The sequence below is a fragment of the Pantherophis guttatus genome, chromosome 2 (assembly GCF_059756535.1).
Source record: "Pantherophis guttatus breed Tessera chromosome 2, ASM5975653v1, whole genome shotgun sequence".
Classification (NCBI taxonomy): Eukaryota; Metazoa; Chordata; class Lepidosauria; order Squamata; family Colubridae; genus Pantherophis; species Pantherophis guttatus.
Genome location: NC_142064.1, coordinates 256,331,305 through 256,403,393, shown reverse-complemented (window position 1 = coordinate 256,403,393; position 72,089 = coordinate 256,331,305). Strand labels below are relative to the sequence as shown.

Below are 72,089 nucleotides of genomic sequence, written 5' to 3'. Positions count from 1 at the left end.
CATTATTAGCTATTCCATATTTCAATATGTTATTTTTATGCCAATCACCATATTCTGAGTGTCATTCCTTTTACTACAAATAAAATATTAATAATCATATTTGTTACATTTAACAGGTTCTAAGAGTAATACACATATTTATGTTAAATTATAATCTTCCATTATTTAATTATTGTATTCCAATGTTATTTTTATGCCAATCAACATATTTTTCAAACATTCTTAATACTACAATCATTCACGTTCTGATTTCCCCTCTTATTATTACTTCACTTATTATACAGTATAAAGATGTTTATTCCATTAATCCCCCTCTCTCTAGTTTCTGTCCCCTTTCTAACTTTTAATTTTGCCACTATTATATTGAAAAATATTCCCTTTCTACCCACATTTTAGTGAACATTTAGAATCAGTTTTCACCATCCTATGTCTATATGGTATGTCCAATAAAACTGATATTTGAGGAACCTGCTTGCCTCACAGTCCTGTTTGCTATGGGTGTATTACTTGGAACCCTGACAGTGAGTTAGAGAGAGATGATAGAGAAAAATCTTCCAAAGTTAAACAACCTGTGCTAGTTTGGGATGCTTTGGTGATAGAAATAGCTCTATGGTGACAACGTAATTTTCAAAACTAAACAAGCATCAGAATATTCCAACAACCCTCAACCCTTTATTGTGATTACAAAGTGATCTCCAAGGTAAGGAGTTTAGCTGGATTGTTTGTTCTGGATTAAGATTGAACTTTGCTGGCTAAAGGTTTCTAACATAGCAACAAGATATTAATCAAAGCATCTTCTGGGGGCAACAAAAGGTTCATCCACACATCTCCTGAACTAATGGATATGCTTCCATAGCTATTCTTTGAAAGAGATAACACCACTATGCAATTTTTGTCACATTCTTAGCCCAAAGTTAAACTCCGCTAACTTCATCTTGATCAGGACTGATGGCAAAATTGTATTCTCCATCTTCTCCCTTTACAAGTTTTCCCATATCTGCAAATGGTCTTGCCTCAGATGGGGCTGTGATGGTGAAGCAAGAAACCATAGAACATAAAACATAGAATAATAAGAGTTTGAAGGGAACTCAGAGGTTTCTCTAATCCAACCCATTAATCAAGCAGGAGACGCTGGACCATTTCAGACAAAGATGCAGCAGCTGCAGGCTTGTTGTAGCGAAAGTTACCGGAGCCAATCCCCTTCTTAAATGTGTCGCTGCCATCGCCACCCTATTCCATGCACATGCTCACATTGTTGCCTGCTACCGCTGATAAATGATGAATAAATAAATATACAGTGTGCGCATGTGTGCCCGGCACATGGAATAGGGTGGCAATGGTGGCAGCACATTTAAGAAGGGGAGTAGCTCCGGTAACTTTCACTACAAAAAGCCTGCAGCTGCTACATCTTTTGGCACAAGAAGCACCTCCAGACGCACCAAAAAAGGAGGCTGCGCCTGCAGGCATCTCGCAACAAGGGGGATGAGATGCAAGCTGGCAGGGAGCCCAGCAGCGATGGCTCAGCCCTGGCTTGCCTTCCCTGGCAGCCAGCTGCAGGAGGAAGGTAAGGATATGTCACATGGCAAAGGGAGAGAAGGCAGTGGGCAGCAAGCGGGCGGCAGTTCTGGAAGAAGGCTGGAACCAGGGAATGGCGCATTCCCTGACCTGGTCAAGGCGGGGAGTGAGTGAGTGGCAGTTCCGGGGCTTCATGGAATTGTATGTCCCTGGCCCCGGCCTTAGCCCCCAACCCAAGGCGAAGGCGAGCAGGTGGCATGCATTGCTTACTTTTGCTGAGCTCAACAGCCGAGGCAACTGTCAAGGCAAGTAGCTGGGCCACGTAGGAAAGGGAACTTATATAGGGTGGGAGTGGATGGGTGGGCAAAGCAGCCAGAAGTGGTGAGCAAGCCGGAAGGGGTGAACGAGCCTAAAGAGGTGAGTGGGCAAGCAGACAAGTGGGCATGTTTGGGCCACCAGGGATGATTGCCACTGGTTTGGCGAACTGATGCCAATCATCCCTACCGGTTCGCTTGAACCGGTCCAAACCAGTAGGATTTTACCCCAGCTGTAACTTTTCTTGGTATGTTTTAGCCTCCAGCCCCCTAATCATTTTTTAAAATATTTTTTATTAAAGATAAACAAAACATACATACGTACAATACACAACATAAACAAACTATACATTAAAATCAAGTCTTACAACTTGAGCCTTAAGAAAAAAGAAAATTACTTCGGTATTTTATATATATATATATATATATATATATATATATATATATATATATATATATATATATATATATATATATATATATATATATATATATATATATATACACATCCTTCATTATATAACGATATAACGTTTCCTTTGTTGGTATAACCTTCCTGTCCTATTTGATTATTTCTAATTTCGTTTTCCTTTTCTCTAGCCAATTGTACCATCGTTACCAAAGTAGATAGTACTCTGTGTCTTCCTTATCCTGTATTTCTTTGGTAAGCCTGTCCATCTCCGCACATTCCATTACTTTTTGTATTATTTTATCCTCTAATGGCGTATCTTCCACTTTCCACATTTGTGCGAACATGATTCTTGCAGCTGTCAGAATATGGATTATCAAATATTGTATTTCCTTTTCATAATGATTGGTTAGTATTCCTAATAAGTATGTTTCTGGTCTTAATGGCGCTCTCCAGCCCCCTAATCATTTTTGTTGCTCATCTCTACACTCTTTCCTGAGTTTCAATATCTTTTTATATTGTATTGACCAGAACTGGATGCAGTATTCTAAATGTGGTCTTACTAAGGCTTTGTAAAGCGATATTAGAACTTCAGGTGATCTTGATTCTATCCCTTTATTAACGCAGCCTAGGATTGCATTGGCATTTTTGTCTGCTGCCACACATTGTTTGCTCATATTTAAGTGATTGTTCACTAGGACTCCAAGATCCTTCTCACAGTTACTGACATTAAGCCAAGTTTCACATAGTCTGTAGCTATACGGTTGGTTTTTCTTGCCTAAGTGTAAAACCTTACTTCTATCTATGTTGAATTTCATTTTGTTAGGTAGGGACCCATGTTCAATTTGTCAAGATCTTTTTGGATCTTGAGCTTGTCTTCTGGGGTGTTGGCTATTCCTGCCAGTTTAGTGTCATCTGCAAATTTGATGAGTTCACCCTTCAATTCCCTTACCTAGATCTTTTTAGAAGATATTGAAGAGTGCTGGGCATAAAATGGAAGCTTGGGGTATCCCATTGCTTACTTCCCTCCATGTGGATGAGGTTCCCCAGAGGACTACATGTTGAATATAATTTGTCGGCAGTTACAAAGACACTTTATGGTGATGTTATCTATTCCATGTTTTCAGGAATGTAAGATAATCAATGCCTTGGATGAGGGGATATATGGGGAACTCATCAGATTTGCAGATGACCCCAAGCTGGCAGGAATAGCCAACACTCCGGAAGATAGGCTTAAGATACAGAAGGATCTTGACAGACTTGAACATTGGGCATTATCTAACAAAATCAAATTCAATGGAGAAAAAAAGTAATGTTCTACATTTAGGCAAGAAAAACAAAATGCACAGATACAGTATATGTAGTACCTTGCTCAATAGTAGTAACTATGAGAGGGATCTTGGGGGCCTAGTGGACAACCATTTAAATATGAGCCAGCAGTGTGAAGCAGCTACCAAAAAGGCAACACAGTTGTGGGCTGCATAAACAGAGGGATAAAATCGAGATCACAGGAAGTGTTAATACCACTTCATAATTCCTTGGTAAGGCCATTCCTGGAATACTGCATCCAGTTTTGGTTACCATGATGTAAAAAAGACGTGGAGACTCTAGAATGAGTGCAGAGAAGACCAACAAAGATGATTAGGGGACTGGAGGCTAAAACATATGAAGAACGGTTGCAGGAACTGGGTATGTCTAGTTTAATGAAAAGAAGGACTACGGGAGAGATGATAGCATTGTTCCAATATCTCAGGGGCCGCCACAAAGAAGAGGGAGTAAAGCTATTCTCCAAAGCACCTGAGGGCAGGACAAGAAGCAACGGGTGGAAACTAATCAAGGAGAGATGCAACCTAGAACAAAGGAGAAATTTCCTGACAGAATAATTAATCAATGGGACAACCCTCCTCCAAAAGTTGTGAATGCTCCAACACTGGACGTTTTTAAGAAGATGTTGGAAATCCATTTCTCGGAAGTGGTGTAGGGTTTCCTGCCTAAGAAGGTGGTTGGACTAGAAAACCTCCAAAGTCCCTTTCAACTGTTATTCTATTCTATTCTATTCTATTCTATTCTATTCTATTCTATTCTATTCTATTCTATTCTATTCTATTCTATTAATATTTGAAAAAGAGCTGTAAATTCCTGGAGAATGACTGAAAGAAGCATCTCATGAAATGCTGAATCAATCTGTTTCAGAATGTAGTGGTGATTTGAAGAGGTTGAATTGTTCAGAGTACCTCCAATCTGGAATAATAGCAAGGAAAACATTGAATAAAGGCTCACATTGGAATGTTTTCTTTTTAATGTTTCTGCAGCTTCATAAGTTCCTGAGAAACTTCCAACATCACAATATTTCCAATGATGGGATTTCTTTTGATGCAAATGGAGTTCCTGTTGGTGTCTTTGATATCATGCAGTGGACATCAGTTTTTAACAAATCAGATGCAGGGGTGAAAATTGGGACTGTAGAAAGACAAGCCTCCTCGGAAGTCAAGATTTCTGTCAATCAAAATGCTGTCCAATGGCCAACTTTATTTAACAAAGTACTTGAGGCTGCTTGGATTTTGCTCTTCTATTTATCTCCATCTGCTCAGAAATAATTCTTATTGAGGCCAATTGAGATAACTTCCAAATAAGAGAACTTAAAGCCTCATTAATTCATTAGATATCATTTTACTTTAGAGGTTTCACAATAATCTATCACACACTGAAACCTGCTGCATTGTATTGTGGGATTCGCAATCTACATGTTGCCATAATTTATAGTACATCATATTATCTTGTTTTCAGTAAGAGAAAATCCAGAATGTCTATGGAGATTGTCAGTCATCCAGGTCACGATTGTACCAAAGGTGCTTTTTCAAAAGGCACCTGGACTTTGTTTTCCCTTGAAGATGTTTCACTTCACATCCAAGAAGCTTCTTCCGTTCTGACTGAAGTCTGGAGGATGGAAAGATTTGGAACTGCTGAAAAGACTGTGTTGTAAACAGGATATAGATTCAGCAATTGCAGGAAGATTCCACACCCATTTGCATTATTCACGTGACCCTGAGGGCAGAGATAAATATCAAGTGGCCTCAACAACATTCAGAAAGACTGCTAACCACCAGATGACTGTAAGAAATATAAATTCTTCCATACTTCACCATTCAGACAGAACTGAAGAAGCTTCTGGAATGAGAAGCGAAACATCTTCAAGGGAAAACAAAGATCAGTTGTCTTTTGAAAAAGCACCTTTTGGAGAAAAATCCAGAATATGAAGGATTTAGCCCACTGAATTACATAAGAGAAAGATATCACTAAGAATGTGGTGAGGGAAATGTGGGCAGCTAAAAAAGTCATTTAAATATAATGATACAATGATCAGTTGTAGGGGAGAAAGACAGGGACTCTAGAGAAAGCTAGATGTTGGAGGTTTCCTGAGAAAGCAAAGATGGAGAAAAAAATATATACCATATTTTTCGGAGTATAAGACGCTCTGGAGTATAAGACACACCTTAGTTTTGTGGGAGGAAAATAGGGGGAAAAAATCTGCCTCTGCCTACCAGCATCCATCAGTATTCATCTGGCTAGCGTCCTATCAGTGTGTGAGAGAGTGAGGGCTGTTTGTAAATTGAAACAGTATTTGCTGTGTGAGCAACAAGGAAGGAACCTGGGTGTGGCTTAGATCAATTGCTCTAAAGCTGTATGCTGTGCTGATCTCTGAAACTAAAACTGAAACTAAAACTCCTCTCCTCTGCTTGTATTTTCCTTGCTGCTGCAAACTCTGACAGTCCTTGCACAAACAGACAGGTCAGCTTCAGCACATTATTGTAGCCTGATTCACCATGAGCAGCTGATTGGCGGGTGGATTGGTCTTCCGGAATACCCCCAATCCACTATTCCAAGCTGCAGGGATTGCCATAGATCATTGCCTACTCTGTGCCTCATGTTTTTGGCCACATTCAGTGTATAAGATGCACCCAAATTTTCACCCTCTTTTAGGTGGATGGGGAAAGTGCATCTTATCTTCTGAAAAATACGGTAAGTTATAGCATTCCCATACATGCCCTAAGGAGAAGCACCTTTTGCAATGGAACTACTTTCCTTTGGAAATAAGAATAAGGGAATGAGTCTGTTTTGGTAGCTACAATGGAGATAGAGAAAGAGAATGACCTTTCATTTGCCCCTTGCAAGTAGAGTAATTAAAGATCATGCCACTACTTCTTGACCGATTTTGATCAATGTGCTCCTGAGCTTCTGGAAGCCAGTTGAGTTCACTAAATCCTTCTAATTCATACATTGCCCTGACTAATCTTTCTGTTTATGTTTAGATGGTGCCTTATTCAAGATGTACAGAAAGTTGCTCCCCAGGTTATGCCAAGCTTGTGAGAGAGGAAGCCCCAGTTTGCTGCTATGACTGTTCTCTGTGTATAGAAGGAACTTTCTCTGAGCAAGAAGGTACAGTACGTGGCTCCAAAAATAACCAACCAACCAACCAACAAACAAACAAAACAAAACCAAGATACAATCAATATTCTATCTTGTTTTTTAGGGGGTGTTTGATAAAGGAGCAAGAAAAACATTAAATTTCTAGAAAGCATTCACAAACTTCAAAGGTTGGACACTATTGCCAAATTTGGTTGATGATGTGAGCATTAAAATAAATAATGAAAGGTTGCTGATTTCTATTGAGTTGTTACTTTCTTGCTTTGTTTTAGGAAAGAAGTTTTGAGACATATTATTCCTTGAAAATGAAGTAATTGATTTCCTATACAGTTTTCATGCTCCTACAGCTGCAGAAACAGATTCATGATAACCATTTTTTTTCTCAGATGCAGCCCATTGTGAAAAGTGTCCAGATGACCAGTATTCCAATAAGAAGCGAGATCAGTGTGTCCCCAAAAATATAAGCTTTTTATCCTATCAAGAATTGTTGGGACTCATCCTGGCTTTCTTTGCCATCACTTTGTCCCTAACCACCGCCTTTATTCTGGGAATCTTCATGAAATACCGAGACACTCCCATAGTCAAAGCCAACAACTGTGAACTCACCTACATCCTCCTGGTTTCGCTCCTGCTTTCTTTCTTGACCTCCCTTCTATTCATCGGTCGCCCCATGAAAATGACCTGTCTCCTCCGACAAACCATTTTCAGTATTGTTTTCTCAGTTGCTGTGTCTTCCTTGCTGGCCAAGACTGTCATGGTGGTGGTGGCCTTTCTGGCCACAAAGCCAGGCAGCAGCATGAGGAAATGGCTGGGGAAGAGTCTGGCCAACTCTATTGTTTTATCCTGCTCTGGTATTCAAGTAGGCCTCTGTATGATGTGGCTGGGAGTCTTTCCCCCATTCCCAGATTCTGACTTTCATTCCCAACCAGAACACATCCTGCTGCAGTGCAATGAAGGCTCTGTCACCATGTTCTACTCTGCTCTTGGCTACATGGGTTTCTTGGCTGCCATCTGTTTCTTGGTGGCATTTCTGGCTCGAAATCTGCCAGGGGCTTTTAATGAAGCCAAACTGATCACCTTCAGCATGTTGGTTTTTTGTAGCGTTTGGATCTCCTTTGTTCCCACATATCTGAGCACCAAAGGGAAATACATGGTAGCCGTGCAGATCTTCTCCATCCTGGCGTCTGGCCTGGGTTTACTGGGCTGCATCTTTATCCCCAAATGCTACATTATTATCCTGAGACCTGACATGAACACCAAAGAACATCTGAGGATAAAAAATCATTGAAGTTCCTGTGTTGGTGTTTATTTTTGTACAGTTTACATGCAGCATAAAGTCACATACTTTGAAGTAATGTTTTATGTCTTGTCGCTTATCTTTCTTCATTCCATGTGAATTTTGAATTATAATAATTGAGTAGTAAAGTTGCTAAAACAACTGAAACTATTTTAAATAATCATATCTTTTAATTGTCATAATCTGAGTTCATATTATGACATTAATAAAATTTCTGAAACCAAGCCAGACAAACTGTTACCAGAGATGTTCTTATATTGTTTTAGATTAAATTAAAGACTATGTCTAATGATGAAGTGTGTTTTTGTTACTATATAGGTTGGTGTGCTGGTGTTATATTTTATTTTCTGGGGTGATGTTCTGACTTTATTTTAAAAAATAGTTAATTTCAAATGTATATTTGATTGATCTCTTCTGGCTGAATAATTTAAATCACTCAAAGATAGATAAATGAGAGAGAGAGAGAGATGGTTGGGAGAGATCAAGAAAGAGAAAAACAGAGAGACAGATAACATTCTATATATATTAAGAATAGATAAAAGGCTGGAGGCAAGGCTGGAGGCTGGAGGCACTGGAGGAGCCTGGGGGAGTACTGAGCTTGGGGCGAGGAGTTGGAGACCTCCCTCGCCCCTCGGCGTGTCGGATCCGGCTCGGCTCACCCTCGGGCACATCCCCTTGGCTCGGCTGCAGAGGGCTGTGGCCACATCGGCCTTGGGCGTTGGTTCCTGAGTGTGGTGAAGCCAGAGGAGCCGGAGGAGCCAGGGGGAATGCTGGCTTGTCAGCCACCCGCTGGTAGCACTCGTGGCGGCGAAGAAGGTGAAGGAGAAGGCAGTGGTGTGATTTATTTTATTTTATTTTATTTTATTTTATTTTGAATTTGTATACCGCCCTTCTCCCTGAGGACTCAGGGCGGTGAACAGCCAAGTAAAAACATCAAATACAAATATTAAAATACAATTAAAAGTATATATAAATTTGGCCCCATTAATTAAAAACGATAAACAAAACACTTAAAAACACTTAAAAAATTAGGCCAGCCCGGCTTGCTGGAAAAGGAAGGTTTTAAGGGCATGGCGGAAGGCACTGAGATCTTGGATTCTCCTTATCTCTGGAGACAATTGATTCCAGAGGGTAGGTGCCCCCACAGAGAAGGCCCTCCCCCTGGGGGTCACCAGCCTACATTGTTTGGCTAATGGCACCCCAAGGAGGCACTCTCTGTGGGAGCGCACAGGTCGGTGGGAGGTCATCGGTGGCAGTGATGATATGGCAGCCTGGTAGTGAGCGGGAAGATGGCCCGCTTGAAATTTTTTTTCACCTGCCCCACCTGGAAATTCTGTGGCAGTCCCTTGGAACCGGGGATGGTGGAATTGGCATCAGCGGGGGTGCAAGACCGGCCCTGAGACTATACAGGGCCGCAGGATACCCTATTAGAAACATTGGACGCTTGGCCAAACACCGGCATGAAGGGGGCTGCTGTGGAGGAAATGGAGAGGGGCACAGGCAGTTGACTGATGGAGATGTGTGACCCCTCACGGAAGACCTCTAATGTTTGCAGAAGACCTAGAGGCCTCTCATGATATTTAAGGAAGGCTGGGGTCTGGAAGCAATTATGCTTCCCAAAAAACTGAGGAAATAGGGTTGGGGGCGATAGAGGGGCATCCCTCCATTGCATTGATACCTATACCACCCTCCTCCCCCCCCTTCCCGGGCACTGCATATGTTATGAAACGGGTTTATCAGCTACCCTGAAATTGAAGGAGTTCTCCTCGCCCCCCACTTCCCTTTTCCCTCTTTTCCCCTCTATCAGAACTATTACTCGAATATGATCTGCGAGTATACGACTATGCCAGAGGCTATTTCCATCTCTCTCCCTGGACTGATTAACCGACTGATAGACTGATAGCTTTCGACACTCCGACTTTGGTTAGTCAATGAGGCAACATCTGAGGGGGACTTTATTACATCTTGACTGTACCACTGGGAGGAATACTCCGTTTCGATCTAAGGTCATTTGTAGGCCGCTCGTCATGGGAGGGCGAGTTGGATGTCACTCCCATTGGATTGTATCTGTCAGGACACTTCCTGCTGTCATGAGAGGACAGTGGAAGTACCAGTGCGCCTCATTGAACAATCCCTGTATGTTACATCTTTTGTGAGACCCCTGTTTATTCTCCGTGCCTCCATCGTTACACCTGGAGATGTATACGACATTGGACCTTCTTGCGCTGTGAAATTCCCCCCTCTCGCAGATGTGGCCCTCCTCCCTATCGAGGGCCTACCTCAATGACGGGTTTTGGGACCTGGAGAGGTGGCATGTGAAAACTAGGGGGTTGAGGGGTTTTTTATTCAAATTTTTAGTTAAATTTTTAATGGGTTCTAGGGAGGGGGAGGGTTTGATTGGAATGCAGGCTGTGGGCATGGGAGATAACCCAGTAAGGGGAAGGGCGGGCCTGGCAAGGAAGCACAGTGTGGGAGGTGGGGATCCCGGGGTCGAGGGGGGAGTCAGAGTTTGTCCGGATAGTGCTTTGAACATCACTACCATGAGTGGGAGGAGTAGATATGGCGGGAGCAGGGGGCCATATCTAGTTAAGGGAGTGCACACCTGCTGTTTATGAGCGGTGGTGCGTTCCGGCCCCCAAGGCTCCACCCGTTCCCCAGGTTGCACAGACCCTCAGGGCCCGGCCCTCCAGCTGATGCTGTGCAATGCCAGGTCTGTAGTAAATAAAGCCCCCCTCATCTGTGATCTTATTGGTGAGGGGGGAGCGGACCTGGCAGGTATTACGGAGACCTGGTTGGGCCAGGAGGGGGGTTCCCCTCGTTGAAATGTGCCCGCCAGGTTTCCTTGCATTCCATCAGCCGAGGTCACAGGGCAGGGGCGGGGGAGTAGCAGTTATTATTAAAGAAGGTTTGAGACCAAGGGAGGCCACTGTTCCTCACACGGCCGGCTGTGAGTCCCTCCTTGTGAAGTGGAGTCATGGGGTTCAAATAGGTTTGCTGATCATGAACTGGCTCCCTGCCACGTGGCAGCAGCCCTGCCCGAGCTCCTTGACATTATCCCTGCGGTGGCAGTTGATACCCCCAGACTTATGGTCATGGGGGATTTCAACCTGCCATCCATGGGTGAGACGTCGGATGTGGCTTGGGAGTTCATGGCTTCCATGACAGCTATGGACCTGACCCAGTTAATTCATGGCCCTACCCACACAGGGGGAAACACGCTGGACCTGGTTTTTGTCTCTGGACAGTGGTTGAGTGATCTTGAGATAGGGGAGATAGTCACCGAGCCCTTGTCATGGTCGGATCACTCTCTCCTTTGCCTTGACCTTCGAACCGCTATACTCCATCGCAAGGAGGCGTAGCTGGTAAGATGGTTACGCCCCAGGCACCTGATGGAACCTGATAGGTTCCAGATGGAGCTTAGGCCATTTCCCGAGGCTCTGGCACATGCCTTGACTAGGGACCTAGTGGCCACCTGGGATAGGGTGGCTGCTGGAGCTCTGGATCGGGTCGTGCCTTTGTGGCCTCTGACCCAGCTCCGATCTCACCTAGCTCCTTGGTTCACTGAAGAGCTGAGGGAGATGAAGCACCGGAAAAGACGTCCAGAGAGTAGTTGGAGGGCCAGTCTTTCTGAATCCAACCGGACACTGGTAAGATCTCATATTAAGAATTACCTAGTGGCAATAAAAGCAGCAAAATGTACATATTTTGCTGCTCTTATTGCATCATGAGATAATCGCCCAGCCGCTCTGTTTAGGGTGACCCGCTCCCTGCTCCACCAGGAAGCGCGGGAGGACCCCTTGGAGGATAGAGCTAAGGATTTTATTCAATATCTGCATGACAAAATCACTCAGATTCGGGAAGATCTGGACTCTGACTGGGTAGTTCCAGGGGGAATGACTGAGGCAGGTCTTGAGAATGTTATCTGGGATGAGTTTGACCCTGTGACCCCTGACGACATGGACAGGATTCTGGGTGGACTGAACGCGACCACATGTTTATTGGTCCCATGCCCCTCCTGGTTAGTGCTGGCTTCCCGGGAGGTGACGCAAGACTGGCTCCAGGGGATTATAAATGCTTCATTGGGTGAGGGTGACTTCCCCACCGCCTTGAAAGAAGCAGTGGTGAGGCCTCTCCTCAAGAAGCCTTCCCTGGACCCAGCAGTGTTGGCTAATTATCGTCCAGTCTCCAACCTTCATTTTGTTGCTAAAGTTGTTGAGAGTGTGGTTGCACGACAGCTCCCCCAGTACCTGGATGAATCGTCGTATCTGGATCCGTTCCAGTCGGGCTTCAGGCCTGGGTACAGCACGGAAATGGCATTGGTCGCATTGGTTGATGACCTCTGGAGGGCTCGGGACAGGCGTTGCTCCTCTTCCTGGTCCTATTAGACCTCTCAGCGGCTTTTGATACCATCGACCATGGTATCATGCTGCACCAGTTGGAAGAGTTAGGGGTGGGGGGGCACTGTATTATGGTGGTTCTCCTCCTTTCTCTCCGACCAGTTGCAGTCTGTGTTGGCAGGGGGGCAGAGGTCGACCCCAAGGCCCCTCATATGTGGGGTGCCACAAGGGTCGGTCCTCTCGCCCCTTATGTTCAACATTTATGTAAAGCCGCTGGGTGAGATCATCCGTGGTTTCGGGGTGAAGTACCACCAGTATGCTGATGACATCCAGCTGTACATCTCCACCCTGGACCACCCCAACGATGCCCTTGAAGTGATGTCCCGGTGTCTGGAGGCCGTGTGGATCTGGATGGGGAGGAACAGGCTCAGGATCAATCCATCCAAGACCGAATGGCTGTGGTTTCCAACATCCTGATATAGTCAGTTGACACCATTGCTGACTATTGGGGGCAAATCACTGCCCCCCACGAAGAGGGCTCACAACTTGGGTGTCCTCCTGGATTCACGGCTGTCTTTAGAAGAGCACTTGATGGCTGTGACTGGGAGGATTTTTCATCAGGTTTGCCTGATTCACCAGTTGCGTCCCTTTCTGGATCGGGACTCCCTACACACAGTCACTCATGCCCTCATCACTTCCCGCCTGGACTACTGTAATGCTCTCTACATGGGGCTCCCCTTGAGGAGCACCCGGAGGCTCCAACTAGTGCTGCCGCGCGGGTGGTTATGGGAGCAACATGGCACTCCCGTGTGACACCTCTCCTGCGCGAGCTGCACTGGCTCCCGGTGGTCTTCCGGGTGTGCTTCAAGGTTTTGGTCACCATCTTTAGAGCGCTCCATGGCTTAGGACCTGGTTATTTACGGGACCACCTACTACCACAAACAGCCTCCCATCGGCCGGTACGCTCTCATAGAGAGGGGCTCCTCCAGGTGCCGTCAGCCAAACAATGTCGACTGGTGGCCCCCAGGGGGAGGGCCTTCTCTGTGGGGGCACCCACTATCTGGAACGAGCTCCCCCCTGAGATACGGAGGATCCCTGCGCACTTTCCGCCATGCTCTTAAGACCCTCCTATTCCAGCAAGCCGGCCTGGCCTAATTTTCTCCCCTGTTTTAAAATGCTTTAAAATCGAAATTTTAATCTGTTTTAAATTATTGGGATTTTTAATAGTCTTGGGCTAAATTATTTAATCTGGTTTTAATTATGTTTCTATCTTTTGTATCTAAGTATTTTATTTTATGCCTGTTCACCGCCCTGAGTCCTTCAGGAGTAGGACAGTATATAAATTTAATAAAAACAAACAAAAACAAACAAACATGAACATTGGAGCAACTTTAATTTTTTTCTCCATTCCTTTGAATAAATTAATGAGACAAATTATAGTCTCATTAATTTTTTTTACTTTTTAAATGCATTTTTTTACTACCTATTAGCCTGAATAGGTAGTTAAAAAATGCTTTAAAAGGTTAAAAAAACAGGCTCTGACAATCGCTGGAGCCTTTTTTTTTACCTTTTAAAAGCATTTTTTTAACTACCTATTCAGGCCAATAGGTAGTAAAAAGATGCTTTAAAATGTAAAATGCTTTTAAATGCTTTAAAAGGTAAAAATAATAATAATAATGTCAGAATTCCAGGAAACCCTCCCCCAAATTCCAATAAAAACAATGAAGATGTGCTTATGAGTATTAAAATTGGTTCTTGTTTTTTATCCATGTCCATTTTCATTTCTATATACTGTACATACAGTGTCTGTGTGTCTCTGTGTGTGTCCTGCCAACCTAACAATTCAAAAGCATGTAAATGCAAAAAGATAAATAGATACCACTTCAGTGGGAAAGTAACTATGTTTCATGCATCTTCAGTGCATAGTCATGCCAGCCACATGACCATGGAAGCATCTTCAGATAAAGGCTCTTCATTTGTGAATGAAAGATGAGCACCACCCCTTGGGTTGGTCATGACTGACAGGGGAAATCTTTACCTATACCCACCTAAACCTTTACTATAAATATATAAATTTGTTTTTGTGCATGTGTCTTTTCTTTGTCTTTGTCTTTTTGTCAGTCAGCCCTTCAGTGTATTACAGATTAGGAAAACTATATCATATAAATCAGTACTACTTTTATCTGAACTTGTCTTGGTAATGGTCTCTCAATGCCACTACCTCTGCCTTCTACACTATCTCTCTTTGGATATTGAGAAAGCATTGGAAAAGCAAAGCAATTGCAATGTATTTTTATTCACATACAATCAAACTTCCCTGAATTGTTCCTTTCTCAACTCTCAAATTAGGATTATTCTCCTGAGTCAAACAAAACTCTTTTCTTCAACGGCACACTTTTATGGCCAAGGCTCATTCCCAATTCCCCTTCTAATTATTAAACATGATTATTTATTCTCCTTTGAACAAGGTTTATGGGATTTCCACCACCACAATTAGTGGCCAATCAATGTGATAACAAATGGGATAGACAGCATATGATAATTTATTTGTAACAGCCTCCTGTGATGAGTTCAGAGTTTGGGGTAAAGCTTGGCAAATACTGTAGCAGTCTGAAATTGCAGATAGCTCTTCCAAATCTGGGGGCAAACTAGACCTTCTTCACCGTAGTTGTGGTGTTTTTGTGATCTCTGAGATTTAGTTCTGTGCTGAAAAAAGAACTCTAGGAAGGATCTCCTGCAGTATACTGTATGTCAAATGTTGCTGCTGCTGCATATACAGCTTTTTCTGCTTCAGTTTCTGTCTCAAATTCCCTGTGCCAGTACGCTGATGAAATGTCCTTTTAAGGTGATCATAGAAGAAAAGGAGTGGTTCCATTACTACAAGCCAGGAGACTACTGGATTACTGGAATAATGTCAGGAATCATAGCTCGATTGCATCAATTTTTGTTCTCCGAGCCTCCAACCCACCAACTGAAAAGGTAATTGTAAGCACATCCAAGGATGATTGATTTTCCAGTGTCTTTTCTTTTTTATATATATTATGTGTGTGTGTGTGTGTGTGTGTGTGTGTGTGTGTGTGTGTGTGTGTGTGTAGGTCTTTGGTTATTCGGGTCTTCTCCCACGTAAAATTGGAAGTGTCTTGGCGACGTTTCGACGAAGTCTCATTCGTCATCTTCAGGCTGGTGTTCTCGGCTTCGTGCTGCTCCTGGAAGCATTATATATTATAAAATTATATATATATATATAATTTTCTTTTAATACAAACATTCCCTCTTTCAGTAAACACTTTGTCATCAGAGTACATATTTTTGTGTCATGACAATTAAAATTTACCACCATATTCATTATTTGTATCTATTCTTATATTACTACAAATATTAACATACCTATTCTTATAACATTTCTCTTTTTATTTGCCATTATAATACATTGCTTTCATATTTATTCTCCAACCATTGATAGAATAACTCCCATATATTGCAATAATCAGATTCTTCCTTTCTTTTGATTGCAAGTGTTTATCTATTCATTTCTGTACATTCTAATATTTTCTTATTCATATTTTCATCCGTAGAGATGTCTTCACTTTTCCAATTTTGTGCAAAAAGAATTCTAGCTGCAGTTATTACATGAATAATCTAGTATACATTTTCTTTACTATAAGCTTCTGGTAGAATACACAACAGGAATAGTCCAGGTTTTAAATCGATATGTTGCTTCGTCATCTTCTCCAACCACATACCTCCAATTTCTCTTCTAGGAATTATTTCCTTTCCCCTATTCTTCACCTTGAGAAAGGCAAGCCATTATTGCTCATCCCAATTTGCTTTAGAGGAATGGCTCCTGGGGAATCTGATGATTTTGTAAAACTTGAGTTTGCAAAATTTCTTTTTAAATTCTTCCACAAGAGTCAGCTTTAACACTGGGCAACACTGGGCACTGCCAACATTGTCCCAGAATGAATCTTGCCTCGATGGGGTTCTGCCTGCTTTTAAAATGAATACCTTGGGACTGTGGAGAGTCAGCAACTTATTTATTCATATCTATTTTATTTATTAACAATATTTAAACAGTAACTCCCAATAAAGTGATTGAATGATACCTTAGAACAGAGTGAGATCTCTGGTATTTTCTCCCTACTGTTTCTTCCCCTTCCTTTCATTTACTCTATAATTCCTACCACCCTCTCCGCTCTTTCTTTCCACCCTTTAACACTTTTGCCTCTTTTGTGGCTTCCCTGTTCCTTTTGGTTTAAATAAAAGGATACTTTTTAAAAACCAAATTCAAGGAGGGGAGAGACTTTATGTGATAAGTTAATGTTAGTCACAGAGGAATCACATTAACTGTAGTTAACTGTAGAATATAGGACAATAAATCTAAAGCCATGAATGTTGTTACTGCAAAGTTGCGACCCCATGGACAATGTTCCATCAGGCCTTTCTGTCCTCTACCATCCCCCAGAGTCCATTTAAGCTCATGCCAACTTCTTCAGTGATTCCATCCAGCCACCTCATTCTCTGTCATCTCCTTCTTCTTTTCCCCTCAATCGTTCCCAGCATTAGGCTCTTCTCCAATGATTCCTTTCTTCTCATTAGGTGGCCAAAGTATTTGAATTTCATCTTCAGGATCTGGCCTTCTAAAGAGCAATCAGGGTTGATCTCCTCTAGGACTGACCGGTTTGATCGCCTTGCAGTCCAAGGGACTCACAGGAGTCTTCTTCAGCACCATAGTTCAAAGGCCTTTATTCTTTGGCACTCAGCCTTCCTTATGGTCCAACTTTCACAGCCACACATAGCAACTGGGAAAACCATAGTAGTTGGTATTCCTACACTTGGTAGCATCCCTTATTAGCATTCTTGAGGACTGGGAAGATACAGATCTTCCCCTAAGCATTGGGCTAGGATGGAGGTTGCGAGCAATGAGCCTATCAAGTATGGTGCCTGGGGGTTAGGGTATGATTTTAATTACATTTTATGGATTGTTGTGAATTGATATGAGAGATATATTAGCTTTGCAAATAGGTAAGTAAATAAAATAAATGCTTTGGTTTTGCAAAAAAATTATTCTAAGCAGATTGAAACAGTTACAATAGTAAGAAACCTTCACACTTTCTTTTTGAGTAGAAGAAGGTCTGGAGGTTTCTTACTATTGTAACCATTTTCCTTACCTGGCTACTGAACTATATGAATAATTTTCCTCATTTTTTTCGTTCAAAGTCATAATGTGGAGAAAATGATAGGCAGAATCAGTTCTGGTAGATTTTGATAGGATTCCTTTGATCTTGTCATAACAAGCTTTCTATCTCTCTCTGATATATATATATACATATATATATATATATATATATATATATATATATATATATATATATATATGTATATGTATATGTATATGTATATGTATGTATGTATGTATTTGTTTTCTCAGGTTTTCGCGGGTGTTTGTATGTAGGTCTTTGGTTATTCGGGTCTTCTCCCACATAAAATTGGAAGTGTCTTGGCGACGTTTCGACGAAGATGACGAATGAGACTTCGTCGAAACGTCGCCAAGACACTTCCAATTTTACGTGGGAGAAGACCCGAATAACCAAAGACCTACATATATATATATATATATATATATATATATATATATATATATATATATATATATATATATATATATATATATATATTTTCTCAGGTTTTCGCGGGTGTTTGTATGTAGGTCTTTGGTCATTCGGGTCTTGGGGTGTAAATTATGTGGGGTCAGAGTTGGCTTCAGTTGGGAACATGTCGACATGAAGCTCCTAATAAATAACTGGATTTCTTTCTTTTTTTTTATTAAAAAGTTTTAGAAAATTTTACAAATGTTTTCCCATTCCACCTCCCACCTCCCTCCCCAACCCTCCCCCTCCACTTCCCAGAGCAAAATACAGGGTATAGCATTTAACAATCATATGCTAACATATGCTAACTATCTATAGACTCCTATCTCCCTCTTGTACTTTAACTCCCCTTTTACATAACTAAACTTAAATACTTTTCTAAAATCTCTTTGTTCATTCGTAAACTATTTAGAACTTTTTAATCCAATATTTACTTTGAATATAATCAATCCATCTTCTCCATTCCAAAATATATCTTTCATTTGAGTGGTCCTTCAAATATGCTGAGATTTTGGCCATCTCTACTAAATTTGCTACTTTTAGCGTCCATTCCTCAATAGTAGGCAAGTCTTCCTTCTTCCAATACTGTGCCACCAAAAGTCTTGCTGTGGTTATTAAATTTAAAATCAGATTAGTCTCTATAACCATACAATCTGTAATTATACCCAGCAAAAACAGCTGTGGAATAAACTTTATCTTCTTTTTAAGAATATTTTGCATGATCCACCATATTTTTATCCAAAATGCTTTGAATTTTTTGCATGTCCACCATATATGATAATACGTGGCATTATCACTCTCACATCTCCAACACTTAGATTGCAAACTTGGATACATACCAGCTAACTTTTTAGGATCTAGATGCCATCTATAAAACATTTTATAAAAATTTTCTCTCAAGTTTTGGGCTTGCGTAAAGTTTACATTTCTAAGCCATATTTTTTCCCACGTTTCCATCATTATTGGTTCCTCAATATTTTGTGCCCATTTTATCATACAGTCTTTAACTAACTCCATTTCTGAATCTATTTCTATCAATGTATTATACAACCTTTTTATATGCATTTGACTCTGATCTCTGATTTGTTTTACCAAGTTTTCCTCATTTTGTGTGATTCCAATTTTCTGATCCTCTTTCCATCTAGCTTGTAGCTGTCCGTACTGAAACCAAGTTTGAATTATCCTTTCTTCTTTTAGTACATTCAAAGACTTTAACTGTAATGTACCTCTTTGCATATTGAGAAGCTCTTTATATGTAATCACATCTTGTTTTTGTTCTACACTTATATTCTCTATCGCATGTCTGGCTACTGCCCATATAGGTATCTTATCGTTTAGTTTATATTGATACTTTCTCCAGACACACAATAAAGCATTCCTTAATATATGACTTTTAAAAGTCTTGTCCACCTTCTTGTCATATACTAAGTAAGCGTGCCAACCATATATCAAGTCATATCCCTCAATATTCAATATTCTTTCTTCTGTTAAATTGATCCAGTCACTGATTGCTGATAGGGCAGCTGCTTCGTAATATAGTCTTAAATTGGGCATTTTGAGACCTCCTCTTTCACGTATATCTTGCATTATTTTTAATTTTATTCTCAGTCTTTTCCCTGCCCAAACAAAGTTATTAATACCCTTCTGCCATTCCCCCAAATTTGCATCCTTTTTGAGTATTGGTATCATTTGAAAAAGAAATAAAAACTTAGGCAAAACATTCATTTTTACTACTGCTATTCTTCCCAACAAAGACAATTGTAATTTTTTCCAGTTGTCCATCTCTTTCTGTATTTTTTGACATAATGGTTCATAATTATACTTATATAATTTCACATTTGAAGTTGTAATATAAACCCCTAAGTATTTAACCTTTTTTACTATTTCAAATCCTGTTACTCTTTCTAGTTCTTCTTTTTGATTTATAGTCATGATTTAGTTATTATCTTTGTTTTCCATGTATTTATTTTGAATCCAGATACTTGTTCATATTGATTAATTATATCCATTAAACCTATAGCTGATTGCACTGGTTGGGTTAAAGTTACAACCAAGTCATCTGCAAATGCTCGTAATCTGTAATCATAATGCCTGATTTTAATTCCCTTTATTTTATCTGACTCACGTATTTTATGCAACAAAAATTCCAAAGTCAAAACAAACAGTAATGGGGACAAGGGACACCCCTGTCTTGTTCCTCTTTCAATTTTAAAAAATTCTGTTAAGCTACCATTAATTATTATTTGTGCTGTTTGTTTCTGGTATATTGCCTTAATAGATTGTGTGAAATACTTTCCAAACTACATCTTTTGTATTATTTTCAGTAAAAAATGCCAATTCAATCAATCAAATGTTTTCTCCACATCCAAAAATATAAGTACTGGAGGGACTTGATTATTCTTCCCCAAATACTCCTATATATTAACAATTTGCCTTACATTGCTTTTCTTTTGTCTCCAATTTATAAATCCAGATTGATCATTGTGAATCATTTGTTGCATAACTGACATTAACCTATTTGCTAATATTTTAGTAAAAATCTTGTAGTCTGTGTTAAGTAGCGATATAGGCCTGTAGTTTTTTGGCTGACTATGATCTTGGTCCTCCTTCGGGATCAAAGAAATAAAGGCTGTTCTCCAAGATGAGGGTACATCTCCTCCGAATTTTATTTTACTAAATAATTCCTTAAGTGGTACCACCATTTCTAACTGCAAATTTTTATAATAAACGGCTGTCAATCCATCTGTTCTGGGAGCCTTACCAACTTTTAACTGCTTAATTGCCAAGAAAATTTCCTCAGAAGTTATTGGTTTATTCAATCTTTCTCTTTGCTCATCTGTAACTATAGGGATATTCTCCTTCTGTAGGTATCTATCTATATCTATAACTTGAATTTTATCACTAGCGTACAGCCTCATATAAAATTCTAGAAATGCTTTTTTAATCATATTTTATTGATACACCTCTTTACCTTTATATTCTATTTTTTCTATAGTACAAAACTTTTGTTTTTTCCTTAACAAATATGCTAACCATCTACCTGGTTTGTTCACATTGCAAAAGGTATTATGTTTAGCATATTGCAAATTAGTTGCAACCTGATCTGCCATCAACATATTAAACTGCCCTTGCAATAAAATAATTGCTTCTTTTATTTTCTTATCTCCTGGATTCAATATTAATGCCTGCTCTTTCTTTTTTATTTCCTCTTCTAATTCCATCCATTTTTTCCCTGTCTGTGTCTATATGTATTGTTCAAATATATTAAAACACCTCTCATGTATGCTTTGCTTGCCTCCCAAACCATTTCCATGGATGTGCCCTTATGCATATTCATAACAAAAAATTATTTTATTAGTTTTTTACATTCTTTCACATTTTCCTCATATCTAAATAAATTTTCATTTAACCGCCAAGACCTCCTGAGACCCTTTCCATATTCCAATTCCATCCAAACTGGGCTATGATCTGTTAAAATTCTTGGGCATATCTTCATCTTCTTCACCCTAGAAAGAAAATCGTTGGTAATTAATATGAAATCAATTCTAGAAAAGGATTGGTGCCTGTCAGAGAAAAATGTAAAATCTTGTTCTTCAACGTTCCGTTCTCGCCAAATATCTCTCAGTTCCATATCATCCATCATATCAAAAAAGGATTTAGGCAGTCTAGCACGCGTTTGGATGTTTTGTAAGAGCCCTTTTTTGTCTTTTTGGGTATCCAATACTCCATTCCAGTCACCCAATAATATACACAATTTATAATCCCATTGTATTAATTTGGTATGCAAAAGCTTATAAAATTTTTCTTGTTGTTGATTAGGTGCATATACTCCAATTAAAAGTATTTTCTTCCCTTCTACTAGAAGTTCAATTGCTATATATCTTCCTTGAGCATCTACTTCAATTAATTTAGCCATTAAGTCTTTCTTTAAGTATATAACTATACCATTTTTCTTCTCTGGAGCAGATGCAACAAAATGTCTTCCCAATCTTGCATTTATCAAATATTTTTGGTCTCTTGTTCTGATATGTGTTTCTTGCAAACAAATTACATCATTTTTAAACTGTTTCTGATAATAAGAAATATTTTCTTCCTCTTTTGCGGTGAGTTTCCTCTTTAGCGGTGAGTTTAATCCATTAACATTCCAAGTTAAGAATCTAATTGCCATTCTTGGCCCCCTGAAGCTTTTGAAGCGCTAGCTGAAAATCCTCCTGAATTTTCTTCTTCAGCCTTGCTCCTCCCACTGCTTCTGTATTTGTAGTTTCTTGAATTATTATCTGGGTTTGCTGTGTCTTTAATTCTTGTTCTTTACGTTTGGCTGCCACTCGGGTTTGTCTTTGATCCTTTGGTTCCTCTATTTTTCCAATTCCAAAGCTTGAACAGTACCCGAAAGTTGCAGTAAGTCTTCTTGAGTAATCGAGGCCCCTCCTTGAGCTTGTGCCTGCATACCTTTCTTCTCCCCCTTTCTTGCCTCTTCTGCTTCTTTTCTTCTTCTAGCTTCTGGGGATGGTGGGCATCCAGCCTTTAGTACATTGATGTAAAAATCTCTTGCCTTCCAAACTGTATTGAGACGATATCTTTCTCCTGAGTGGTTCACCACTAATCCAGCTGGAACCTCCCATCTGTACTGCATCTGGCAATTTCTGAGTTCTTCAACTAGAAATGCATAATCCTTTCTAGTTCTCAACATTTTGGGGGGAATTTCTTTCAGTACTCTGTCCTGCCACTTGGAGTTTATTTTTATAAGAAGCTTGTAAAATTTCATTTCGTGTCCTCCTTGTAGTAAAGTAGATTACAATATCTCTTGGTGATTGTCTCTGTCTGGCAACCCATGAGTTAACACGATAAATTTTATCTATTTGCCATTCAAACTCTGCCTTTGAATCTCCAGTTAGCTGTGCAAAAGCTTCTGCAAAAATCTCTCTCAAGTTCTCTTGATTGTTTTCTCTCTGACCTCTTACTCTCAGGGCAAACTCCATCGCTCTATATAGCAGGGAAAGGATATGGCAAAATCTCCATTCCCAGCCCACTACAGGGGAAGGATACTGCATAATCACCATTTCCACCCCACTCCAGGGGAAGGATATTGCAAAATCCCCATTCCCAACCCACTCTGAGGCCAACCAAAAGTGATATTTGCCAGTTCTCTGAACTACTCAAAATTTCCACCACCAGTTCTCCGGAATAAACAGAACCTGCTTAATTTTACCCCTGGACAATAGGCACATTAGTGCACTTATGCACGCTCCCTCTACTGACCACTTAAGTATGAAGTAAGGTCCACGGAAGTCAATTTGTGACTGAAATTGTGAAAATTTGTAACTGAGACAACTGAATCAGGTGGAGCATTTCGGACTTTGACAACTCTATTACAGAAACCATATTTTTACAGTCAAGCTTAGAATGATTTACATGGAGTTTAAAGCGGTTGTTCGCACACATATGATTGCAATTAAAACAGAAAAAGTCATTTACAGGTAAAATATTATTACGTATAATTTTGTATTCAATACCTAGGCCTGACCGCAAGCGACACAGTTCTAAGTTATCCAAACCAAGAATTTAGAGCCTAGTAGCATAGGGAATCCTATTGTGTACAGAAGAGTCCAAGACTTTTCTCGTGAAGTAATTCTGAACCCGCTCAATTGTACTGATGTCAGATATATGGTGGGGATTCCAAACAGTTGAACAATACTCTATGTATTGTTGTATTGTATGTATGGTCTGGCATAAGTTTTATTAACTCTAATTAGCAATAAAATGTTTCCAGGAAAAAACTTCGTAAAATTAAGTTTGCAATTCTTAATGCTTTTTTAGCAATGCTGTTACAGTGAGCTTTGGAGCATAAATCCTCAGAGATAAGTACACCTAGGTCCTTAACAAGGTGAAGGTCATCTGCTAGATCAATGCCACCTAATTTATACTTGACATTCTGATTACGTTTACCAATATGTAAGACAGAGCATTTATGAATCGAAATTTGAAGTTGCCAAATAGATGACCATTCAGACAAATACTCGAGATCACTTTGCAAAACAACAGATCTGTAGAATTGAATAATTTTACATCATCGGCAAAAAGAATGCAATTGCTTTTAAGTTGATCACATGAATCGTTGATGTAGAGCAAAAAAAGATGATGAAATTTCTTATGTTGCAGTGAGAACAACTTCTACCACATTCTGCCCTTCTTGTTGGCTGTTCGTGAAGTCAACCAGAATTCAAGGCTCTTACCCAACATCACCTTGGGCTACAACATGTATGAGAACTTTTTCAGTGCAAGAATGACATATGAGGCCATGCTGGATGTGCTGTCTACAGGAGAGGAGAACATCCCAAACTACAGATGTGGAAGACAAAAGAACCTGCTGGCAATTCTTGAAGAGATGGATTCTGAACTCTTTCATCATATTTCCAATGTCTTGAGCATCTATAAAATTCCACAGGTATAAAGCCAAATGAAATTAATTCGTGTTGTAAAATGTTCAGATTTGCCTAGAAGGCAGCACTTGTATATATTTCTCCAAATAAATTGAAAGTCAGAGAGTAAATATTAGAAGATCTGAAAGAATTGTTAATTCACAAAGTATATCTGTATACATAAAGTGATGGGCTGCTGCTGGTTTGGATCAGTTCTAGCGGACTGGTAGTTCCGGCAATCAGTTGGCTCGCCCACCTGGCCCAACCCTATCCTGTCCTATATTCAGCTCAGCTGATTTTCACAGCACAATGGATTTCCAGCCCTCAGCTGTTTTACTTACCGGGGCTGCCCTAGAAGGTAAGCTATAGAGCTTGAGATTGGTGTATTTTGAACACTGTGCACATACATAAAGGACGCGCCCACAAAACTGGTTGTATATATACATATCTTGGCTTCAGGCCATGTGGCCAGCAGGCCTCTGGTAGTAGAATAGGCCTGGGTATGACTATTGGGAATTTCAAAAATTATGACTTTTGAAAATTTATGAGGGTTGAATCAGTGACTTTTAAACATTTTGAAAATTTAGTGACCAATATAAAAGAGATTTTTTTTCTTCTTCACAAAATCATAGAATAAAAAGTCCAACTCCTTACACAGAGGTGGAATCGTCAGACCACTACAGACAAATTGCTGTCCAAATTTTCCTTTAAAATAACCAGCAATGGAGCTCCAGGAGGCAGGCCGTTCCAACTCTTTTTTTTTTAATTTTTTATTGAATTAAAGACATACGCACACAGAACAGAAAAAAACAAGAACACAAACAAGTACAAAATGAAACAATACACGACATATACAACATATTATTTAAACATAATATCTTATACATCGGTAAATTGTATTTCTCAATATATATTCCCATATCTTACCTTATATAACGATATTTTTTGAAGTTTTGTTTTAATTCTATTGAATTTCTTTGGTACACAATTTGATTCAAATCTTTTAGGATCATCTTTTTATTTGGTTTTCCTTTTCTCTAGCCATTGATACCACTTTTGCCAAACCAGATAGTATTCAGATTCTTCCTTTTCTTGGATTTCTTTAGTGAGTTTGTCCATCTCGGCACATTCCATTACTTTTGATATTATTTTATCTTGTGTTGGGATTTCTTCCAATTTCCAATTTTGTGCAAAGATGATTCTTGCTACGGTCAGCATATGTGTAATCAAATATATTGTTTCTTTTTCGTAGCTATTTGTGAGTATACCCAATAAATATGTTTCTGGTTTTAATGGTATTTTTTGTGCCGTTATTTCTTCCAGTTGGATTTTAATTTTATTCCAAAATTGTTTTGCTTTTGGGCATAACCACCACATGAGGTAGTATGTCCCTTTTTGTATTTTGCATTTCCAGCAAAGTGGGGAAGTGTTGGGAAACATTTTTGAAATCCGTGGTGGAGTAAGATGCCATCTGTAAAACATTTTATAAGCATTTTCTTTATATGATACTGATAATGTCAATTTACTGTTAATTTTCCATAGTTTTTCCCATTTGCTTAGTTTGATGCTATATCCAAAGTTATTCGCCCGTGTGATCATATTCTCTTTTAGTATTTCCTCTTCTAATTTATATGCAAGTAAAAAATTATAAATTTTGGTTATTAATTTCTCATTTAGGCCCATTAGTATTTTGTCCATTTCATTTGGTTCTTTTTGGATTCCATACTTCTCCATGTCCGTTTTGTATCTGGATTTTAATTGTAAGTATGGCCACCAGTCAATTTTGACACCTTGTTCTTTTAATTCTTCTCTTGTTTTTAATTTTCCTTCATCATTTAGAAGTTCTTGATATGTTTTCATTTTATTTATATCCATTGTATTTGGGTATATTTGTGCTTCCATTGTTGAAATCCACCACGGGATTCTCTCGTAGTGGTTCTTCCTAATTTCAGTCCAAATCTTTAGCGATGTGTCTCTTACAATATGTTTTCGGAATTGTTCATGTTTTTTAGGTTTCTCTTCCCAAAGATATGCATGCCATCCTTTCTCCAGATCAACGCCTTTTAATGTTAATATGCGTTTGTTTTTAAATTCAATCCACTCTTTAATCCATGTTAGTGTTGATGCTTTGTGGTAAATTTGCCAATCTGGAAGCCCCATTCCTCCACTTTCTCGTTTGTCCTGTAGGTGTTTTAGTCTGATTCTTGCCTTTTTGCCCTGCCAGATATACTTTAATATCATCTTATCAAAATCTTTGAAGTAAGTTTTTCCTGGGTGTATTGGTATCACCTGAAATAAATACAACATCCTTGGCAGAATATTCATTTTAATGGAGGCTATTTTACCTAGAAATGATAGCTGTAATTTAGTCCAAAATTTTAAATCTTTTTCTATTTGTTTGGCCAATTTATTATAGTTGTCTTTTTTGAGTGTTGATATTCTAAGCCAGATCCCTAGGTATTTCACTTTCTTTATTATTTGTATTCCTAGTATATTTTCCAATTCTTTCCTTTGGTTTTTGGTGAGGTTCTTAGTTAACATTTTTGGTTTTTGTTTATTGATTTTCAGGCCCGCTACTTCCCCATATTGTTCTATTTTTGTCAATTATTTGGGTCCTGATTGTAATGATTGTTCTAGGATGAGTACTACATCATCCGCAAATGCTTGCAGTTTGTATTCCTGATTCTTTATCCTTAATCCCATTATTTATTTATTTATTTATTTATTTATTTATTTTTTAAATTTTTATACCGCCCCCTCTCCCAAAGGACTTGAGGCGGTGAACAGCCAGAATTTAAAAACATACAATATTTATTTATTTTTTATTTTATTTTATTGAATTTCTATACCGCCCTACTCCCGAAGGACTCAGGGCGGTGCACAGCCATGAAATAAAACACATAGATATACAAAATTTAAAATCGAATAAAATGAATTAAATAAATTTGGCTGAATTAATACCCATAATTTAAAATACCCATAATTTTAAAATACATTAAAAATTTAAAATTTACACTTAAAAGGGAGAAGATTTAGGCGAGGCCAGCTTGATGAAATAAAAGCGTCTTCAACTCGCGGTGGAAGGTGCGCAGATCCGGAATCCTCCGTATCTCTGGGGGGAGCTCATTCCAGATCGTCGGTGCCCCCACAGAGAAGGCTCTGCCCCTAGGGGCCGACAGCCGACATTGTTTGGCCAACGGCACCTGGAGGAGCCCCTCTCTGTGGGAGCGTACTGGTCGGTGGGAGGCTGTTGGTGGTAGTAGGCGGTCCCGTAAGTAACCAGGTCCTAAGCCATGGAGCGCTTTAAAGGTGGTAACCAGAACCTTGAAGCGCACCCGGAAGACCACCGGGAGCCAGTGCAGCTCGCGCAGGAGAGGTGTTACATGGGAGCTCCATGTTGCTCCCATAACCACCCGCGCGGCCGCACTCTGCGCCAGTTGGAGCCTCCGGGTGCACCTCAAGGGGAGCCCCATGTAGAGAGCATTACAATAGTCCAGACGAGAGGTAACGAGGGCATGAGTGACTGTGCGTAACGAGTCCCGATCTAGAAAGGGACGCAACTGGCGAATCAGGTGAACCTGATGAAAAATCCTCCAGGTCACGGCCGTCAAGTGCTCTTCTAAAGACAGCCGTGAGTCCAGGAGGACGCCCAAGTTACGAGCCCTTTCCGTGGGGGCCAATGATTCGCCCCCAATAGCCAGCAATGGCGCCAGCTGACTATATCGGGACATCGGAAACCACAGCCACTAGGTCTTGGATGGGTTGAGCCTGAGCCCGTTTCTCCCCATCCAGATCCGTACAGCCTCCAGGCACTGGGACATCACTTCAAGGGCATCGTTGGGGTGGTCCGGGGTGGAGATGTACAGCTGGGTGTCGTCAGCGTACAGATGGTACTTCACCCCGAAACCACGGATGATCTCGCCCAGCGGCTTTACATAAATGTTGAACAGAAGGGGCGAGAGAACCGATCCCTGCGGCACCCCACATATAAGGGACCTCGGGGTCGATCTCTGCCCCCCTGTCAACACAGACTGCGACCGGTCAGAGAGAAAGGAGGAGAATCACCATAAAACGGTGCCTCCCACCCCCAACCCTTCCAGCCGGTGCAGCATGATACCATGGTCGATGGTATCAAAAGCTGCTGAGAGGTCTAACAGGACCAGGACAGAGGAACAACCCCTGTCCCGAGCCCTCCAGAGATCATCAACCAACGCGACCAATGCCGTTTCCGTGCTGTACCCAGGTCTGAAGCCCGACTGGAACGGATCTAGATACGACGCTTCATCCAGGTACTGGGGTAGCTGTCGCGCAACCACACTCTCAACAACCTTCGCAATGAAGCAGAGGTTGGAGACTGGACGATAATTAGCCAATACTGCCGGGTCCAGGGAAGGCTTCTTGAGGAGAGGCCTTACCACCGCCTCTTTCAGGGCGGCAGGAAAGACACCCTCACCCAACGAAGCATTTATAATCCCCTGGAGCCAGCCTCGCGTCACCTCCCGGGAAGCCAGCACTAACCAGGAGGGACACGGGTCCAACAAACATGTGGTCGCATTCAATCTACCCAGAATCCTGTCCACGTCATCTGGGGTCACAGGTTCAAACTCATCCCAGATAACAGTCTCAAGACCTGTCTCCATTACCCTCGCTGGATCTATCCCGTCAGAGTCCAGACCTGCCCGAATCTGAGTGATTTTGTCATACAGATACTGAACAAAATCCTCGGCTCTTCCCTCCAAGGGGTCCTCCCGCGCTTCCTGGAGCAGGGAGCGGGTCACCCTAAACAGGGTGGCCGGGCGATTATTTGATGACGCAATAAGAGCAGTAAAATGAATACATTTTGCTGCTTTTATCGCCACTAGGTAACTCCTAATATGAGATCTTACCAGTGTTCAGTCAGATTCAGAAAGACTAGCCCTCCAACAGCTCTCTAGGTGTCTTTTCCGGCCCTTCATCTCCCTCAGCTCCTCGGTGAACCAAGGAGCCAGGCGAGATCGGCGCCGGGTCAGAGGCCGCAAAGGCACAACTCAATCCAGGGCTCCAGCAGCCTCCCTATCCCAGGCGGCCACTAGGTCCCCAGATGAGGTGTGAGCCAGAACCTCCGGGATTGGCCCAAGCTCCATCTGGAACCTATCAGGTTCCATCAGGCGCCTGGGGTGGTACCATCTTACCGGTAAACATATAAACATTAAAATACTATAAAAATGAAATTTTGTCTTTATCTTCTCTAATTTCTTACAATAGTATTTCCAATGTTAATATGAACAATAGGGGGGATAGGGGGCATCCTTGTCTCACTCCTTTCTTTATATCAGATTGTTCCGTTGTCTCTCCATTAATCAATATTTTTGCTGTTTGGGTGTTATATATCCTTTTGATCATATTTAAGAATTTTCCTCCAAATTTCATCATTTCCAATTGTGTTATTAAGAATGTCCAATTAAGATGATCAAACGCTTTTTGTGCATCCAGGAAAATTAATGCTACTTGTTTATCTGGTCGTTGTTCATAGTATTCGAGGGTATCGATAATTGTCCTTGTATTATTTTTGATTTGTCGTTTGGGAATAAAGTCATTTTGGTCTCGATGTATATAGTGATTAATTAAATTTTTCAATCTCTGTGTTATAATAGATGTAAATAGTTTGTAATCTACATTAAGAAGAGATATTGGTCTATAATTCTTAATTTCAGCAGGATCCGAATCTTGCTTTGGTATTAACGTAATTATTGTTTCATTCCATGATTGTGGAATTTCAGCTTCTAGAAGTGCGTCATTGAATACCTGTATTAGAATGTCATCTAGTAATTGCTGGAATGTCTTATAAAATTCGGAAGGTATGCCGACTGGTCCCGATGTTTTGTTGTTTTTTTGTTTCTTCCTTGCTTCTGTTAGTTCTAACATGGAAATCGGTCTATTCAATGATTCGGTATGGTTTTCTTTTAATTCCTGCATATTTATTTTGCTTAAATATTCTATAATGTCTTCCCCTCGGATTTCTTCTTTTGCATATAGGTTTTGATAGAAGTCCCTTGCGATTCGTTTTTTATCCTCATTATTATGGTATGGTCTTCATCTTTTAATTGCTGTATCATTTTCTTCTCTTTTTCTTTTTTCAGTTTGTAGGCAAGCCACTAGCCAGTTTTATTTGCGTGTTTGAATTGATTTTGTTTGGCCATTTTAATTTTCCTTGCTATCTCTGTTGTTGTAATTAGATTTATTTTATGTCTTATTAGGTTAATTCTCTCTTTAATTTCTTTGTTGTGTGGCTCTTCCTGTAATTCTAATTCAAATTGTTGCAGTTGCGTCAATAAATTCTCTTTTATTTGTTGTTTGTCTTTTTGCTATGTAGGCAATTGTTAGGCCTCTTATATAAACTTTGGTTGTATCCCATAGATTTTGAAGACTAGTGTGTTCTTTTACATTAATTTGGAAAAATATTTTTAGTTCTTTTTGAATCATTTCCACATACTGTTTGTCTTTTATGATGTCTTTGTCCATCATCCATCTTCTCGTGTTTGGTGATCCTTCCATGTTATTACAATCGGACTATGATCTGCCCATGTATTTGTTGCAATTTCTATTTGTTTGATATCTAATCTGAGCTTTGCTGTCATCCAGGCCATGTCGATTCTGGACCATGATTGATGCAGATTCGAATAAAATGTAAATTGTTTTTTATTTTGGTTGATTTCCCTCCAAGCGTCTTGTAATTGGAGTTCTTGTACCATATCCTGAAATGTGTCCAGTAGTGTTTTTTCCTGGATTTATTTTTTTTTACTACTTTGGTAATCCTTCTCTATATCTACAATTGCATTGTAGTCTCCGATGAGACTGTTCCAACTCTTAATAACTCTCACAGTGAGGAATTCCTCATTTTTTTATAATCTTGAGACTGAAATAAAAAACTCAAAAGAAAGATATGAAGAAAACAATGAATAGGTCAAGATAGCTAGAAGGCACCTCCAGAAAGCTTTCTCTAGTGTACATAAAAAAAATACTGCACATAAAAAAGGCTGAGAGCCAAAGAATTGAGGCCTTTGAACTCTGGTGCTAGAGAAGACTCCTGTGAGTCCCTTGAACTGCAAGGCAATCAAACCGGTCAGTCCTAGAGGAGATCAACCCTGACTGCTCTTTAGATGGCCAGATCCTGAAGATGAAACTCAAATACTTTGGGGACCTAATGGGAAGGAAGGACTCACTGGAGAAGAGCCTAATGCTGGGAAAGATTGAGGGCAAAAGAAGAATGGGACGACAGAGAATGAGGTGGCTGGAAGGAGTGACTGAAGCAGTCGGCATGAGCTTAAATGGACTCCAGAGGATGGTAGAGGACAGAAGGGCATGGAAGAAAGTTGTCCATGGGGTCTCGATGTGTTGGACACAACTTTGTAAGTAACAACAACAATTAGTGTACAACACAGAAGAAAGTATGTCATAATATTCTTTCCAAGTTTGAACTGGAACTTGGCACAATGCCAGTTCTCTTGGTTTTTTTTTTAAAGTGAGGTTATTAAACCAACTTCTGCATTTCAAATGTCTGAATTCAGCCAATTAAAGAGATTATATAGAGTTATTTGAAATCAATTATATGAATGAAGACAATGAAATAATACACCAATATTAAACAATTGCTGGGGGGGTGGATATAACAAACAATATTTCTAGCCCAACATATAAAACAATCAAGGAAGCAGTAATAATCTATGAGAAATTAAGAAGAGGTCAATTTATTTTCCAAAGAACCAGAAGGCAAGACAAGAAGCAATGGATGGAAGCTAATCAAGGAGGGAAGCAACCTGGAATTAAGGCTTTGAGGACAATTAACCATTGGAACAGCTTGCCTTCAGAAGTTGTGGGTGCTTCATCACTGGGGTATTTTAAGAAGAGACTGGACAGTCACTTGTGTGAAATGGTGTTTGGTCTCCTGCTTGAGCAGGGGGTTGGACTGGGACAGGGGTGTCACTCGATTTCATTGAGGGATGTATCAGGGTTGTGTTTGACCATGGGGGTAGGCATGGCCAAGGTGAGCGTGGCCAGCATGGCATCACTTGTGTCAGGGGCACCTGTGGTGGCCCAAATGCTCTGCCAGCGAAAACAGGCTTCTGAGCTCCATTTTTGGCTGGGACGGCCTCCTACAACCCTCTGCTAGTGAAAAAGGAGCTCAGGGGCCCACGCATGGCACTCGCAAGCTCTATTTTTGGCTGGGACAGCCTCCTGCAACCCTCTGTCTGCCAAAACAGAGCTTGGGAGGGCCATTCGTGGCCCTCTCTAGCTCCATCTTCACTGGCAGAGGCACTGTGGGCCTATCCTTTGCTATTTCCAGGGTGGTCCTGTGAGCCAGATCTTATCACCCCGCATGCCAGATCCAGTCCTCAGGCCTTGAGTTTGATACCCCTGGACTAGCAGGTGGTTAGACTAGAAGGTTAGACCAGCTCTATTCTGATTGACTAATTGCTGAGTGGATGGGGGACCCACAGAGTTATAATGTGACCAGAAGGGTGTGCTCTGTGAGGACCACCAATGAACATCACCCACAGATAATTCAGAGCTCGCTGGTTTCAAAGGGAGCATACAAGACAACAGGACAGAACATCAAGGGAACTAGCAAAATCCATGCAGTTATTTTTTGAAGTGTCTCTCAGCAGTGCGGAAAGGCCCTTAGATTTAACATCTGACTTTTATCATTAAAACTGGCAAAAACTACCAATACCTTCTCTTTTATCTTAGATCAACTATAGTGTCATCAACCAGATGGCTGAGCAAAATTATCATTTTCCTTTTTCATATCGGATGACCCCAAACCAAGAACCTCCTTACTCAGCAATCATCAAGCTGCTCCTGCACTTCCAATGGACGTGGATTGGCCTCCTTTCTCAGGACAATGAAAAAGGAGAAAAATTCAAAAGACGCTTGGAAGTTCTTGCTCTAAAAAATGGGATTTGCATTGTCCTCTCAGGAACCATCCCAGAAGCAAATGTGCAGATAAGTGCTGCAATGTTACTTTCTCTTATCAAGAGTCAAATAAAAATTATAGTATGCCAAATGGATTTTCAGGCCTCAGGAATGTTAGCAATAATAATACAAACAATTGATAAGACTAATACAGCCATTGTGGGAAGGGTGTGGATTGCAACAACTTTGACAGCTTCAAGTGTAGGTATTTTTGACCTTTGGGTTGATCTCCAAAATAAATATGCTTTGTTTTCCTTCCTCATCCAGACAAAGAGAAGGACTCAGTATGATGACATTCAATCTTATGCATCTACGGTCATATTGTATGGAAAGGAAGCATTCCAATGTTCTTATTCAAGTCCTGTGTTATCTAAGAAAGTTTGGAAAAAATGCAGAGAAAAAGAGAATTGGGAATTCCCACCCCCTGATGTGATTGCAAGAATCCTGTCTCAGGATTCCTCCAGTATTTCCCAAATAATTCAAATTGTGGCCTGGGTCCTCAGGGCTGCATCCTCCTCCCAACGGAGTAAGAGGAGAATGCAAGTTGGAGACCATCAACCACCCCAGATTGTACAGCCATGGCAGGTAAGTCTCCTCCTTTGAGGTTCCACTGATTCTCCCCTTCCAATTCCTCAATATTAAATTAGAGGTAGAAAGGGGTCAGATATTCCAAGGTTTGTGATATTTGAGAGTGAGTGTCCACCCTGAAGCTGTCCTGACTGAGGCCATCTTGGAGAATTAAAGGAGAATAAAGGAGAATTAAAAACAGTACAAGATCTGAAAAAAACAAGGAATAAATTTGGAATGGTGGCCATATTTACAAATCGAAACTAGATTTAAAAAAGATAAGGAACAATTTGGCATAAACAGAAAACAATTGGAATTAGATAAATTAATATTAGGATCGGGAAGAAAAATGATTACAAATATTTATAATTACCTATTAGGATACAATTTGGAAGAAGAAACAGTAAAAGAAACGATGATAAGTTGGGCTAGCAATTTGGGAAATACCATACAATTGGATAAATGGGAAAAATTGTGGGAAAAAATGATAAATTGACCATGGCAGCATCATACAAAGAAAACAGCTATAAATGTTTTATAGGTGGCATTTAGCACCAGAGAGATTGGCAAAAATGTCACATATCACCTCAATGTTGGAGATGTGGTCACAAACTAGGGACAAACCAGAGATGTTCCTCCTAGAAATGATTGATAGAAAAATCAGAAAAAGTGTCTATTATATTTTATTGCATATTCTAACGGTGGCCAGAATTACTCTAGCGCAAATGTGGAAGTCGACCAATACACCATCGGAAGAAACAATAATTTAAAAAATCCTTGAATGCGCCGAAATGGATAAATTAATGATGGAGATCAAAGAAAGAGAAGATTACATGGTTAGAAAACAAAAATCAAATTAAGAAACAAGAATATAAAGTGAAATTTGATATTAACATACTGGACATAAATGTAAATAATAATCCTGCTAACAAAACAGTTAATTATGAATATTTAAAAATAAAGAGAAGGAGCAGGAAGATAAAAGTTAAGAGTAAAGACAAAATTCAATGCAGAAAGTTGTAAAATTGTATAAATCTGTTGCTCATATTGTATTTTAACCAGTGGTGATATCCAAATTTTTTTACTACCAGTTCTGTGGGTGTGGCCTGGTGGGCGTATTGTTGCTTGGTGGGAGTGGCTTAGTTGGCGTGGCAGGGGAAGGATACTGCAAAATCTCCATTCCCTCCCCACTCCTGGGAGAAGAGTATTGCAAAATCTCCATTCCCACCCCACCCTTGGCCAGCCAGAGGCGGTATTTGCCGGTTCTCCGAACTACTCAAAATGTCCACTACCAGTTCTCCAGAATCTGACAGAACCTGCTGGATTTCACCCCTGATTTTAACGTTTGATGTAAGTGTATGTGTTTTTGTTTTTGTTTTCCTCTTGATTTCTTTTGCTATTGTGTGTTTGGTTTTAAAAATGTAAAATATTCAATAAAAATTATATATTTTTTTTTAAAAAAAGAGAGATAGCTGGGGTTTTGTAGCCAAAACAAAATATTTTCTCCTGGGAACCAAGGATATTCCCACCGATGGTCAGAGGGAGGATGAGTGAAGCCACCAGGCAACCGGATGACACCTTGATTGGACCATGTGACTGATTGTTTGGAAAGGGAAGGAAAACTTTTACTTTTAATTAGGTGAAAACTGTAGGAACATTTAGAGTCAGTTTTCACCAGCCTATGCCTATATGATATGCCCAATAAAACTGATATTTGAGGAACCTGCTTGCCTCAAAATCCTGTTTGCTATGGGCGTATTACTTGGAACCCTGACGGTGAGTTAGAGAGAGATGATAGAGAAAAACCTTCCAAAGTTAAACAACCTGTGCTATTTTGGGATGCTTTAGTGACAGAAATAGCTCTATGGTGACAATGTAATTTTCAAAACTGAACAAGCATCAGAATATTCCAACAATCCTCAACTCTTTATTGTGGTCACAAAGTGATCTCCAAGCTAAGGAGTTCAGCTGGATTGTTTGTTCTGGATTAAGACTGAATTTTGCTGGCTAAAAGTTTCTAACATAGCAACAAGATATAAATCAAAGCATCTTCTGGGGGCAACAAAAGGTTCATCCACACATCTCCTGAAATAATGGATATGCTTCCATAGCTATTCTTTGAAAGAGATAACATCACTATGCAATTTTTGTCACATTCCTAGCCCAAAGTTATACTCTGCTAACTTCATCTTGATCAGGACTGATGGCAAAATTGTATTCTCCATCTTTTCCCATTACAAGTTTTCCCATATCTGCAAATGGTCTCGCCTTAGATGGGCTGAGAAGGTGAAGCAAGAAACCATAGAACATCAAACATAAAATAATAAGAGTTTGAAGGGAACTCAGAGGTTTCTCTAGTCCAACCCATTAATCAAGTAGGGGACCCTGGACCATTTCAGACAAAGATGCAGCAGCTGCAGGCTTGTTGTAGCGAAAGTTACCGGAGCCACTCCCCTTCTTAAATGTGTCGCTGCCATCACCGCCCTTTTCCATGCACATGCGCACACCGTTGCCTTCTGCCGCTGATAAATGATGAATGAATAAATAAACAGTGTGTGCATGTGCGCCCGGCACATGGAATAGGGTGGCAATGGCAGCAGCACATTTAAGAAGGGGAGTAGCTCCGGTAACTTTCGCTACAAAAAGGAATGTAAGATAATCAATGACTTTGAAGAGGGGATAGATGGGGAACTCATCAAATTTGCAGATGACCCCAAGCTGGCAGGAATAGCCAATACTCCGGAAGATAGGCTTAAGATACAGAAGGATCTTGACAGACTTGAACATTGGGCGCTATCTAATAAAAACAAATTCAATGGACAAAAAAGTAAGGTTCTACATTTAGGCAAGAAAAACAAAGTGCACGGGTACAGTATATGTGGTAGTAGTAACTACTACTACTACTAGTAGTAGTAGTAGTAGTAGTAATAGTAGTAATTATGAGCGGGATCTTGGGGTCCTAGTGGACAACCATTTACATATGAGCCAGCAGTGTGAAGCAGCTGCCAAAAAAGCCAACACAGTTGTGGGCTGCATAAACAGAGGGATAAAATCGAGATCACAGGAAGTGTTAATACCACTTCATAATTCCTTGGTAAGGCCATTCCTGGAATACTGCATCCAGTTTTGGTTACCATGATGTAAAAAAGATGTGGAGACTCTAGAATGAGTGCAGAGAAGACCAACAAAGATGATTAGGGGACTGGAGGCTAAAACATATGAAGAACGGTTGCAGGAACTGGGTATGTCTAGTTTAATGAAAACAAGGACTGGAAAGAGAGCGGTAAAGCAAGAAGATAATAAGGACTAAAGAAAATAAAAATTAAGTGAATTATTAATTTTGAACTGTTTAATTAATTAATAAGTTTAATATTTGAAAGAAATATATAAGTTGATATTATTTTTATAGCTATAAATTGTATTGTGAAATTGTAGTTAGACAAGGAATTATTGTTAAAGTGAAAGACTGATTTTTATACAAAATAACAGATGAGTTGACTGTATCTCTGAGATAGACTGATTGATAAAGGGGGTAATTGGAAAGATTGCTAATTAGAAAATTAAGAAAATTAAATTAAAATCTTGATTGATAAGTAAATAGATTTATACTGTGAATAAGAATTAATTGCTCAATTGGGATAACTGGCAATATAATATAATATAACTATATATAAGTTGTGTGGTGTATAAGTAGTATTTGGAGGGGAAAAGAGATATTAAGGAATAATTTAATAATTGATGTTAAGGTTGGAAAGCTTTACACGAATATTAAAAATGTCTACAACATCCACCATAACAAAGACAGGGAAAAAACCTACAACCAATACGTTAGTAATGACTCCTTCCTCCTCACAACAAAAAACAATAGATAGCATGATGGGGAAAGAAAAAGAAAAAGAAAAACTGGAAATGGCACCTAATGTAATACAAGATATGTTTCAAAAGATCCAGGAAACACTGCTCCAAACACAAGAAAAAATAGCTGAAAATCAGGAAGAAATGAGAACGTTCCATGCAGAGATTAGAAATGAATTAGGAGAAGTCAAGGAAGATATCAAGACTATGAAGGATAAAATTGGGGGCATTCAAAATTCTATAGCAGAAAATGAACAGAGAATTAGGAAAACGGAAACAAAAATAGATCACGTGGAATTAAAAGTAGAAGCAATGGAACAAAAAACCCTACAACTAAACAAAGAAATGTCAGACTCCTTGGCCATGCTCGAAATGGAAAAGGCCTCATACTTCTTGCGTTTTCAAAATGTTCCAGAAGAAAAAAATGAGGATTTAGAAGGAAAGATGGTGGAGATTATTGCAGGAATGATACAAAAAGAGCCAGAAGAAATAAAAGGACAATTGGAAGAAACTTATCGTGTACAAACAAATTATATAAGAAGACACAGATTGGCGAGAGAAGTCCATGTTAAATTTTTAAAAAAATCAATCCGAGATGAAGCCTATAAGAAATCTAGAGAAGAAACGGTGATCTATAATGAAAAAGAAATTATAATTTTAAAACAGATACCCCGAAGAGTAAGAAATCTACGACAACAATATCAGTTTTTAACACAACTATTGATCAAATATAAGATAATGTATAGATGGCTGCCAATAGAGGGGATCTTAATTACGTGGGAAGACAAAAAATATAAAATAGATACTCTAGAAAAGGCAAGAGAATTTCATAACACACATTTTAGACTAGAAGTAGAACAGGAAAGCAAGGAGGAAACAGATAGTAAAAGTCAAGAAGAAGAACCAATAGAAACAAATGAAGAAAAAGAAATAAGACAGAGGCAAGAAAAAGAGAGAGAACAGAGAGAAGGTGCAAAACCTAGGGAACGGATGGAAACAAGAAACACAAAAAAACAGATACAATAGGCAATGGATGAACAGATCAAACTCTTTTCGGTAAACATTAATGGCTTAAATGCCCCAAAGAAAAGGAATCAAATTTTCACAAAATTACGAAAATTAGAAGCAGATGTGATATGTCTGCAAGAAGTACACATTCAAAAAGATTATCAAAAAATCCTAGAAAACCCCAAATTAGGAAAACTATATTTATCTCTGGCCCCCAAAAAGAAAAAAGGAGTAGTGATTTACGTAAAAGAAAAAATACAATCTAAACTAGTCTATACCGATGAGCAAGGTAGAGTGGTGATGGTTGAATTAGAAATAGGAAAGAGGAAAATGTTAATTGTAGGGATTTATGCACCTAACCAAAAACTACAGGTTTTTTTTAAAGACCTACATATAAAACTAGCAGAATTAGAATATGACGATATTTGTGTAATAGGGGATTATAATGCAATAGTAAATGCAAAGAAAGACTACAAAACTGGGGAAAAAAAACAAAAGAAAAAAGAAATACTTCCAAAAGAATTCTTTACTATGGCTGAAGAACTAAACTTGGCAGACGTATGGAGGGAAACACATGAAGAAGAGGCCCAATACACCTTTTACTCCCATCCGCATGACTCCTGGTCAAGACTGGACATGGCATGGATGACCCCAAATATCAAAATAGAAGTAGAAAAAATTGAGATAGGCACAAACCAATGGGCAGACCATAATCCACTATTTATAAATTGGAAAGGGGAAAGAAGACGTAAGAGATGGACAATGAACCAAAGATTATGTAAAGAAAAAGAATTTAATTTGATGTTAGAAAAGGAAGTAAAAATATTCTTCCAGATAAATAAAATAGAGGAAACCTCTTTACAAAACACATGGGATACTTTAAAAGCATATATAAGGGGCCTAGTAATAGCATATACGAGGAAAAAGAATAAAGAGAAGAAAAAACAATTAGATAATTTAGAGAAAGACCTAAAACAAATAGAACAAAAACTCCAGGAAAAGCCCCAGAACAAAACAATAAGAGAAGAATGGGAAATGATTAAGCATAAATTGAATTTGATAAACCAAATAGAACTAGCCCCAAAAATAAAAATGGCGAAACAAAACTATTTCGAATACGCAAATAAAACGGGCAGATGGCTAGCCTATAAACTGAAAAAAGAACAGAAAAAAAGAATGATATACCAATTGAAAGATGATAAAGGAGAAATTCAATATAGTAAAGAGGCCAAAAAAGAAATTATTAAGAAATTTTATGCGAACCTATATAATCAGGGGAAAATAGAGGAAGACAAAATAAAACAGTACATAGGGAAATCAGGAATGCCAAAAATCACAGAAGAACAAAGAATCACTCTCAATAGGCCAATAACCAAACTAGAATTAGATGAAATACTGAAAAAGCAAAAAAACAATAAAACACCGGGACCCGACGGGCTACCGGTAGAAATATATAAAACAATGCAAGAAGTATTGGGAGAGAATATGTTGCGATTATATAATGAAGCTATGGAGAAAGCCAAAATACCAAATTCATGGACAGAAGCCATAATAACAATCATTCCAAAAGAAGACACAGATCTCCAGTTAATACAAAACTATAGACCTATTTCATTATTGAATGCCGACTACAAAATATTTGCAGCAATCTTGGCAGAAAGGATTAAATTAGTATTAAATACATATATACACCCAGACCAAAATGGATTTCTGCCGGGACGCCAAATAAAGAACAACATGAGAATAATACTTAATGCTTTAGAATATTATGAATCACACCCGGAGAAGCAGGCAGCGTTGGTTTTTCTTGATGCCCAAAAGGCCTTCGATAACCAAAATTGGAAATTTATGATTGAACAACTACAAAATATGCAAATTGGGGAAAAATTTGGGAAAATTATAGCAGAAATCTATACCAAGCAATCAGCAAGGATTATTATGAATGATGACATAACAGACAAATTTAATATAACAAAAGGAGTCAGACAAGGCTGTCCACTCTCCCCCTTACTATATATTCTATCGTTGGAAATCCTGTTGAAAAAAATTAGAGAAGACCAAGGAATTGAAGGTTTAAGGATCAATAGAGAAGAATACAAAGTTCAAGCCTTTGCTGATGACTTAGTGTTTTTGACAGAAAATCCTATGGAATCTATATCTAATTTATTCCAAAAAATAGAAGAATTTGGAGAAGTGGCTGGACTAAAAATCAATAAAAGTAAATCAAAGCTAATTGTTAAAAACCTTACGGAAATCCAAACAAAAGATTTGACAGATAATATACAAATTCAAACAACAACAAAAATAAAATATCTAGGAATCTGCTTATCTACAAGAACATCAGCAATTAAAGAAAACAATTATGATAAATTACTAGAACAAACAAAGAAAGACTTAGAAAAATGGGAAAATTTACACATTTCATTCTTAGGAAGAATTTCGGCCATCAAAATGACTATATTACCTAAATTTTTATATTTGTTTCAGGTCACCCCAATTAAAATAGATAAATCGTTTTTTGAAAAGCTGAATAAAATAACATCTAAATTTATATGGCAAGGGAAAAGGCCACGAATAAAATTTAAACTGCTTCAGGATACAAAAGATAGAGGAGGAGCTGCACTCCCTGACTGGGAGATATACTACCAAGCAGCAGTACTATCGTGGGTCAAAGATTGGATAGAATTAAAGGACTCTAGAATTTTAACAATTGAGGGACACGAACTTCAAACTGGCTGGCACTCCTTTATGTGGGATGAGAAATACAAAACACATTCATATTTTAAAACACATACAATAAGGAACTCACTATTACAAATTTGGCTTAAAATTAAAAAACAACATTATATGAAGATACCAAATTGGCTAGCACCGGCTGAATCAATTAGGCACCCAAACTTAACAGATAAGACAAAAATAATTAGATATAAAGATATAATTGACTATCAAGGCAAACTAAAGACAAAACAACAATTGGAGATAGATTTACACAGAGGAATAGACTGGTGGACTTACACTCAAATACAATCCAAATATAGAGAACATATAAAAACATATGAAATTTATAATCAAAAACAAGAAATAGATAAAATTATATTAGATTCAGAAAATAAATTAATTAGTAGAATTTATAAATTTCTCCTACGCTATAAATTGGAAGAAGAGACAGTCAAAGAAACGATGATCAAGTGGGCTCAAAATATCAAACACACAATACCTTTGGAAAAATGGGAAAAGTTCTGGCAGGTAAATCTAAAGTTAACGAAAGCAATGGCGTACAAGGAAAACCAACTGAAAATGTTTTATCGGTGGCATATGTCTCCAACCAGATTGGCAAAAATACAACCTAAAAATAGCCCAATTTGTTGGAAGTGCAAAAAGGCACAAGGGACTTTCTATCATTTATGGTGGACGTGCCCGGCAGCAAAGAAATTTTGGTCTAACATCAAAAAATGGTTGGAACAAATAACAAAAACACAGATTGAAAAAGAACCAGAAACATTTTTATTAGGAATATTTAACAAATCATACCCTAAGGATATCAAATATCTTACAATCCATATATTAACTGCTGCAAGAATAACTTATGCAAGAAATTGGAAACAAGAAAAAATACCAAGTGAAACAGAAGTAATAGGGAAAATTTTAGAATGCGCTGAAATGGATAGGTTAACCAAAGAATTACAAGAAAAAGAAGAATCAGACTATTATAAAATATGGAATAATTGGTATAATTGGTTAAAAAATAGAAATATACAAAAAATATAGGGGATATATTACCGATTGATACATATATATGTAATAAAAATATTATTAGATTAAAGAGAGGTGAAGGAATATATTATAAGTAGAATTGTAGAACGTCACTCTGAAAAAATGCTTAAGAAGAAATTACACTCTTTTTGTGTATATGTTGTATAAATGTTTGTTGTGTATATGTTATGTATGTCTTTTTTAATATTTATATTCAATAAAAACTATTTAAAAAAAAAAAAAGAAAACAAGGACTGGGGGAGAGATGATAGCATTGTTCCAATATCTCAGGGGCCGCCACAAAGAAGAGGGAGTCAAGCTATTCTCCAAAATATCTGAGGGCAGGACAAGAAGAAATGGGTGGAAACTAATCAAGGAGAGATGCAACCTAGAACAAAGGAGAAATTTCCTGACAGAATAATTAATCAATGGAACAACCCGCCTCCACAAGTTGTGAGTGCTCCAACACTGGACGTTTTTAAGAAGATGTTGTAATGCCATTTCTCTGAAGTGGTGTAGGATTTCCTGTCTAAGCAGGTGGTTGGACTAGAAGACCTCCAAAGTCCCTTTCAACTGTTATTCTGTTTTACTCTACTCTACTCTACTCTACTCTACTCTACTCTACTCTACTCTACTCTACTCTACTCTACTCTACTCTACTCTACTCTTTCTATTCTATTCTATAAATATTTGAAAAAGAGCTGTAAATTCCTGGAGAATGACTGAAAGAAGCTTCTCATGAAATGCTGAATCAATCTGTTTCAGAATGTAGTGGCGATTTGAAGAGGTTGAATTATTCAGAGTACCTCCAATCCGGAATAACATTGAATAAAGGCTCAAATTGGAATGTTTTCTTTTTATGTTTCTGCAGCTTCATAGGTTCCTGAGAAACTTCCAACATCACAATATTTCCAATGATGGGATTTCTTTTGATGAAAATGGAGTTCCTGTTAGTGACTTTGATATCATGCAGTGGACATCAGTTTTTAACAAATCACATGCGGGGATGAAAATTGGGAATGTAGAAAGACAAGCCTCCTCGGAAGTCAAGATTTCTGTCAATCAAAGTGCCATCCAATGGCCAACTTTATTTAACAAAGTAGTTGAGGCTGCTTGGATTTTGCTCTTCTATTTATCTCCATCTGTTCAGAAATAATTCTTATTGAGGCCAATTGAGATAACTTCCAAATAAGAGAACTTAAAGTCTCATTAATTCATTAGATATCATTTTACTTTAGAGGTTTTATAATAATCTATCACACACTGGAATCTACTGCATTGTACTGCGGGATTTGCAATCTACATTATTAAACTGGGATATGTTGCCATAATTTATAGTACATCACATCACATTATCAGAATATGAAAGTTAAGCCCACTGAATTGCATAAGAGAAAGATATCACTAAGAATGTGGTGAGGGAAATGTGGGCAGCTAAAAAAGTCATTTATGATGATACAATGATCAGAAGTAGGAGAGAAAGATATGGACACTAGAGAAAGCTAGATGTTGGAGGTTTCCTGAGAAAGCAAAGATGGAGAAAAAAATATATACCATATTTTTCGGAGTATAAGATGCTCCGGAGTATAAGGCACACCTTAGTTTTGCGGGGGGGAAATAAGAAAAAAAAAATCTGTCTCTGCTTACCAGCATCCATCAGTATTCATCTAGCTAGCGTCCTATCAGTGTGTGAGAGAGTTGAGGGCTGTTTGGAAACTGAAAGAGTATTTGCTGTGTGAGCAACAAGGAAGGAGCCTGGGCATAGCTTAGGTCAATTATTCTAAAGCTGCATGCTGTGCTGATCTCTGAAACTGAAACTCCTCTCCTCTGCTTGTGTTTTCCTTTCTGCTCCGTGCCTCAAGTTTTTGGCTACATTTGGTGTATAAGACACATTCAAATTTTCACCCTCTTTTGGGGGCGGGGAGTGCATCTTATACTCCGAAAAATATGGTAAGTTATAGCATTGTCATACATGCCCTAAGGAGAAACACCTTTTGCAATGGAACTACTTTCCTTTGGAAAAAGTAATAAGGCAATGAGTCTGTTTTGGGATCTACAATGGAGACTAATAGAGAAAGAGAATGACCTTTCATTTGTCCCTTGCATGTAGAGTAATTAAAGTTTATGCCACTACTTCTTGACCGATTTTGCTCAATGTGCTCTTGAGCTTCCGGAAGCCAGTTGAGTTCACTAAATCCTTCTAATTCATACATTGCCCTGACTAATCTTTCTGTTTATGTTTAGATGGTGCCTTATTCAAGATGTACAGAAAGTTGCTCCCCAGGTTATGCCAAGCTTGTGAGAGAGGAAGCCCCAGTTTGCTGCTATGACTGTTCTCTGTGTATGGAAGGAACGTTCTCTGGGCAAGAAGGTACAGTAGGTGGCTCCAAAAATAACCAACCAACCAACCAAACAAACAAACAAACAAACAAAACAAAACCAAGATACAATCAATATTCTATCTTGTTTTTTAGGGGGTGTTTGATAAAGGAGCAAGAAAAACATTAAATTTCTTGAAAGCATCCACAAACTTCAAAGGTTGGACACTATTGCCAAATTTGGTTGATGATGTGAGCATTAAAATAAATAATGAAAGGTTGCTGATTTCTATTGAGTTCTTACTTTTTTGCTTTGTTTTAGGAAAGAAGTTTTGAGACATTATATTATTCCTTTAAAATGAAGTAATTGATTTCCTATACAGTTTTCATGCTCCTACAGCTGCAGAAACAGATTCATGATAACCATTTTTTTTCTCAGATGCAGCCCATTGTGAAAAGTGTCCAGATGACCAGTATTCCAATAAGAAGCGAGATCAGTGTGTCCCCAAAAATATAAGCTTCTTATCCTATCAAGAATTGTTGGGACTCATCCTGGCTTTCTTTGCCATCACTTTGTCCCTAACCACCGCCTTTATTCTGGGAATCTTCATGAAATACCGAGACACTCCCATAGTCAAAGCCAACAACTGTGAACTCACCTACATCCTCCTGGTTTCGCTCCTGCTTTCTTTCTTGACCTCCCTTCTATTCATCGGTCGCCCTGTGAAAATGACCTGTCTCCTTCGACAAACCATTTTCAGTGTTGTTTTCTCAGTTGCTGTGTCTTCCTTGCTGGCCAAGACTGTCATGGTGGTGGTGGCCTTTCTGGCCACAAAGCCAGGCAGCAGCATGAGGAAATGGCTGGGGAAGAGTCTGGCCAACTCTATTGTTTTATCCTGCTCTGGTATTCAAGTAGGCCTCTGTATGATGTGGCTGGGAGTCTTTCCCCCATTCCCAGATTCTGACTTTCATTCCCAACCAGAACACATCCTGCTGCAGTGCAATGAAGGCTCTGTCACCATGTTCTACTCTGCTCTTGGCTACATGGGTTTTTTGGCTGCCATCTGTTTCTTGGTGGCATTTCTGGCTCGAAATCTGCCAGGCGCCTTTAATGAAGCCAAACTGATCACCTTCAGCATGTTGGTTTTTTGTAGCGTTTGGATCTCCTTTGTTCCCACATACCTGAGCACCAAGGGGAAATACATGGTAGCCGTGCAGATCTTCTCCATCCTGGCCTCTGGCCTGGGTTTACTGGGCTGCATCTTTATCCCCAAATGCTACATTATTATCCTCAGACCTGACATGAACACCAAAGAACATCTGATGATAAAAAATCATTAAGTCTCCTTGTGTTGGTGTTTATTTTTCTACAGTTTACATGCAGCATAAAATCACATACTTTGAAGTAATGTTTTATGTCTTGTCGCTTATCTTTCTTCATTCCATGTGAATTTTGAATTATAATAATTGAGTAGTAAAGTTGCTAAAACAACTCAAACTATTTGAAATAATCATATCTTTTAATTGTCCTAATCTGAATTCATATTATGACATTAATAAAATTTCTGAAACTGTTACCACAGATGTTCTGATATGGTTTTAGATTAAATTAAAAATTATGTCTAATGATGAAGTGCATTTTTATTACTATATAGGTTGGTGTCCTGGAGTTATATGTTACTTTCTGGGGTGATATTCTGACTTTATTATAAAAAATAGTTAATTTCAAATATATATTTGATTGATTTCTTCTGGCTGAATAATGTAAGATCACTCGAAGATAGATAAATGAGATAGATAGATAGATAGATAGATAGATAGATAGATAGATAGATAGATAGATAGATAGATAGATAGATGGGGGAGATCAAGAAAGAGAAAAACAGAAAGACAGATAACATTCTACATATTAAGAATAGATAAAATATCAACATGAACATTGGAGCAACTTTAATTTTTTTCTGCATTCCTTTGAATAAATTAATGAGACAAATTATAGTCTCATTATTTTTTTTTATCTTTTAAATGCATTTTTTTACTACCTATTAGCCCAAATAGGTAGTAAAAAAAAATACTTTAAAAGGTTAAAAAAACCAGGCTCTGATGATCGCTCACCTCAGCTGTGATGGTCGGAGCCTTTTTTTTTTATCTTTTAAAAGAATTTTTTTAACTACCTATTCAGGCCAATAAGTAGTAAAAAGATGCTTTAAAATGTAAAATGCTTTTAAATGGTTTAAAAGGTAAAAAAAAATAATAATGTCAGAATTCCAGGAAACCCTCCCCCAAATTCCAGTAAAAACAATGAAGATGTGCTTATGAGAATTAAAATTGGTTCTTGTTTTTTATCCATGTCCATTTTCATTTCTATATACTGTACATATAGTGTCTGTGTATCTGTGTGTGTGTCCTGCCAACCTAACAATTCAAAAGCATGTAAATGCAAGAAGATAAATAGGTACCACTTCAGTGGGAAAGTAACAATGTTCCATGCATCTTCAGTGCATAGTCATGCCAGCCACATGACCATGGAAGCATCTTCAGATAAAGGCTCTTCATTTGTGAATGAAAGATGAGTACCACCCCTTGGGTTGGTCATGACTGACAGGGGAAATCTTTACCTATACCCACCTAAACCTTTACTATAAATATATAAATTTGTTTTTGTGCATGTGTCTTTTCTTTGTCTTTGTCTTTTTGTCAGTCAGCTCTTCAGTGTATTACAGATTAGGAAAGCTATATCATATAAATCAGTACTACTTTTATCTGACCTTGTCTTGGTAATGGTCTCTCAATGCCATTACCTTTACCTTCTACACTATCTCTCTTTCAATATTGAGAAAGCATTGGAAAAGCAAAGCAATTGCAATGTATTTTTATTCACATACAATCAAACTTCCCTGAATTGTTCCTTTCTCAACTCTCAAATTAGGATTATTCTCCTGAGTCAAACAAAACTCTTTTCTCCAACGGCACACTTTTATGGCCAAGGCTCGTTCCCAATTCCCCTTCTAATTATTAAAATCATGATTATTTATTCTCCTTTGAACAAGGTTTATGGGATTTCCACCACCACAATTAGTTGCCAATCAATGTGATAACAAATGGGATAGACAGCATGTGATAATCTGATTTGTAACATCCTCCTGTGATGAGATCAGAGTTTGGGGTAAAGCTGGGCAAATACTCTAGCAGTCTGAAATTGCAGATAACTCTTCCAAATCTGGGGGCAAACTGGACCTTCTTCACTGTAGTTGTGGTGTTTTTGTGATCTCTGAGATTTAGCTCTGTGCTGAAGAAAGAACTTTAGGAAGGATTTCCTGCAGTATAGTGGATGTCAAATGTTGCTGCTGCTGCATATACAGCTTTTTCTGCTTCAGTTTCTGTCTCAAATTCCCTGTGCCAGTACACTGATGAAATGTCCATTTAAGGTGATCATAGAAGAAAAGGAGTGGTTCCATTACTACAAGCCAGGAGACTACTGGATTACGGGAATAATGTCTGGAATTGGAGCTCGATTGTACCAATTTTCATTCTCCGAGCCTCCAACCCACCAACTGAAAAGGTAATTGTCAACTCGTCCAAGGATTCTGGTGATTGATTTTACCTGCTCCAATGTCTTTTCTTTATACATACATACATACATACATACATACATACATACATACATACATACATACATATTTAAATTTTTATTTTCTTTTAATACAAACATTCCCTCTTTCAGTAAACAGTGTGTCATCAGAGTACATATTTTTGTGTCATGACAATTAAAATTTACCACCATATTCATTATTTGTATCTATTCTTATATTACTACTAATATTTAACATACCTATTATTATAACATTTCTCTTCTTAATTTCATATTTATTCTCTAATCATTGATAGAATAACTCCCATATATTGTAATAATCAGATTCTTCCTTTCTTTTGATTGCAAGTGTTTATCTATTCATTTCTGTACATTCTAATATTTTCTTACTCATATTTTCATCCGTAGAGATCTCTTCACTTTTCCAATTTTGTGCAAAAACAATTCTAGCTGCAGTTATTACATGAATAATCTAGTATACATTTTCTTTGCTATAAGCTTCTGGTAGAATACACAACAGGAATAGTCCAGGTTTAAAATCGTTATGTTGCTGTGCCATCTTCTCCAACCACATACCTCCAATGACTCTTCTAGGAATGATTTCCTTTCCCCTATTCCTCACCTTGAGAAAGTCAAGTCATTATTGCTCTTCCCAATTTGCTTTAGAGGAAAGGCTCCTGGGGAACCTGATGATTTTTTAAAACCTGAGTTTGCAAAGTTTCTTTTTAAATTCTTCCACAAGTTTAAGCCTGGGCAACACTGGGCACTGCCAACACTGTCCCACAATGAATCTTGCCTCGATGGGGTTCTGCCTGCTTTTAAAATGAATACCTTGGGACTGTGGAGAGTCAGCAACTTATTTATTCATATCTATTTTATTTATTTATTAACAATATTTAAACAGTAACTCCCAATAAAGTGATTGAATGATACCTTAGAACAGAGTGAGATCTCTGGTATTTTCTCCCTACTGTTTCTTCCCCTTCCTTTCATTTACTCTATAATTCCTACCACCGTCTCTGCTCTTTCTTTCCACCCTTTAACACTTTTGCCACTTTTGTGGCTTTCCTGTTCCTTTTGGTTTAAATAAAAGGATACTTTTTAAAAACCAAATTCAAGGAGGGGATAGGCTTTATGTGATAAGTTAATGTTTAGTCACAGAGGAATCACATTAACTGTAGTTAACTGTACAATATAGGACAATAACTCTAAAGCCATGAATGTTGTTGCTGCGAAGTTGTGTCCAGCCCATTGCGACCCCATGGACAATGTTCCTCCAGGCCTTCCTGTCCTCTACCATCCCCCAGAGTCCACTTAAGCTCATGCCAACTTCTTCAGTGACTCCATCCAGCAACCTCATTCTCTGTCCTCCCATTCTTCTTTTGCCCTCAATCGTTCCCAGCATTAGGCTCTTCTCCAGTGAATCCTTCCTTCTAATTAGGTGGCCAAAGTATTTGAGTTACATCTTCAGGATCTGGCCTTCTAAAGAGCAGTCAGGGTTGATCTCCTCTAGGACTGACTTGTTTGTTCGCCTTGCAGTCTTAGGGACTCACAGGAGTCTTCTCCAGCACCATAGTTCAAAGACCTCCATTCTTTGTCACTCAGCCTTCCTTATGGTCCAACTTTCACAGCCACACCTAGCAACTGGGAAAACCATAGTACTTGGTATTCCTACACTTGGTAGCATCCCTTATTAGCATTCTTGAGGACTGGGAAGATACAGATTCCAAGCCCCAAGCATTGGGCTAGGATGGAGATTAATGTTTAGTTGCAGAAGAATCCCATTAACTGTAGTTGACTGTAGAATATAGGACAATAACTCTAAAGGCATGAATGTTGTTGTTAGTCACGAAATTGTGTCTGACCCATCACCACCATGGACAGCATTACTCCAGGCCTTTCTGTCCTCTACCATCCCCCAGAGACCATTTAAGCTCACACTGACTGCTTCAGTGACTCCATCCAGCCACCTCATTCTCTGTAGTCCCCTTCTTCTTTTGCCCTCAATCGTTCCCTGCATTAGGCTCTTCTCCAGTGAGTCCTTCCTTCTCATTCGGTGGCCAAAGCATTTGAGTTTCATCTTCAGGATTTGGCCTTCTAAAGAGCAGTCAGGGTTGATCTCTTCTAGGACTGACCAGTTTGATCACCTTGCAGTTCAAGAGACTCTCAGGAGTCTTCTCCAGCACAATAGTTCAAAGGCCTCAATTCTTTTGTGCTCAGCCTTCCTTATGGAAGCCATGAATATTTTGCAGCAAATCTCTAGGTCTAAGGAAGGCTTGCTAAAGAGATATTCATCTTCAGATAGGTAATACCACTTGCTAATCTAGCACTTGAATCCCAACTGTTAGTCCTCTCCTGGGTGATATAACAGGAAGAAATCATATCATATGATCACAACCTATATATGTACACTTGGTAGCATCCCTTATTAGCATTCCTGAGGAATGGGAAGAAAAGGATCTTGTATAGTTCTTCTGTGTAATTTTGCCACCTCTTCTTAATCTCTTCTGCCTCTGTTAGGTCCCTGCCATTTTGGTTCTTTATCATGTCCATCTTTGCAGGAAACGTTTCCTTCATATCTCCAATTTTCTTGAAGAGATCTCTGGCCCTCCCGATTCTTTTTTTTTTTTTCATCTATTTCTTTGCACTGTTCATTTAAGAAGGCACTCTTATCTCTTCTAGCTATTCTCTGGAATTCTGCATTCAATTGGATGTATCTTTCTCTTTCTCCCTTGCCTTTCGCTTCCCTTCTTTCCTCAGCTATTTACAAAACTTCTTCTGACAGCCATTTTCCATTCTTGCCTTTCTGTTTCTTTGGGATGGTTTTAGTTGCTACCTCTTGTACAATGTTGTGTACCTCCTGTCATAGTTCTTCAGGCACTCTGTCTATCAGATCTAATTCCTTAAATCTATTAGTTACCTCTACTGTATATTCATCAAGGATATGATTTAGTTCACAACTGAGTGGTATGATTTTAATTACATTTTATGGATTGTTGTGAATTGATATGAGAGATATATTAGCTTTGCAAATACGTAAGTAAATAAAATAAATGCTTTGGTTTTGCAAAAAGTTTATTATAAGCAGATTGAAACATGTACAATAGTAAGAAACCTTCACACTTTCTTTTTGAGTAGAAGAAGGTTTAGAGGTTTCTTACTATTGTAACCATTTTCCTTACCTGGCTAATGAACTATATGAATAATTTTCCTCATTTTTTCTTCCCAAGTCATAATGTGGAGAAAATGATAGGCAGAATCAGTTCTTGTAGATTTTGATAGGATTCCTTTGATTCTGACATAATAAGCTTGCTATCTATCTCTGATATATATATTTTTTTGCAAGAAGCTCCTAGTAATCTCAATGGGACTGTTCTTTTCATAAAAAATTCAAAAATGTCTATCAGTTGCAAAGTTCAAATAAATTGAATAATTTAATTGAAATGTCAACTCGCAAAGCATCCCTGCTCCTGAGTTGCCATAGGCCAGGGGAATGGGAAACCAACAAAACAGCATGGCAGCCAAAAACAGATGCACATTCCAGACGTATCTCTCTCAAGGCTGTATCCCAGGATTACCACAGCAGTTGGAGAGGAGTGATCTCTACAACTCATGAAATTGCTCCATTGGTGAATGTGATTGATGATACACCCTGGGACGAGGGAGGAAACAGGGTCATGATTTGGGCGTAAATTATGTGGGGTCAGAGTTGGCTTCAGTTGGGAACATGCTGACATGAAGCTCCTAATAAATAACTGGATTTCTTTTGAAGCTTGGCTCAAGGCTCATGATTTAAAAAAGGCATCCGTCGGAACCCTAACCTAAATAATGAGAAGTTGATTATCTTTTTGGCATTGCACTATATAGATATAAAGCTACAGTAAATATGAAATGCTTTCATGAAAATCCAAACTGAAGATTGATTGATTTATTTCTTTCTTAGAATTTGTCAAAGAAAAATGAGAACAGGAATAAGAGAATAAAAATACAGTGACAGGGATGATAGCAGCTGTGAAATTCATATTTTTTTACTAGTGGTTCTGTGGGCATGGCTTGGTGGGCATGGCTTGGTGGGTGTAGCAGGGAAAGGATACGGCAAAATCTCCATTCCCACCCCACTACAGGGGAAGGATATTGCAAAATCCCCATTCCCACCCCACTCTGAGGCCAACCAGAGGTGGTATTTGCCAGTTCTCCGAACTACTCAAAATTTCCAGTACCAGTTCTCCAGAATCTGTCAGAACCTGCTTAATTTTACCCCTGGACAATAGGCACATTAGTGCACTTATGCACGCTCCCTCTACTGACCACTTAAGTATGAAGTAAGGTCCACGGAAGTCAATTTGTGACTGAAATTGTGAAAATTTATAACTGAGACAACTGAATCAGGTGGAGCATTCCGGACTTTGACAACTCTATTACAGAAATCATATTTTTACAGTCAAGCTTAGAATGATTTACATGGAGTTTAAAGTGGTTGTTCGCACACATATGATTGCGATTAAAACAGAAAAAGTCATTTACAGGTAAAACATTATTACGTATAATTTTGTATTCAATACCTAGGCCTGACCGCAAGCGACACAGTTCTAAGTTATCCAAACCAAGAATTTAGAGCCTAGTAGCATAGGGAATCCTTTTGTGTACAGAAGAGTCCAAGACTTTTCTCGTGAAGTAATTCTGAACCCGCTCAATTGTACTGATGTCAGATATATGGTGGGGATTCCAAACAGTTGAAAAATACTCTAAGACTGGTCTGGCATAAGTTTTATAAACTCTAATTAGCTATACAATGTTTCCAGGAAAAAAACTTCATAAAATTAAGTTTTCAACTCTTAATGCTTTTTTAGCAATGCTGTTACAGTGAGCTTTGGAGGATAAATCGTCAGAAATAAGTACACCTAGGTCCTTAACAAGGTGAAGGTCATCTGCTAGATCAATGCCACCTAGCTTATATTTGGTATTCTGATTACGTTTACCAATATGTAAAACAGAGCATTTATGAATCAAAATTTAACCATTCAGGCACATAGTTGAGATGACTTTGCAAAACAACAGATCTGTAGAATTGAATAATTTTACATCATCGGCAAAAAGAATGCAATTGCTTTTAAGTTGATCACATGAATCGTTGATGTAGAGCAAAAAAAGATGATGTAATTTCTTATGTTGCAGTGAGAACACCTTCTACCACATTCTGCCCTTCTTGTTGGCTGTTCGTGAAGTCAACCAGAATTCAAGACTCTTACCCAACATCACCCTGGGCTACAACATTTATGAGACCTTTTTCAATGCAAGAATGACATATGAGGCCATGCTGGATGTGCTGTCTACAGGACAGGAGAACATTCCAAACTACAGATGTGGAAGACAAAAGAACCTGCTGACGATTCTTGAAGAGATGGATTCTGAACTCTTTGATCATATTTGCAATGTCTTGAGCATCTATAAAATTCCACAGGTATAAAGCCAAATGAAATTAATTCTGTGTTGTAAATTGTCCAGATTTGCCTAGAAGGCAGCACTTGTATATCTTTCTCCAAATAAATTGAAAGTCAGAGAGTAAATATTAGAAGACCTGAAAGAATTGTTAATTCACAAAGTATATGTATATACAATACATAAAGTGATGGGCTGCTGCTGGTTTGGATCAGTTCTAGTGGACCAGTAGTTCCGGCAATCAGTTGGTCCTGCCGACCTGGCCCCGCCCTATCCTGTCCTATATTCAGCTCAGCTGATTTTCAGAGCACAATGGATTTCCGGCCCTCAGTTGTTTTACTTACTGGGGCTGCCCTAGAAGGTAAACTGTAGAGCTTGAGATTGGTGTATTTGGTGTATTTTGAACACTGCGCACATACACAAAGGGTGCGCCCACAAAACTGGTTGTATATATACATATCTTGACTTCAGGCCATGTGGCCAGCAGGCCTCTGGTAGTAGAATAGGCCTGGGTATGACTATGTTTGGTCTCCTGCTTGAGCAGGCGGTTGGACTGGGACAGGGGTGTCACTCGATTTCATTGAGGGACGTATCAGGGTTGTGTTTGACCATGGGGGTAGGCATGGCCAAGGTGAGCATGGCCAGCATGGCATCACTTGTGTCAGGGGCACCTGTGGTGGCCCGAATGCTCTGCCAGCGAAAACAGGCCTCTGAGCTCCATTTTTGGCTGGGACGGCCTCCTACAACCCTCTGCTAGTGAAAAAGGAGCTCAGGGGCCCATGCATGGCACTCGCAAGCTCTATTTTTGGCTGGGACAGCCTCCTGCAACCCTCTGTCTGCCAAAACAGAGCTTGGGAGAGCCATGCGTGGCCCTCTCTAGCTCCATCTTCACTGGCAGAGGCACTATGGGCCTATCCTTTGCTATTTCCAGGGTGGTCCTATGAGCCAGATCTTAGCACCCCGCAAGGCAGATCCAGTCCTCGGGCCTTGAGTTTGATACCCCTGGACTAGCAGGTGGTTGGACTAGAAGGTTAGACCAGCTCTATTCTGATTGACTAATTGACTGAGTGGATGGGGGAGCCACAGAGTTATAATGTGACCAGAAGGGTGTGCTCTGTGAGGACCACCAATGAACATCACCCACAGATAATTCAGAGCTCGCTGGTTTCAAAGGGAGCATACAAGACAACAGGACAGAACATCAAGGGAACTAGCAAAATTCATGCAGTTATTTTTTGAAGTGTCTCTCAGCAGTGCGGAAAGGCCCTTAGATTTACCATCTGACTTTTATCATTAAAACTGGCAAAAACTACCAATACCTTCTCTTTTATCTTAGATCAACTATAGTGTCATCAACCAGATGGCTGAGCAAAATTATCGTTTTCCTTTTTCATATCGGATGACTCCAAACCAAGAACCTCCTTACTCAGCAATCGTCAAGCTGCTCTTGCACTTCCAATGGACGTGGATCGGCCTCCTTTCTCAGGACAATGAAAAAGGAGAAAAATTCAAAAGATGCTTGGAAGTTCTTGCTCTAAAAAATGGGATTTGCATTGTCCTCTCAGGAACCATCCCAGAAGCAAATGTGCAGATAAGTGCTGCAATGTTACTTTCTCTTATCAAGAGTCAAATAAAAATTATAGTATGCCAAATGGATATTCAGGCCTCAGGAATGTTAGCAATAATAATAAAAACCATTGATACGACTAATACATCCATTGTGGGAAGGGTGTGGATTGCAACAACTTTGACAGCTTTAAGTATAAGTATTTTTGACCTTTGGGTTGATCTCCAAAATAAATATGCTTTGTTTTCCTTCCTCATCCAGACAAAGAGAAGGACTCAGTATGATGACTTTAATTCTTATGCATCCATGGTCACATTGTATGGAAAGGAAGCTTTCCAATGTTCTTATTCAAGTCCTGTGTTATCTAAGAAAGTTTGGAAAAAATGCAGAGAAAAAGAGAATTGGGAATTCCCACCCCCTGATGTGATTGCAAGAATCCTGTCTCAGGATTCCTCCAGTATTTCCCAAATAATTCAAATTGTGGCCTGGGTCCTCAGTGCTGCCTCCTCCTCCCAACAGAGTAAGAGGAGAATGCAAGTTGGAGACCATCAACCACCCCAGATTGTACAGCCATGGCAGGTAAGTCTCCTCCTTTGAGGTTCCACTGATTCTCCCCTTCCAATTCCTCAATATTAAGTTAGATGTAGAAAGGGGTCAGATATTCCACGGTTTGTGGTATTTGAGAGTGAGTGTCCAATCTGAAAAAACAAGGAATAAATTTGGAATGGTGGCCATATTTACAAATCGAAACTAGATTTTAAAAAGATAAGGAACAATTTGGCATAAACAGGAAACAATTGGAATTAGATAAATTAATATTAGGATCGGGAAGAAAAATGATTACAAATATTTATAATTACCTATTAGGATACAATTTGGAAGAAGAAACAGTAAAAGAAATGATGATAAGTTGGGCTAGGAATTTGGGAAATACCATACAATTGGATAAATGGGAAAAATTGTGGGAAAAAATGATAAATTGACCATGGCAATATCATACAAAGAAAACAGCTATAAATGTTTTAAGAAAATGTACTGTTTGATGTAATACGTTTTAATTTTAATTTGCAAACAAATGTTAAACTGATGAATAAGGATTGATTGAACAAAATAGAAGATACACAGATGCTAGTGATTAGTCCTGAATTAAGGTAATACAAGTTGGAAATGATGACTATTATGAAATATACTGAGATTTAAATTGAAAGAGCAGGATGGAAAAATGATATAAAACAGATAATTATATTACAGTTAAATTATATTACAGTGTGGGAGGGATACCAACTAGATAAGAGTTTGAGACTCGGTGGAAATACGTTGGAAATTAATTCAAAATGCTGGAAACAGCCAAACAAATAGGAGGAGAGTTGGAGGAGACTATGCTGGTAATCAGCCAAACAATGGAGGGAGTCAAGGAGGAGACTATGCTGGAAATCAGCCCATAAAATGCTGGAAACAGCCAAACAAATAGGAGGAGAGTTGGAGGAGACCATGCTGGTAATCAGCCAAACAATGGAGGGAGTTAAGGAGGAGACTATGCTGGAAATCAGCCCACAAAATGCTGGAAACAGTCAAACAAATAGGAGGAGAGTTGGAGGAGATTGAGGAACTATTCTAAAATCAACTAAATAGTTGGTGTTTTGGAGGGGATCAAGCTGAGAATTAATCAAATAGAACAAGCTGGAAGATAGTTAAATATTAGAGGGAGATATAGTGGAAAATATATTAGAAATTGGAATAAATAAAATATGCCTTTGAGAGAAATCTGTGTAATATGTAAACTGGGAGTAAAAAAAATCTAAGGTAAACTGATTTGAGGATAAGGGTCAAAGGATTAAAATTAGATAAAATGTTGTTTTATAAAATATAATAAAAATGGAGTGGTATTGAATTGAAACTGTCAGGGTAAATGTCTAATTCTCCCAGGCAGGGGCTGGCACCTCCCCATATCCCATCGTACCCCCTTACCTCAGACTCCTCCCCTGGTATATAAAAGGGTCCTACATGTGGGCATCCAGCAGTTCCAGATGTGTGCCTGCAAAGACAAGACAGAGGTCAGAGGTTACCCTGAATTGGGCCTAGGAGGACTCCAGGCCTAGAATAAAGAATCAATGAAGAGATACCATTGTCTCCTGTGAGTTATTGGGTTAGATCCATCTAGCATTAACAGAAACTAAGAATAAATGGTGATAAAATTGTAAGGTAAACACTTAACAAGAGGTTAGAATATTGTAAAAATTATTTTGATATGATTTGTATAAGATATAAGGTAAAGAAGAATAAAGATATGTTTAGAATTCTTAAGCAGATGTAAAAATGAGTGAAAGTGAATTTGAAACTAATTTTGGATAGATATAATGGATTTATATAGATGAAAATGTTAAATTTGAGGTAAAATTGGTTTTTTCTTAAGTTTTGAATTTCTTTTTTATCTTCTTTTTTTTTCTTTTTTTGTTTATTTATAAAAGATGTAATGGAAATTGTGAACTGAGCTTGTGAAAGGAATGTAAGTGTGGTAACCATCTATGACCGGATCGAGATTTTTGCTCTTGAAAGTTATGTTTTTATGTTTAAATTTGAAAAAATAAATAAAAAATATTTACAAAAAAAAAAAGAAACGATGATAAGTTGGGCTCAGAATTTCGGACATACCATAGAATTGGATAAATGGGAAAAATTGTGGGAAAAAATGATAAATTGACCATGGCAGTATCATACAAAGAAAATAGCTATAAATGTTTTATAGGTGGCATTTAGCACCAGAGAGATTGGCAAAAATGTCACCTATCACCCCAATATTGGAGATGTGGTCACAAACTAGGGACAAACTACCACATGTGGTGGATGTGCCCTAAAGTGAGGAAATTTTGGTATAATTTTAAATGGTGGTTGGAAGAGATTACACTCCAAAAGATGGATTTTAAACCAGAGATGTAATCCTGCTAACAAAATAGTTAATTATGAATATTTAAAAATAAAGAGAAGGAGCGGGAAGATAAAAGTTAAGAGTAAAGACAAAAGTCAATGCAGAAAGTTGTAAAATTGTATATATGTTTCTCGTATTGTATTTTAACCAGTGGTGATATCCAAATTTTTTTTACTACCAGTTCTGTGGGCATGGCTTGGTGGGCGTGGTGTTGCTTGGTGGGAGTGGCTTGGTGGGCGTGGCAGGGGAAGGATACTGCAAAATCTCCATTCCCTCCCCCCTCCTGGGGGAAGGGTATTGCAAAACCTCCATTCCCACCCCACCCTGGGGCCAGCCAGAGGTGGTATTTGCCAGTTCTCCAAACTACTCAAAATGTCCGCTACCGGTTCTCCAGAACCTGACAGAACCTGCTGGATTTCACCCCGATTTTAACGTTTGATGTAAGTGTATGTGTTTTTGTTTTTCTTTTCCTCTCAATTTCTTTTTCTATTGTGTGTTTGGTTTTAAAAATGTAAAATACTCAATAAAAATTATATTTTTTTAAAAAAGAGAGAGAGAAAGCTGGGTTTTGTAGCCAAAACAAAATATCTTCTCTTGGGAACCAAGGATATTCCCCCCAATGGCCAGAGGGAGGATGAGTGAAGCCACCAGGCAACCAGATGACACCTTGATTGGACCATGTGACTGATTGTTTGGAAAGGGGAGGAAAACTTTTACTTTTAATTAGGTGAAAACTGTGGGAACATTTAGAGTCAGTTTTCACCAGCCTGTGCCTATATGAAATGTCCAATAAAACTGATATTTGGGGAACCTGCTTGCCTCAGAATCTTGTTTGCTATCGGTGTATTATTTGGAACCCTAACATTAAACCGACTCTAAATGTTTTTTTGTTTGTTTGTTTTTTTCAAGTTTTTAATTTTTTTAAATTTTTTACAAACATATCAATGCCTGAACAATGTAGCACCTGGGTGACTTATATTTTGGTACAAATCAAATAATATTGATCATATTTACTACAGTTGACAAGCTTATATAGTTCTGGTAATAGTAAACATATTTTTGTTAAATTATAATCTTACATTATTAGCTATTCCATATTTCAATATCTTATTTTTATGCCAATCACCATATTCTGACTGTCATTCCTTTTACTACAAATAAAACATTAATAGTCATATTTGTTACATTTAACAGGTTTATATGGTTCTAAGAGTAATACACATATTTATGTTAAATTATAATCTTCCATTATTTAATTATTGTATTCCAATGTTATTTTTATGCCAATCACCATATTTTTCAAACATTCTTAATAGTACTATCATTCACGTTCTGATTTCCCCTCTTATTATTACTTCACCTTACTATATAAAGATGTTTATTCCATTAATCCCCCTCTCTCTAGTTTCTGTCCCCTTTCTAACTTTTAATTTTGCCACTATTATATTGAAAAATATTCCCTTTCTACCCACATTTTAGTGAAGATTTAGAGTCAGTTTTCACCAGCCTATGCCTATACGATATGTCCAATAAACTGATATTTGAGGAATCTGCTTGCCTCAGAGTCCTGTTTGCTATGGGTGTATTACTTGGAACCCTGACGGTGAGTTAGAAAGAGGTGATAGAGAAAAATCTTCCAAAATTGAACAACCTTCAATTTTTAACTGTTTTTAAATGTTTTAAACGCTTTTAATTGGTAAATGAGTTTTAATTGGGCCAAATTTATATATCTTTTAATTGTTTTTAATATTTGTTCTGCATGTTTTTTAATCTGGCTGTACACCGCCCTGAGTCCTCAGGGAGAAGGGCGGTATAGAAATCCAATATAAAATAAAATAAATAAAATAAAACCTGTGCTAGTTTGGGATGCTTTGGTGACAGAAATAGCTCTATGGTGACAATGTAATTTTCAAAACTAAACAAGCATCAGAATATTCCAACAATCCTCAACTCTTTATTGTGGTCACAAAGTGATCTCCAAGGTAAGGAGTTCAGCTGGATTGTTTGTTCTGGATTAAGATTGAACTTTGCTGGCTAAAGGTTTCTAACATAGCAACAAGATATTAATCAAAGCATCTTCTCGGGGGAAAAACAAAATTTTCATCCACACATCTCCTGAACTAATGGATATTTATTAATTAATTTATTAATTTAATTTGTATACCGCCCTTCTCCCAGAAGGGACTCAGGGTGGTGAACAGCCAAAATTAAAAAAACATACAAATGCAAAAGTTAAGATAATTAAAAGAATTAAATCATTGGCTACCCAAATTTAAAACCCCAAATCCATAAAATTTAAAATCCCAATTAAAAAACCATTTAGGCTAGGCCGGTTTGATGAAATAAAAATGTCTTCAGGGCTTTACGGAAGGTCCGGAGGTCCGGGATCAATCATATTCCAGGAGGCAGCTCATTCCACATGGCGGGTGCCCCCACAGAGAAGGCTCGCCCCCTGGGGGCCGCCAGCCGACATTGCCTGACCGACGGCACCCCGAGGAGGCCCTGTCTGTGAGAGCGTATTGGCCGGTGGGAGGTTATCGGTAGCAGCAGGTGGTCTTGCAAATACCCTGGCCCTAAGCCATGGAGCACTTTAAAGATGAGAACCAACACCTTAAAGCGCACCTGGAAGACCACCGGGAGCCAATGCAGCTCGCGCAGGAGAGGTGTTACGTGGGAGCGCCACGTCGCTCCCATAATCACCCGCGCGGCCGCATTCTGCACCAGCTGGAGCCTCCGGGTGCTCCTCAGGGGGAGCCCCATGTAGAGAGCGTTACAGTAGTCCAGGCGTGACGTAACCAAGGCATGAGTGACTGTGCACAAGGAGTCCCGATCCAGAAAGGGGCGCAAGCTTCCATAGCTTTCTTTGAAAGAGATAACATCACTATGCAATTTTTGTCACATTCCTAGCCCAAAGTTATACTCCGCTAACTTCATCTTGATCAGGACTGATGGCAAAATTGTATTCTCCATCTTCTCCCTTTACAAGTTTTCCCATATCTGCAAATGGTCTCTCCTAAGATGGGCTGTGAAGGTGAAGCAAGAAACCATAGAACATAAAACAAAGAATAATAAGAGTTTGAAGGGAACTCAGAGGTTTCTCTAGTCCAACCCATTAATCAAGCAGGGGACCCTGGACCATTTCAGACAAAGATACAGCAGCTGTAGGCTTGTTGTAGCAAAAGTTACCGGAGCCACTCCCCTTCTTAAATGTGTTGCTGCCATCACCGCCCTTTTCCATGCACATGCGCACACGGTTGCCTTCTGCCACTGATAAATGATGAATGAATAAATAAACAGTGTGTGCATGTGCGCCCGGAACATGGAATAGGGTGGCGATGGCGGCAGCACATTTAAGAAGGGGAGTAGCTCCGGTAACTTTCGCTACAAAAAGGAATGTAAGATAATCAATGACTTTGAAGAGGGGATAGATGGGGAACTCATCAAATTTGCAGATGACCCCAAGCTGGCAGGAATAGCCAATACTCCGGAAGATAGGCTTAAGATACAGAAGGATCCTGACAGACTTGAACATTGGGCGCTATCTAACAAAATCAAATTCAATGGAGAAAAAAGTAAGGTTCTACATTTAGGCAAGAAAAACAAAGTGCATGGGTACAGTATATGTGGTACCTTGCCCAATAGTAGTAACTATGAGCGGGATCTTGGGGTCCTAGTGGATAACCATTTAAATATGAGCCAGCCATGTGAAGCAGCTGCCAAAAAAGCCAACACAGTTGTAGGCTGCATAAACAGAGGGATAAAATCGAGATCACAGGAAGTGTTAATACCACTTCATAATTCCTTGGTAAGGCCATTCCTGGAATACTGCATCCCGTTTTGGTTACCATGATGTAGAAAAGACGTGGATACTCTAGAATGAGTGCAGAGAAGACCAACAAAGATGATTAGGGGACTGGAGGCTAAAACATATGAAGAACAGTTGCAGGAACTGGGTATGTCTAGTTTAATGAAAACAAGGACTGGGAGATGATAGCATTGTTCCAATATCTCACTTCTTCTGACAAGAAGCAATGGGTGGAAACTAATCAAGGAGAGATGCAACCTAGAACTAAGGAGAAATTTTCTGACAGATAGAACAATTAATCAGTGGAACAACTTCCTCCGGAAGTTGTGAATGATCCAATACTGGATGTTTTTAAGAAGATGTTGGAAAGCCATTTCTCTGAAGTGGTGTAGGGTTTCCTGCCTAAGCAGGTGGTTGGACTAGAAGATCTCCAAAGTCCCTTTTAACTGTTATTCTACTCTACTCTACTCTACTCTACTCTACTCTACTCTACTCTACTCTACTCTACTCTATTCTATTAATATTTGAAAAAGAGCTGTAAATTCCTGGAAAATGACTGAAAGAAGCTTTTCATGAAATGCTGAATCAATCTTTTTCAGAATGTAGTGGTGATTTGAAGAGGTTGAATTATTCAGAGTACCTCCAATCTGGAATAATAGCAAGGAAAACATTGAATAAAGGCTCAAATTGGAATGTTTTCTTTTCATGTTTCTGCAGCTTCATAGGTTCCTGAGAAACTTCCAACATCACAATATTTCCAATGATGGGATTTCTTTTGATGAAAATGGAGTTCCTGTTGGTGACTTTGATATCATGCAGTGGACATCAGTTTTTAACAAATCACATGTGGGGGTGAAAATTGGGAATGTAGAAAGACAAGCCACCTCGGAAGTCAAGATTTCTGTCAATCAAAGTGCCATCCAATGGCCAACTTCATTTAACAAAGTAGTTGAGGCTGCTTGGATTTTGCTCTTCTATTTATCTCTATATGTGGGAATTTTTCTGCTCAGAAATAATTCTTATTGAGGCCAATTGAGATAACTTCCAAATAAGAGAACTTAAAGCCTCATTAATTCATTAGATATCATTTTACTTTAGAAGTTTTATAATAATCTATCACACACTCTAATCTACTGCATTGTATTGCGGGATTTGCAATCTACATTATTAAACTGGGATATGTTGCCATAATTTATAGTACATCACATTATCTTGTTTTCAGAAAGAGAAAATCCAGAATGTCTATGGAGATTCTCAGTCATCCAGGTCACGACTCTGCCAAAGGTGTTTTTTCAAAAGGCACCTGGACTTTGTTTTCCCTTGAAGATGTTTCACTTCTCATCCAAGAAGCTTCTTCAGTTCTGACTGAAGTCTGGAGGATGGAAAGATTTGGAACTGCTGAAAAGACTGTGTTGTAAACAGGATATAGATTCAGCAATTGCAGGAAGATTCCACACCCATTTGCATTATTCACGTGACCCTGAGGGCACGGATAAATTCCAAGTGGCCTCAACAACTTTCAGAAAGACTGCTAACGACCAGATGACTGTAAGGAATATAAATCCTTCAATACTTCACCATTCAGTCAAAACTGAAGAAGCTTCTGGAATGAGAAGCGAAACATCTTCAAGGGAAAACAAAGATCAGTTGTCTTTTGAAAAAGCACCTTTTGGAGAAAAATCCAGAATATGAAGGATTTAGCCCACTGAATTGCATAAGAGAAAGATATCACTAAGAATGTGGTGAGGGAAATGTGGGCAGCTAAAAAAGTCATTTAAATATAATGATACAATGATCAGTTGTAGGGGAGAAAGATAGGGACTCTAGAGAAAGCTAGATGTTGGAGGTTTCCTGAGAAAGCAAAGATGGAGAAAAAAATATATACCATATTTTTCGGAGTATAAGACGCTCTGGAGTATAAGACACACCTTAGTTTTGTGGGAAGAAAATAAGAAAAAAAAATCTGCCTCTGCCTACCAGCATCCATCAGTATTCATCTGGCTAGCGTCCTATCAGTGTGTGAGAGAGTGAGGGCTGTTTGTAAACTGAAACAGTATTTGCTGTGTGAGCAACAAGGAAGGAACCTGGGTGTGGCTTAGATCAATTGCTCTAAAGCTGTATGCTGTGCTGATCTCTGAAACTAAAACTGAAACTAAAACTCCTCTCCTCTGCTTGTATTTTCCTTGCTGCTGCAAACTCTGACAGTCCTTGCACAAACAGACAGGTCAGCTTCAGCACATTATTGTAGCCTGATTCACCATGAGCAGCTGATTGGTGGGTGGATTGGTCTTCCGGAATACCCCCAATCCACTATTCCAAGCTGCAGGGATTGCCATAGATCATTGCCTACTCTGTGCCTCATGTTTTTGGCCACATTCAGTGTATAAGATGCACCCAAATTTTCACCCTCTTTTAGGTGGATGGGGAAAGTGCATCTTATCTTCTGAAAAATACGGTAAGTTATAGCATTCCCATACATGCCCTAAGGAGAAACACCTTTTGCAATGGAACTACTTTCCTTTGGAAATAAGAATAAGGGAATGAGTCTGTTTTGGTAGCTACAATGGAGATAGAGAAAGAGAATGACCTTTCATTTGCCCCTTGCAAGTAGAGTAATTAAAGATCATGCCACTACTTCTTGACCGATTTTGATCAATGTGCTCCTGAGCTTCTGGAAGCCAGTTGAGTTCACTAAATCCTTCTAATTCATACATTGCCCTGACTAATCTTTCTGTTTATGTTTAGATGGTGCCTTATTCAAGATGTACAGAAAGTTGCTCCCCAGGTTATGCCAAGCTTGTGAGAGAGGAAGCCCCAGTTTGCTGCTATGACTGTTCTCTGTGTATAGAAGGAACATTCTCTGAGCAAGAAGGTACAGTACGTGGCTCCAAAAATAACCAACCAACCAAACAAACAAACAAACAAAACAAAACCAAGATGCAATCAATATTCTATCTTGTTTTTTAGGGGGTATTTGATAAAGGAGCAAGAAAAACATTAAATTTCTTGAAGGCATCCACAAACTTCAAAGGTTGGGCACTATTGCCAAATTTGGTTGATGATGTGAGCATTAAAATAAATGATGAAAGGTTGCTGATTTCTTTTTTTTTTATTATTGAAAAAGTTTTTCAAATACAAATTTTCCCCCTTTCCCCCCCCCTCCTCCCTAACCCCCTCCCCCTCCCCTCCCCCCCCGTGGCTTCTCCAAAATAAAACACAAATTAATAACAGATTATATAATACTTTACCATCCTTTTTACTCCACCCCCCATATGCTGACCCTTTCTTTCTAACAATATTATTATATCCCCCTTATACTATACATTTCAAAGCAACATTCAGCTGTAAAATTATATAACAAATCCTAATTTGACAATTTCAGCTCATAATCTATCCATTTCCTCCTCCCCCATACATATATCTCTTAATTCAAATCTTTTATATATATTAATATAGCATAACATCCCTTTTCCTAAACTAAACAATCAGTAAGCTGACCTATCTCCACCTTTCTAACAATATTATTATATCCCCCTTATACTATACATTTCAAAGCAACATTCAACTGTGAATTTATATATAACATAACATCCCTTTACCTAAACTAAATAATCAATACACTAACCTATCTCCACCCACTTTCCTACAGGTCTACCATACATAATATTTTCGATATCTTTATTCTGCCCACACCACTAAAAATATTTCCATATGTAAATAAAATTCTCAAATGACTTTAAGCTTGTAATCCATATAATATCTTCTGTGATGTCTTTCAACTGGATTGTTAATTTCATCACCCATGTTAGGGTAACATCGAATTCTAGTTCCAACAGTATGTTCAGTATCTTCAATTACCATCTGCCCCCATCAATAGTAAGTATTTTCGTATAACAAAAAACCACCCGAGTGACTTTATATTTGTATTCCATATAGTGTCTTTTGTAATGTCTTTCCTCTAGATTATTCATTCCAACCATCATGTTAGGGTAACAACCAGATCTTCTGCATGCCCCAATCCCATAACTCTCTTGCCTTGTAGCTCAGCATAAACGTAATCCATTTGTCAAAGAGTCCAAAATAGAAAGTTCCAATCCACTCAATTTAAGGCCATCTTCCACATCCCAAGAGTACAGCACTGCAGAGATCTGTCACTCTCCTCAAGATAATATAAACCAATATTTTGCCTCAACTATATTTTCATATATTCAATCGTCTCTTAAGTAACTGGCATTACACTGTTGTTTGGTCTAAAAATTTATATTTTTGTAGGACCTGCTTCTTCTTTTCTTAACTTTTTGTGGCTTAGATCTCCATCCTGGTTTCCTTTCTATGAGTTGTATATCAACTGTTTGATTTCCATGCTGGTCTGTAGCTTGATAAGTCATCACATTAGAATCTCTTGTATTTATAGGTAATCCAACTATAACCTCTGAAGGAGAATCCAGAAGCGGCTCGTCCACAAAAGCCTCTGTAGCTTGTTGTTTTTCCATTACCTCCACCACCATCTGCTTAGCCTGAATTTCAATCTCTTGTTGATTTTGCTTTTCTTTATTCCCCTCGTGTGTTATACATGAAAATGTTGAACCCATTTTAAAAACCTTATAGTAAAATTCTTCCGCTTTTTCAACAGTATTTAGTTGATATCTTTCTCCTTGATATCTCAATATAATTCCAACTGGAACATCCCACCTAAATGGGATGTTTTGTTTCTTTAGCTCAGTCACCAAAAATCCAAAATCCTTTCTATCTTTTAACATCTTGGGCGGTAGCTCTTTAAATATCCAAATCTTCCTTCCATGCTTTTCAAGAGTGGAGTTAAAAGACTTTTGCACAATATCATTTCTTATTTCTTTATCAGTAAAGTAGATCACCACATCTCTAGGCAGCTGCCTTTGCTTTGCCACCCAAGAATTAACTCTGTAGGCCTTATCAATCTTGCAGGATACCTCTTCAGAACTAACCTTTAAAATCCCAGCCAGAACTTCAGCAGACACCTTCCTCAAATCTTCTTTTTTATTTTCCTGTATTCCCCTAATTCTAACCGCAAATTCCATGAATCTGAATTGCATTATTGTGGCTTCATTTTCAATCCTTTGTTTTATATTATCTGCATTGTAAGTCTTGTAATCAGCTTCCTTTATTTTTTTAAACTCTACTTCTGAGCTTTTTTCTTGAATCATTATTAAATCATTTTCAATTCTTTGTATTTTATTATCCAAATTATAAATCTTATCATCAACTTCCTTCATTTTAGAGTTTATTTTTGAATTTATAACTTCATCCATCTTCATAATTACTCCTAAGAAACTTTTCATATGTTGCTTCAGAATATCATACTTTTGTTGAACCAACTCTTTAATTTCCTGTCTAAAATTTTCAAGGTTCTGATTCACAGTCTTATCATGTCTTGCCATCTCCTCCAGTAGAAATTTCTTTAGGTCTGTGAAGCCCTGCATCTGCAAGCTCACAACTTGTTCATGTGATTTATAAATGGGGGAGGGCCCCCCCCCCATAGCTTGGTTATCTGGCTTTGTCAGTTTTAACGCCATCCTGCCACACAAACAGATTTTTTCCTTTTAAAGAAAAAGACTTCTCTCCAAGCAATATCAGTAACAAATCTCTAAGAAGGAAGAAGCATGAAATAAGGATTTTTCTCTTCACTTCTAACCAGCACTTTTGTTAGATACTTTGTAATGTAATAAACTATTCAAATGGAAGGACTTTCACTTTCAGCTTTTCTCAAGCCTCAGCCAGTCGCCATTTTAAACTCTCTTTTTTTCCTCCTTTCATTCTTCTTTACTTTTAAAATCAGTCTTAGGGTTAGAAATACTTGCAGGTCTCAGATCCGGATTTCATCCTGCTTGTTCAAATGCTCTGTTAATTTCATTAATTGGTAGGGAGCCACGACCTGCTTCGTCCCCAAGAGTAAAAAAGAATTCTGGGGATTTCGCAGAGGGCTCTACCTGCCCTCGCCAGCTCTGTCTCACGTTTCCTTTCGGAAATGGAGTTTTTTGAGCCGCCTTTCAGGTGTAAAGGCGGCTCTTTACGGGCGACGGGATTGCCGGTCCCAAAAGACCGTCTGGCGGCGACAGAAGCCAGACCGGAAGCCCCGAAAGGTTGCTGATTTCTATTGAGTTGTTACTTTCTTGCTTTGTTTTAGGAAAGAAGTTTTGAGACATTATATTATTCCTTTAAAATGAAGTAATTGATTTCCTATACAGTTTTCATGCTCCTACAGCTGCAGAAACAGATTCATGGTAACCATTTTTTTTTCTCAGATGCAGCCCATTGTGAAAAGTGTCCAGATGACCAGTATTCCAATAAGAAGCGAGATCAGTGTGTCCCCAAAAATATAAGCTTCTTATCCTATGAAGAATTGTTGGGACTCATCCTGGCTTTCTTTGCCATCGCTTTGTCCCTAACCACCGCCTTTATTCTGGGAATCTTCATGAAATACCGAGACACTCCCATAGTCAAAGCCAACAACTGTGAACTCACCTACATCCTCCTGGTTTCACTCCTGCTTTCTTTCTTGACCTCCCTTCTATTCATCGGTCGCCCCGTGAAAATGACCTGTCTCCTTCGACAAACCATTTTCAGTGTTGTTTTCTCAGTTGCTGTGTCTTCCTTGCTGGCCAAGACTGTCATGGTGGTGGTGGCCTTTCTGGCCACAAAGCCAGGCAGCAGCATGAGGAAATGGCTGGGGAAGAGTCTGGCCAACTCTATTGTTTTATCCTGCTCTGGTGTTCAAGTAGGCCTCTGTATGATGTGGCTGGGAGTCTTTCCCCCATTCCCAGATTCTGACTTTCATTCCCAGCCAGAACACATCCTGCTGCAGTGCAATGAAGGCTCTGTCACCATGTTCTACTCTGCTCTTGGCTACATGGGTTTTTTGGCTGCCATCTGTTTCTTGGTGGCATTTCTGGCTCGAAACCTTCCAGGGGCTTTTAATGAAGCCAAACTGATCACCTTCAGCATGTTGGTTTTTTGTAGCGTTTGGATCTCCTTTGTTCCCACTTATCTGAGCACCAAGGGGAAATACATGGTAGCCGTGCAGATCTTCTCCATCCTGGCCTCTGGCCTGGGTTTACTGGGCTGCATCTTTATCCCCAAATGCTACATTATTATCCTGAGACCCGCCATGAACACCAAAGAACATCTGATGATAAAAAATCATTAAGTTTCCTTATGTTGGGGTTTATTTTTCTACAGTTTACATGCAGCATAAAATCACATACTTTGAAGTAATGTTTTAATTGTTGTCGCTTATCTTTCTTCGTTCCATGTGAATTTTGAATTATAATAATTGAGTAGTAAAGTTGCTAAAACAACTGAAACTATTTGAAATAATCATATCTTTTTAATTGTCATAATCTGAGTTCATATTATGACATTAATAAAATTTCTGAAACCAAGCCAGATAAACTGTTACCACAGATGTTCTGATATGGTTTTAGATTAAATTAAAGACTATGTCTAATGATGAAGTGTGTTTTTGTTACTATATAGGTTGGTGTGCTGGTGTTATATTTTATTTTCTGGGGTGATGTTCTGACTTTATTTTAAAAAATAGTTAATTTCAAATGTATATTTGATTGATCTCTTCTGGCTGAATAATGTAAGATCACTCAAAGATAGATAAATGAGAGAGAGAGAGAGAGAGGGAGGGAGGGAGAGAGAGAGAGAGAGAGAGAGAGAGAGAGATGGTTGGGGGAGATCAAGAAAGAGAAAAACAGAGAGACAAATAACATTCTATATATTAAGAATAGATAAAAGGCTGGAGGCGAGGCTGGAGGCTGGAGGCGCCGGTGGAGCCTGGGGGAGTACTGAGGAGCGCCGGAGCGCCGGAGGAGCCCGGGGGAGTACTGAGCTTGGGGCGAGGAGTTGGAGACCTCCCTTGCCCCTCGGCGTATTGGATCCGGCTCGGCTCGCCCTCAGGCGCATCAGACTTGGCTCGGCTGTGGAGGGCTGTGGCCACGTCAGTCTTGGGCATTGGCTCCTGAGTGTGGCGAAGCCAGAGGAGCCGGAGGAGCCAGGGGGAATGCTGGCTTATCGGCTGCCCACTGGTAGCGCTCGTGGGGGCGAAGAAGGTGAAGGTGAAGGTGGTGGTGTGATGATATGGCAGCCTGGTAGTGAGCGGGAAGATGGCCCGCTTCAAATTTTTTTTCACCTGCCCCACCTGGAAATTTCTGCGGCAGTCCCTTGGAACCGGGGATGGTGGAATTGGCATCAGCGGGGGTGTGAGACCGGCCCTGAGACTATATAGGGCCGCACCATACCCCATTAAAAACACTAGACGCTTGGCCAAAGACCGGCATGAAGGGGGCTGCTGTGGAGGAAACGGAGAGGGGCACAGGCAGTTGCCTGATGGAGATGTGTGACCCTTCATGGAAGACTTCTAATGTTTGCAGAAGACCTGGAGGCCTCTCATGATATTTAAGGGAGGATGGGGTCTGGAAGCAATTATGCTTCCCAAAAAACTGAGCAAATAGGGTTGGGGGCGACGGAGGGGCATCCCTCAATCGCATTGATACCTATCCCCCCCTCCTCCCTCCCCTTCCCGGTCACTGCATATGTTATGAAACGGGTTTACCAGCTGCCCTGAAATTGAAGGGGTTCTCCTCCCCCCCCCACTTCCCTTTTCCCTCTTTTCCCATCTATCGGAACTATTACTCGAATATGATCTGCGAGTATACGACTATGCCAGAGACTATTTCCATTTCTCTCCCTGGACTGATTGACCGACTGATAGACTGATAGCTTTCAACTCTCTGACTTTGGTTAGTCAATGAGGCAACATCTGAGGGGGACTTTATTACATCTTGACTGTACCACTGGGAGGAATACTCCGTTTTGATCTAAGGTCATTTGTAGGCCGCTCGTCGTGGGAGGGCGAGTTGGATGTCACTCCCATTGGATTGTATCTGTCAGGACCCTTCCCGCTGTCATGAGAGGACAGTGGAAATACCAGTGCGCCTCATTGAACAATACCTGTATGTTACATCTTTTGTGAGACCCCTGTTTATGCTCTGTGCCTCCATCATTACATCTGGAGATGTATACGACATTGAACCTTCTTGCGCTGCAAGATTCCCCCCTCTCGCAGATGTGGCCCTCCTTCCTATCGAGGGCCTACCTCAATGATGGGTTTTGGGACCTGGAGAGGTGGCATGTGAAAACTGGGGGGTTGAGGGGTTTTTTATTCAAATTTTTAGTTAAATTTTTAAAGGGTTCTAGGAAGGGGGAGGGTTTGATTGGAATGCAGGCTGTGGGCATGGGGGATAGCCCAGTAAGGGGAGGGGCGGGCCTGGCAAGGAAGCACGGCGTGGGAGGTGGGGATTCCGGGGTTGAGGGGGGAGTCAGAGTTTGTCTGGATAGTGCTTTGAACATCACTACCATGAGTGGGAGGGGTAGATATGGCGGGAGCAGGGGGGCATATCGAGTTAGGGGAGTGCACACCTGCTGTTTACGAGCAGTGGCACGCTCCGGCCCCCAAGGCATCACCCGTTCCCCAGATTGCATAGGCCCTCAGGGCCTGGCGCTCTGGCTGATGCTGTGCAATGCCAGGTCCATAGTAAATAAAGCCCCCCTCATCTGTGATCTTATTTGTTAGGGGGGGAGCGGATCTGGCCGGTATTACGGAGACCTGGTAGGGCCAGGAGGGGGGGTTCCTCTCATTGAAATGTGCCCGCCAGGTTTCCTTGCATTCCATCGGCCGAGGTCACAGGGCAGGGGCGGGGGGGTAGCGGTTATTATTAAAGAAGGTCTGAGACCGAGGGAGGCCACTGTTTCTCAGACGGCCAGCTGTGAGTCCCTCCTTGTGAAGTGGGGTCATGGGGTTCAGATGGGTTTGCTGATCATGTACTGGCTCCCTGCCATGTGGCAGCAGCCCTGCCCAAGCTCCTCGACGTTATGGCCGCAGTGGTGGTTGATACCCCCA

At 39.2% G+C, this 72,089-nt stretch overlaps 2 protein-coding genes across 2 annotated transcripts; both read left to right on the top strand.

The window, feature by feature from the left end:
* The first annotated feature begins 45,088 nt into the window (after window positions 1-45,088).
* On the top strand, window positions 45,089-46,495 carry LOC117656926 (vomeronasal type-2 receptor 26-like). Its single transcript, XM_087885187.1, has 2 exons — window positions 45,089-45,095; window positions 45,257-46,495. Exons 1-2 carry the CDS (start codon window positions 45,089-45,091, stop codon window positions 46,156-46,158), a joined length of 909 nt encoding a protein of 302 aa, XP_087741313.1. The 3' UTR covers window positions 46,159-46,495.
* Window positions 46,496-53,810: 7,315 nt separating this feature from the next.
* LOC148115623 (vomeronasal type-2 receptor 26-like) lies at window positions 53,811-69,574 on the top strand. The gene is made up of 6 exons (XM_087885186.1): window positions 53,811-53,870; window positions 55,185-55,522; window positions 59,821-59,944; window positions 62,864-63,091; window positions 64,892-65,018; window positions 68,428-69,574. The coding sequence occupies exons 1-6, from the start codon at window positions 53,811-53,813 to the stop codon at window positions 69,327-69,329; spliced, it is 1,779 nt and encodes a 592-aa protein (XP_087741312.1). The 3' UTR covers window positions 69,330-69,574.
* The last annotated feature ends 2,515 nt before the right edge of the window (window positions 69,575-72,089 follow it).

Coding starts and splice junctions, on each gene's coding strand:
- LOC148115623 (XM_087885186.1), top strand. CDS start 53,811: ATGGATTCTGAACTCTTTGATCATATTTGCAATGTCTTGAGCATCTAT. Junction 55,523..59,820: donor GATATTCAGGCCTCAGGAAT/GTTAGCAATAAT, acceptor CCCACATTTTAG/TGAAGATTTAGAGTCAGTTT. Junction 63,092..64,891: donor GGCCAACTTCATTTAACAAA/GTAGTTGAGGCT, acceptor GTTTATGTTTAG/ATGGTGCCTTATTCAAGATG.